The sequence below is a fragment of the Megalops cyprinoides genome, chromosome 5, assembly GCF_013368585.1.
Source record: "Megalops cyprinoides isolate fMegCyp1 chromosome 5, fMegCyp1.pri, whole genome shotgun sequence".
Classification (NCBI taxonomy): Eukaryota; Metazoa; Chordata; class Actinopteri; order Elopiformes; family Megalopidae; genus Megalops; species Megalops cyprinoides.
Window position 1 is genome coordinate 3,959,882 of NC_050587.1, and position 72,089 is coordinate 4,031,970.

The 72,089-nt window shown below is 41.5% G+C and overlaps 1 protein-coding gene across 2 annotated transcripts; it reads right to left on the minus strand.

Moving 5' to 3' along the window:
• Positions 1–30,315: 30,315 nt before the first annotated feature.
• Positions 30,316–55,053, minus strand: olfm1b (olfactomedin 1b). 2 transcript variants are annotated; one of them, XM_036528315.1, is made up of 6 exons: positions 54,595–55,053; positions 41,496–41,645; positions 40,370–40,525; positions 38,149–38,368; positions 33,277–33,383; positions 30,316–31,954 (listed from the first exon to the last, which is right to left on the minus strand). In XM_036528315.1, exons 1-6 carry the CDS (start codon positions 54,658–54,660, stop codon positions 31,280–31,282), a joined length of 1,374 nt encoding a protein of 457 aa, XP_036384208.1. In that variant the 5' UTR covers positions 54,661–55,053; the 3' UTR covers positions 30,316–31,279. The 2 variants fall into 2 exon arrangements, with proteins under 2 accessions (XP_036384208.1, XP_036384207.1); XM_036528314.1 differs by lacking the exon at positions 54,595–55,053 and adding an exon at positions 45,060–45,936.
• Between the last annotated feature and the right edge of the window lie 17,036 nt (positions 55,054–72,089).

A 72,089-nucleotide genomic window follows, 5' to 3' on the forward strand; every position in this document is an offset into this window, starting at 1 on the left:
TGACCCAATGCTGAATTCAGCCCAGTATGCCCTGAGGCTGAGCTAGGATTTTGGAGGTCAAAGGTCATCTTGGAAATTCACGTATGACAAAAATTTAATGTGTGGCACACCTGAATAACTTGTGTTTCACATTGTACCTCGTTCATACTGCTGAACATTTACTGAAGCAGTTTGTGTAAAGCACCTCATTCAAGGGTTTGTTCATTCGTTCAGGCAGTTTGTGTTAACTATAATGGCAGCATCGCACCTGGAACTGAACCCTGCAACTTTTCGGTGAGTGGCACAGTGCCAGGCCACCGCCCTGAAGAAAAGTGACACTGGAAGGAGACGTTTGGCTGGCCTCATGGATGATGAGATCTCAATCGTAATTTGAGTGGGCTGCTTTATTCTCCATTTTGAGAAAGGGGTGAGGGGCCCCGCCTCCCACCCAGGCTTTTCTTTAACTCTAAACGAATGTTTTGACGCAGGGCTGATTGAGTTCCTCGCTACCCCTCAGGCGATATCACACGGAGGGCAATCCCTGGGGCGACTCTGTCAAAAATCATTTTAGCCGAGCGGTCTGAGCCAATTAAACTCACCACGCTGTTTATCCCCTAATACCTACCCCCACTGAATATAGATTTGGACATAGCTACGCTGAGCAGCTATTGTGTTTAAGAAAAAAAAAAAGCAACGCTGAAATTGCTTGTCATCAGTGTTGCCTGTTAGCTGTGTTTATAAACGTAAAATGTGCTTGTTGTTATGCACCTATGCATCATTAATCTATTTTTCTGAGGTTATTATGAATATAGAAAAACTGCCTGTGCCTTATTCAGAATCCTGAATATCCAAGCACTCTTTTTCCTATTTAAGACCATGTTTCACAGATCATATCTCAAACTGCATTTCAATATCTGATAATTGACCATCAGTATTTTATTATTTTAATCATTTTAAAATACTAAATACACAGATCTGGAAATATATGGATATATGGAAAGCTTTTATAGAGATGCATCATAGTGTGTTCATGCTTTAACTTTGTCAGAACATTAACAGTTCATGGGTTTTTTTTTAAATGTGGATGTCTGAGTGATCCAGCCTAAAACATTCTACTGTAAACTGAAAAACACATGTAATTATGTTCCTTATGATCTGAAATGCAGTTTCATGAAATGGTGTATGTTCATTCTGGGGCAAAAATGGACACCCATGGTGCAATCAAGCAAACCTCTGGACAAAGGAAATTCTCTCTTCTGAAGAACACTATGCTGACAGCACAGTGGGTGAGTGGTCAATATCTGTGACCTGACTGCATAAACAGGCAGTTGTGGAGTACAAGCCATCCCTCATACTATGTACTTGCCAGGTATAAACTGTTTTTCACAGGTCTTTTAAGTAGCTTGAATTGACTGCTCTGCTAAACAAATCCTAGTCTGTGTTTTCAACACCAGCAACAACATTAATCCGGTTCAATTCAGAAACATACTTAAATGTACATGTTGTCATTTAGCAGATGCTCTTGTCCAGAGTGACTAACAAAGGAAAAAAATAAAATGCATCTAACAGCGTAGCATGAAAGGTGGTACATACAGGACACAAATGATCCCATTCAAACATGCCTATGTCCCTAATAAAGCGTTGTGATAACTCATTTTTAAATGGATGTGAATTTCCAGCCAGAGAAGGGAGATCAGGAGGTGGGAGAATCTGTGGAGACTGTAGATCAGCCATGCAGAAGTTCTCAGTGAGCAGGCAGGAGCTGACCATGGCCACCAGCCATGACAATGACCATGTCCCATGCTGAATCCCTGGGTACCAGTGTACTGATCTGCAAAGGAAACTTTCTGCATTATGTTTGTGTTGTGATGATAATAATGCTGTTAGCCTGTATATCCATTTGGGGAAAATCATTCAGGTAGCACTAAGCAGTATAACACAGAGACATACTGAATGTGAGGTGGAAGATGGAGATGGATGGACTGTGAGATGGAAGAAAACAGTGGAGCCTCTGATGGCCTTTAATTATGTTTTCACTTTGCCATCTAAATGTCTGCAATGCGTCTCTGAGTTTCACATAAACACTCTATTCTCTCTCCTAATGCACCGTCCATTACTGCATTGATGGCTAAATTAGGGCACAGCGCTGGGCTGTTTGGTGGACAATTCTATTTTTGCATTTATTATGCGCAATCCCAGATTGTTCCCAACAGTGTGTACAGCACTGTAAGTACTATAAAATGCAATGCCTTATTCTCTTTTCAGGGTTAACGCTGAACTTAATTGTTAGATTCCTCTGGACATGCTAGTCTGTGAGGCTGCCTCTCGCACTACTCACATTTCATCAAAATATGGTGGCATCAGGCAATGGGGTCTACACTGAAACAGACAGGTATGTGATATGCACGGAACAAATGCATGAGGCTTCAAAACTGCCGGTAAGTGTAAAACAAAGGGAGATATCCTTGAAAAGGGTACGTGGAGGGTGGTGGTGGGGGGAAGGGGGGAGGGGGGGCACAAGTATAAAGCCCAAGTTATTATGAATAAGAAACTCGTCTTCTGATCCTGCGCGAGGAACAGATGGCCTCATTGACTATTCATTGCATGCGATGTCGCTGTTGTGCTCTGCATCAATCACGCGGGGAACGTGCGGCGACTCCGGCCTGCAAATGCGTTATTGTATCTCTGCGCAGGGAGGTGTCTGCCTGTGATGTATAATGCATGGCAGCCCCTGCCACCCATGGAATCAGAAATGATGAGGAGCGGCGAATGGAGCCGAGAGTCAGAGGAGCGCTGCAGGGCTGGCGCACGGCGGCCTGTGAATCAGGCCTGTCTGATTACTACCCACTTACAGCAGCGATGTCATCCAAAAGCAGCCACCATCCAATGTTAGCAGGGTTATTCTTTTTTCTTTTGTCCCAACGCAGGTTGTAGAGTAAGTTTCCCGCGGCCAAAGTGACTCCTCAAAGGCAAAGTGTTTTGAACTGTAATGCCGCTGGAGATACTGCGACCTTTGAAGCTCTCCTCAGCTGTCCTCCAGCTCTAAAGCTATTAGTCAGTGCTCGCCACCCTCACCTGCCACTGCTGGATCATGTGTGTCCAGTGTATTGCTTTCATTTGGCCAGTGGACACAGACGCTTCTGCGGAGGGAGTGGGGCTAACACAGAGGGACGCCTGCTTCAGCGCCCTGTGGAGGGCCGCCCATTGTGGGCTCAGAGGCTCTGCTTTGAAGGCTGGGATTATACAGGATCTGCCTGTCGATTCCACTTCCAGCTTGATTTGCATCTGAATGTTTGATGTGCAAGTGAATGGAAAGGATGACAAAAGCGAACCGACATCAGGGTGGAGCTGAAAGGGTATCGATCCCACCTCCAGCGGGCGAGTTAAACGGTGTCACTCAAGGGCCAGCAAGTTGAGGTGGCGAGGCAGGACATCGGACAGTCTCGGTCGAGCCATTAAAGCACTGAATGAGTGCTTATAGTGACTGGCAGGAGCAGTAATGGGCAAGGAGGGGATCATTAAGGCTGCTGTATCAATTGAGCAAGGATGGCGGATCACTCCAGGAGTGTACCCTTTTCTGCGCCATGTGACCTTTGGAGCCTGACCTGGATGTGTCTCGGGGGATCATGGGAGAGAGCACCATACTTCACCGGGAGAGAACTGCAGGAGAGCAAGAAAGGACAGTCCTGAACATTGTGTGGAGTGGAGAGGCCAAAGAAGAAGTGGTACATTATGGGGTTGTGCTGTCCACACCCTATTCTATCTTGTTTTTATGGGCAATTGTTTTGATGTCATAATTTAGTGATTTTCAATTCCACATTGTACTATTTTTGGTGCAATAAAAATCTGTCAATATTGTTTTAAAATATAGGGGGGATAATCATCAGAAAATGACATATTATGATGGCCCAAATAGCCTACTCATATGATTTAGCTCAATACAAGATTAAAAACAGTTGGAAAGGATATCATAATAATTTTACGATCTCTAATGTAACTGACATTAGATCATGGCAAAACTCGTTAGGAGTATCTTAAGGTTATTGTTACCTTCCAGATTTTTAAAAATCATAATTAACTTTCTGTGTATTCAGTGTTCTAACTTAATGCTGAAACTGCATGCACTCCTCAAGGCTTGACATTTAGTTTGGCAGGGTAGGTGATTTGCCAAGTTGGATGTGTTTGGCTGTCTTTGCCAGACACATGATTCAGTTCAGATTTGACCTTCTGTGCTCTCCTGAGAGCTCCCGAACAGCTACAGCAGGTTACTCTACATTAGGGCTGTTCATTTGCTGTGTGTGTTGGAGCCGTGCTTTTTCCAAACTGCCAGGATAATATTGGTTTTACAGATTTGCTTTAAGCATTTGTAAAATACGTTTTGTTTCTTGTGGAATTCATTGAGGCTCACAGGTAATTTGTCGCCATTCCTAAACAACTTCGCTTCAATAATTCATTTCTTAAGTGTGAAAAAAACAGAACTGTTTCGGTCTTCAGAGACCCAGATTTCATAGCTCTTGTGGATGTCTTACCAATCCATCGATTCATTTTTCTATCTATCTGCCTTAAGCGTTTATTGATTTAGTGTTACTTTGGCAGTGAGAGAAATAGCCTTTAGGAGTAAAATTGGTGTAGTAAAGCTATTATTGTTACCCATATCAAAGTTTGTAGTGTTACAAGTCTGTGTACAGTTCCTTATGATGTCCAGCATGATACAGGGTGTTTTTGGGCTGAAATTTTAGCACTCAAGTGCATTTTAACTTTTGTGCTATACCACAACCCAACCACTAGGGACACCAAACATGGCTGACCATGTCTGAAGTCAGTGAGAACTGTACATCACAGAAATGAACCTTGTACGACTGTGGTGGATGTACTATCTATCCAGATGCATTCTGCTAAAGCCAATCCAGATTCTGAATAAATAATGCGAAACTGTTGGTGACTGGCAAATACTATTGTAACAAATACGAATACTGCAAATACTATTGTACTTCCAAATTGTGCACTACCATCATTTGCATGTGGCTCTACACTGTTATCATACTATACCAGACAGATACCATACTATTTGTTTCAGATTCCAGGTCAATGTATGGTGCAAATGAATAATGCACCACTTGGCTACATTTGTAAGGAAGAGCTTCAAAATAAGCTAAAAACACTAGTTTAGTTCATATCAAACCTCCATTGAAGGCCCTTCAATGACTGTTTCATATCAGTTCAGTCCTTGATCCTGAACTTTGAATGATAAATTTAAGCAAGTGTTGCGCTGCTTTGCAAATTTGCACTTCATTACATTTCACTCGATATGTAACCACTTAAATTACCAATAACAAAAAACAGACAAATTTGAAAATGTTATCCTGGAGAGAGAATATTATGGTTATCTTGAAAAAGCAATTTATACTTAATACAATTTACAAGTGATTTAGATGAGCTATTACAAAGCAATGAGATGTTATGCTATGTTGCTATCGCTATATGAATTGTTACAACTAATTCATTATATACTGTAAAGTGTCAGAACTCAGGCAGGGACTCAAGTGCAGACAGAGGAGATGGATGCAAACAGGTTTAATGATCCAAATGGGCAATCCAGAAATCGAAGTCAGGGCAGGCAGAGTCAAAATCCAAGCAGACACGGCGACTAAAACCACAGGGCAAGAACGAGGAACGAAGTCAGGAAAAAACAGGCTAAGAAACAGGACCGGCAGGCAAACACGAAGAAACAAACGGCGAGTAGCGACATAGCGAACTGAGACGAACTGGCAACGAGACACGACACGAGCAGGGCTAAATAGGGCAAGGCTGATGAGGAGATGGGGTGCAGGTGCACAGGCAGGCAGGTGCAAACAGTCAGGCAATCTGGGCGGAGAGCAAGGCAGGGCTGAAACACAGGGAAGGTCACGTGTGGACAGCCACACTCGCTGCCCCTGGACGTAGCGGGGAGCTTTGGAAGAGAGCAGGTCAGCGGCCCGCTTGATCCGGGCAGATGCACGTAGAAGTGCGGTCTGGGTGTGCTTCCAGGTTTGCCGGCAGCGACGGACGAATGCCACAGCCGAAGGGACCCCAACCTCCTCCTCCTGAGCCGGGAACAGTGGGGGCTGGTAGCTGAGGCAGCACTGGAATGGGGACAGGCCGGTGGTAGAGGATGGCAGGGAGTTGATGGAATACTCCCAGGGCAGCAGCCGACGCCAGGAGCTGGGATCTTGCGAGGCGAGACACCGCAGCACCGTCTCCAGTTGCTGATTAGCCCGCTCAGTCTGGCCGTTGGTCTGCGGGTGGAAACCTGAGGACAGACTCACAGATGCCCCCAACAACTTGCAGAAAGCCCTCCAAAAGCGTGACGTGAACTGGGCCCCCCCATCTGATACCACGTCAACAGGCAATCTGTGCAGTCTGAACACATGATTGATCATCAACTCAGCCGTTTCTTTTGCCGTGGGCAGCTTTGCCAGTGCAACGAGGTCCACAGACTTGGAGAAGCAATCAACCACGGTGAGGATAACCGTGTTACCTTCAGACGAGGGCAAACCGGTGACAAAGTCCAAGGCGATGTGGGACCAGGGTGGCTTGGGGATAGGCAGCGGGTGCAGCAATCCAGCAGAGGGGTGATTGGAGGGCTTGTTCTGTGCACAGACCGAGCAGGCGGAGACAAAGATGGACATCCTCCTCCATGTCAGGCCACCAGAAACGCTGCTCCATGAGGGCCTTGGTGCGTCTAACCCCTGGGTGGCAGGCCAGCTTGGAGGAGTGTCCCCACTGCAGGACCTGGGATTGAGCAGCATCTGGAACAAATAGACAATTAGCCAGATATGAACTGGGGCTGGCGTCTCCCTGCTGAGAGGAGCGTACTAAGGACTCAATGTCCCATAATGCCACAGCTAGCAAGCAGCGAGCGGGCAATATGGTGCTGGGCTCAGGCGCCTCCTCTGGTGGGGAGGACTGATGAGAGGGCATCGGGCTTGCCGTTCTTGGAACCTGGGTGGTAGGAGAGAACAAAGTCAAACCTGGCAAAGAACAGGGACCAGCGAGCCTGGCGAGGATTAAGGCGTTTAGCCGTATGCAGGTACTCCAGGTTTTTGTGATCGGTCCACACAAGAAACGGGATACTCACCCCCTCCAGCCAGTGCCTCCACTCCTCCAAAGCCAGCTTAACGGCCAGCAGCTCCCGGTCCCCGATGTCGTAATTGCGCTCCGAGGAGGAAAGCCAGCGCGAGAAAAAGGCACAAGGATGGAGTTTGTTATCTTGTGCAGACACTTGAGAGAACGGCCCCCACTCCCACTTCCGAGGCGTCTACTTCGACGACAAACTGCCAGGCAGGATCAGGCTGGATGAGCACAGGCGCAGTGGTGAAGCGCCTCTTGAGCTCCTGGAATGCCTCCGCGGCGGCCGGGGACCAGGAAAAGCGTTTGGAGGGGGAAGTCCGAGAGGTGAGCGGAGAGGCAACCAAGCTGTAATCGCGAATGAACCGTCGATAAAACCCAGGAATCGTTGGAGCTCACGACGGAAAGTCGGCGTTAGCCACTCGTCGACCGCCTGGACCTTGCGACGATCCATGCGGACCCCTCTGGCCGTGACAACACACCCCAGGAAAGAAATCGAGTCCCGGTGAAACTCTTCTCCACCTTAACGAACAGGTGGTTCTCCAGCAGTCTCTGCAGCATTTGGCGGATATGAAGGCAATGTTCAGCAGGCGAGCAGGAGAAGATGAGGATGTCATCCAGGTACACGTCCACAAACTTGCTGAGCATGTCACGGAGAACATCATTTACCAGAGCTTGTAAAACGGAAGGAGCATTAGTAAGACCGAAGGGCATGAGCAGGTATTCATAGTGACCCGTCGGGGTGTTAAACGCGGTTTTCCACTCATCCCCATCTCTGATGTGGACCAGGTGGTAGGCGTTACGAAGATCAAGTTTTGTAAAGATCTTCGCACCCTGCAGGGACTCGAACGCCACATACACCAGCGGGAGAGGGTAGTGGTTCTTCACCGTGATAGCGTTTAACCCCCTGTAATCAATGCAGGGACGGAGTCCGCCGTCCTTCTTGCCCATCCCACAAGAAGGCATCCCACACTGCCATTCCCCACTCTCTGGAACGCCCGGTGAGCAAGGTGATGACGTATGTGATTTGTGCTCGGTCTGTGGGGAAGGTGGACAGCTGGAGCTCGAAAACCAGAGAGCATTGTGACAAAAAGGAGCGGCAGGTTCCAGGCTCACCAGTGTACGGTTCCGGAGGTGGCAGACGGGGCTCCCTTCCTGGCTGGGCAGCAAGAGGTTGCGGAGCAGGTGCAGGGAAGTCCGCTGGGATGTTTTGTGCGAGCTAGAGCTGCTGCAGTTGAGCGGAGAGATTGTCCATGCACGCCGCAAAGCTCTCCAGGGTCTTGCTAACCAATTCCAGCTGGTTTTGATGTCGGTTGAGCAGGGCTCCCTGTCTGCTGAGTCCATAGTTAGCCAGTTCGTGCTGTCAGAACTCAGACAGGGACTCAAGCGCAGATAGAGGAGATGGATGCAAACAGGTTTATTGATCCAAATGGGCAATCCAGAAATCGAAGTCAGGGCAAGCAGAGTCAAAATCCACGCAGACACGGCGACCAAAACCACAGGGCAAGAACGAGGAACAAAGTCAGGAAAAACAGGCAAAGAAACAGGACCGGCAGGCAAACACGAAGAAACAAACGGCGAGTAGCGACACGAGCAGGGCTAAATAGGGCAAGGCTGATGAGGAGACGGGGTGCAGGTGCGCAGGCAGGCAGGTGCAAACAGTCAGGTAATCTGGTGGGCGGTGACAGGGCGGAGAGCAGGGCAGGGCTGATACACAGGGAAAAACAAAAGCACATGGACAGGGAAAAGAAAACAACTGGCTAAGATGTCGCAGTCCTGACATAAAGTTGAAATATCTGAAATATATTGAAATAACTTCTGCTACAGTTGCCTTTCAAAAACTTTTTAAATACTAGTTGAATTTCATTCACCCACATTAGAAGAAATTACCTTTAATAAAATGGTTAACTCTTTTGCATTCTTCCCTTTCATGTAACTCCTAGTTTGGAATGTCCAGTTGTATACAGGGCTGATCTCACTGCTACAAGCATTGCATTCACCCAGCAGCATGCAAGTGAGACAAATGTGGTTCTCCTATACTTGTATGCAGCAGGATGTTTTTCCCATGACAGGTGACAGCAGAATGGGTTCCCATAGAATACTTTGCTGATGTCATCTGAGCAACTCGCAGGTGCTTGGCCAATCGCTGGGCACCTGAAGCCCAGAGATGAGAAAATCCTGGCTGACATACCCACACGGAATGAAACCAATTTGTTCTGCTGCTGTCCGCTCCTGGTCACTGTTGGTAAATGATGTGGCTGGAATTGAACCCTGTGTCATTAAGCTCAGTTTGCAGATAAAGCAAACACCTTAACCATTGAGCCACCTAAGAACCCAAATGGTTCACTTTTATATAGACATATTGACATGTAGATTAAGGACATAGACATGTGGACTGAAAGGTAGACTCATTTCACAGTGCAATGTTAGCAGTGAGAGTGGAGACAGCAGCCAGCCTGGGAATAGCTGCGGTTTACTGTGCAGAAACCCCAAATGCAGCACTGAAGATCTTTATGGAAACAAATGAAGAGCAAAATTGAAAAATGTGTCACAATTGTACTTTCACTGAGTGGTAATGTTTGTGGTTAAAACAGCCATTCTCACACCAAATTAACTGTGAAATTAAACTGTAAACCAGTGAAGAATGAGCCGAGAACACTTTTTTGTTCAACGTCCGGTGTGCATGTAAGATTAATTCAGATCTGTAGGTTTCTGTCATTTTTTAAAATGTGAATGTCCAACAGCAACACGCTTATGTATTATTGTGTTTTGCAGGCTTGTCTGTTGATTTTCAGCACATTCATATTTGGAACAAGTTACAGTTCTATACCTGTCGGGGCACTGGAAATATGATGTTCTGTAATGAGTATGCTAATGTAACATATTGCTTTTCAAATGAGCTTAAAAATTCATACCATTCATGCAAATGATCGCCAGTGTAGCCATTATCTTTGCAATAGTCAAATGAGGCAAAAATGATAAGCATGTACGCCACTCAAGCACTCACATCTGTAGAAAAATCCATCTATCTCTTCATTTATGCATCCATTCACACACTCTCACTTCCATTTGAGAAATAAATATGTTTCCAACAGCTTTTAACAGAGCCATTGGAGTTGCCCAGTGTGAGATAGAAATGAAGTTTTTTTCTTTTTTTTTAACAAGCTGAACCATGCCTCAGGGAGGTGTGAAGGCAGTGGGATTTTTCCATTTGAAAGTGGGAGGGGGCAGCAGGGCTCCTCTGATGCAGGCAGACCCACTAGCTTGCTGTGCTGCATTAGAATAGGAAGACACATGCCTCTTTGTGTATGTAGCCAAGGGCAAATATCTGAGTGGAAACTCTATCAATTTCCTTGGCTGTGGGCTACCTGTAGGTTTACAGCCAGCACACTCTGAATTAAATAGTCTCTAAGTTTACTATGAGCTATTAGTAAAAAAAAAAATAGAAAGACTTTGTGCTAACTATTTTATCATCAATTAGAGCACAGCACATCAATTTAAGAACTAAAATTTTCAATAAAATCTATACTGTCATATGTGTTTTGAGAAATAACCTTCAGGCTATTGTTTGGATTTATATGGCTGCACCCATATCATTGTGACAGATACAAATTCAAACTGTTAGAACATTAAACACCAAACACCAAGCTTCAAACTACCAAAGACCATCAAGTGAAAGGACATGACAGTGCTCAATGGTCCACCCTCACTGTGGAACTCAAGCCACAGACACCACTCAGGCATTGCAATTCTTTTTATGGAACTGCTCAGGTGTCTGTTTTGACTTGTACTTTTTATCAAAACTATATGGGTTTTTTGCAGGCTAATGGATGATAAATTAATATACCCCAGGAAGACATAAATATGTTACTTAGAAAACACCCTTTATTAATTGAAATGTTCCAAAAATACTCAATGTCACAACAGAGAATTGTAATATCTCTGTACTTTCTATGTGCATGCTAGCCTTAGTTTCAGCCTATGGCAACTGTAATGAGGAGCCATTGAGTTAACATGTCTTATATCATGTCATTATGCTGTGTTTGTATAGGCAGTATACTCAACATTGCCCTGCTTATTGCATGGGACCTATCAAGACTTAGTCCTGTATGTGCTGTACCATATCGCAGTGCTATATTCCCATTCTCTTTCAGAACCAGGTCAAAGTTCCAGTCACTGAATTGAGTGGTTTCAGTTGTGTGATGTGCACTGAATGGTGCTGCAATTTTATACATCACTCCACCTGGACATTCTGTCTCTCTTATTCCTGACCAGACAACCTGGAGTGCTCGCAACCTATATCAGTTACTAGCACTTGAGCTTTCCACTTTAGGTTGCTTTAACATTCCCTACCACTCACATTCCATTTTCTTTCTGAAGCTATCAGTAACATACACAAATCACAAACCATCAGTGTACTTTCATTTTATGAATGGAAATGTAGAAAGCAGCATTAATATAATTTAATGTATTACTTATAATAAATTATGTCTTGGAGGTAGAATAAAGAAGGATAGACTGCTACTACTTCCTACCAGCTACCGATCTGGTAAGAAGTGCTCTCAGCATGTATCGCTGGAGTTAAGCCATAAGGTTGCATTCTTGCTACTGCTTGCTACTCCTGCTTACTAAAGTTCATTCATTTGGAGATGCTTTGACCAATTTCCTTTCTATGTGATGCCTACAAACTTGGGACTTACTTAAGACTTATAACTCAAAGAAAAATTCTTATCTAACTAGCAATTATTAATTGCAACCTGGTCTCATGGGATATACGTACCACTGACCACTTTTTTGCAGAGCCACAAATACGTACTATCGGGTACATATTATTATTATTTTACGATAGATGTAACGGAATCTCATGGAAGCGCTCAACATTCCAAACTGCTCATGATGACAGGGTAAAGCAGCTGATGTGCCACCCTCGCTAAGGTGACATCAGGTAGCTGTTGCTCACTTATTTAAATATTTTCATCTGGCTTGCTAAATAGAATAATGCATAAAATAAAATAAAAAATAAATAATACCATTTGGCTCATGGTACCGCGGAAGGAGATCAGTATGTTAGTTTTATGTTTTGGCTGTGCTTTTATTTACTTTAAACAAAATATCTACATAGGCCTATTTTATCTCGGATAGTAGTACATTTGTCATGTTAATACAATAATCCAAAGTAAAAATTAGGGGTGTGCATCTCTCCCTTATAAGACGATCAGATACGTAGGCTATCTAGATAAATGGGCTACAATACGATTTAGGGACGATATATTTGAATACGATTCGGTGCGATGCGATACGATGCAATCTGATACAGTTCTTGACATTTGTTTAATGTAGACATTCATTTTCAATTTTCATAAATTTAAAATAAGCCAATTCTATAAAAGTGGCATTGCTTACCTTCACATAGATATATTTGATAAAAGACCAGGGAATCCCAAGTATTTTTGTTACTTTATGGCACGGGGAAAAATGGAAGACAAACATATAATTTCAGAATTACATGTTATTGTGTTTATTACTTTTCCAACAGACACAGACAAAAAAAGACTTAATGTATGAACAAACATTTTGACATTATTAATATAAACTGAAGTCTGTCTCACACACCCATGCCCAGGTGCCTCACTTTGGCAGCTAGTTAGGGGGAGAAATATGAAAAAATATTATTAAAAAAAAAAAAACATAAATCTTAACCCTTCAGTACATTGCTGACCGCTTACCGCTGTAGGCTACTTAATCGCTGTTCTACAGACCTTACAAATGGCCAGACTTTTGTCCAGTTTTCCTTCCCTCTTATAACATCCAAATGTCTTCCAAACCTTAGATTTTAGATTTGATGGTGCACTGTAAACCATGTCGGCGTTGTCGGACATGTTGTTTTTACCTCGCAAGCAACACTAACGTTACTCTCGTAAAAGGTAAAAGGTCAACGCGAGACGCTGTGTAGATTTATTGGCTAATGAGAGGCGTTCATTATTATTTTGAAAGTAACATTCATTTTCATAACTTTATAATCGGGCCATCGACCGGTTCATGGTTTATTTTTATCGAACCAGGTGTCCGCGTATCGGTGTAGTGGCATCTTTAACGTTAAAACCGGTTTCCGATTCATATCGGTGAATGGTTACACCCCTAGTGAAAATACACTGAAAGCAATGCAATATATTTCGCATTTGTTTGCACATATGGATGCGCTCATAATTGGTGATTTGTTAAATGTGTTTTTGCGAATATATAACATTAGCTAGTTTTCTAGCCAGTTCACTAGCCAGCTATCACTAGTAGGCTATATTAGCTCAGTTTACATATCCGGCTGTGATGGCAGCGAATGCACACCCATCAGCTACGACAACCAACAGCAAATCGCAGACTTTTATTTAGTTAGATATCAAGCGAACTGAAAGAACTGGCACCTAATCGAAGGTAGCTAGCTTGCTAAATCACCCAGTCGAATGAATCAGTAGGCTGTTACTCCCGTTCCCCGATATGTCGAGCCAAAAGGTTATGGGAACCTCTGCTTGGTAGCCATCAAGTATTCAATCTGCTTTATCCAACAAACTATAGTCTACGAGAATAGCCACAACTATACGTGATGCTATGTTAGGGGTGGCATTAGCGGCTTTGCACACTCACGAACCGACAGGCATCATGAGCACTCCCAAATGATTCTGCATTTATCATTAAAATAACACTAACAATTGACAGCTTTAGGACAATGTAGCTTTTTAACAAAAACATCATAAAGTCAACTACAGTCTATTTCAATTGTAAAATGATCGTAATGTTACATTAAAGTCTGAGTTTCTCTTTAGCACCCCCAGTGGACATTTGTTTTTCAAAACTGTGTGTACCTGAGAGTACGTATTTGTGGCTCTGCAAAAAAGTGGTCAGAGGTATGTATATCCCATGAGACCAGGTTGATTAATTGTTACCACAACCATACAAAAGAAAGAGACTCAACAAAAAAGAGAAACTGTAAAAGTTTTAATTCTTACAGGGTTAAACACCCAAGTCATAATTAGGAAACAGCTATACTTCATGAATAAATAAAAAAAATAAAACTTTAATCTTCAGTAAAGGTTTAATTAACAGTTTCATGGTGTGTCTCAGAACTTTTCATACCTTTTCACAGTTCTTTAAATCTTAACTTTCATAGCTTCACTGTTCAAGTTCACATTAAAAACAAAACCAGAAAAAACTCTGCAACAGTGTCAAGTTTATCTGCTTTTGAATAATTCTGAAGCTGTGGTTTTTGAGACAGGCAACAGAAATACATGCACAATCAATCCAATTACCTCCACGCACATGCAAACAGCAGCCAGGAGCCAGTCACTGCTGACATTTCTGCAGCAGCTGATGCTGTATGACTTCTGTGGGTACCAGCATAATCATCTCTTGGCTGTGCGATGCAGAATCCGACCACATCTTTATTTATCTAATTTATTCTTTCTGAATATTTTATGTGACAGTTTTTATCTGCATCCAGCACTCATATGCATAATTGTGTGCTCCCTGTATACCCATTCAGTTTGGTGAGAATTGCATGTTTCAAAGAGAATATGGAAAATGATGGGATGCCTACACAACACTGTTATTTTGGAGCATTGTAAAAATATGAAGGCCCGCTGCTTGCCACCATCAACAGCAATCCCCACAGCTCTTACACTGAGCTGAGGATGAGTCTTTTTGAGCTGAATGTAAGAACCATCATGGCCAGAGCAGTGTCAGAATCGCAGTGAAGCCCAACTGTAATTGATAAAAGACATCTGTGTAAAGTCACAGAAGCTCTTAGCATGGCCATGTGGGACGTTTGTCTGTCAGGCTCAGGAAACCCATTCTGGGTAGTGTTTCTGGGGAGTTCTGCCACGTTTCACACCCTCCTCTCTGAGCTATGTGTGTGGGTCTGTGGTATGTCTGTCAGTACCCTGCTCTGAAATGAAGCCCTCCACAAGGTCCTGGTTCCCATGTACTGTATGTGCTAAAGCAGTTAAGTGGGGATGAGCTGCAGTACCTCCCTCATGTTGCAGATCAAGACCTGATCAGAGTCAGTGTCATAACAGTCCCTCTGCTCCGTCACATAAATTATAGAAAAGGCAAGCAATTACTTCAGAAAGTGAGAGCCAAGTTAATCAATCAGTAGACAAGCAGCTACTCAAGCATGAAGCACATGTGATGTTATCTGTGAGAGCCCACGGTGTCCTCTATCCCTCTGAGAGATTTCTGAATGAACCCGGGTGATGTAACATGGTTGTTTGTGATGGCAACTTAGAACGGTTTATTGGTTCACTCATCTTCTCTCCCCACGAGAGGTTGTCCCTTGGCCCCGTCACTGAGCTCTGTATCAGCAAAGTAATGTCCTCGTAAATTTTACATCTGAACAAGTGTGTTTTTCCACATTAATTTTTTAGTTAATTTCTGGGAATGCCAAATTCATTGCAGCACTTATTTAAAATTTGCTACTGAAAGTTAAGGACAAAGCACATCACAGTTGGAATCTGGGCCTGCATGTGGTGTCCTCATGGCTTTCACTCCTGGTTAATGTAAACACACTAATCCATCAACCCTGTGTCAAAGCACTTTGTAGGGTGGTTGAGTCCAAGTACACAGATAGATGAAGTTTTATTCAAAGCAAGAACTTCAACAAGCAAGAGAAACTACCCATGAGCTACTGATCTTAATTATGTGTCCATATATGTGTCACAAATTTATAGCTGTGAAATAATATGCAATTACATGCCTCATGAGTATGTAGTGGGGTCCCTCTGCTGTGTCTTAACCTGGAATGGGAAGATATGGCAATATATTGCTGTTATATAACATGTTCAGACATGTTCTTCCTCAGCTATTGTAATTCATTTCTGCTGTGGTGCTGGAGTGCTGAATTTATTGTCTCCTAAAATGAAAATGCTGGAAAGAAACAACTTAATTGAAATATTTTCTGCAGAAATAAAGGTTTGAATCTTGACAGAGATGCATTTAAAATGGAATTGCTGCTCTGAATTTCAACTGCTGAAACAGACCATTTCCAACTCTCTGCTTTATTACCTCACAATTAAAATGGCAATTTTAATGGCTGATTTTTCTTTCTGGTTCTTTATGCCTTCCTGAGGGTATATTAATTTATCATACTTGTCTGGTTCTGTAAAGGATGTGATATAGTTTCTGAATAGAGATTAAAGTTTTCTGGAAAATAAAGACAAAGCAAAAAGTTATTACCTGTGTTTGTTTTAGTTTCTTCTCCTTTTCTTCAGCTGTAATACTGATTTGATGCTTTTGCTCCATCAGAGAATACAAGACTGCTTCCCCTGCACACAAAGTATTAATTAACAATATAGTATTAATGCATACTAATATAATCTTTGTAGAATAAATTGGCCAAGCTCTTATGACCGGGGCCTGTGCAGTAAATTTCATACATTAATGATTTATAAGACTTGAATGTGGCTGTACGTTTTGTCAGTAACATTAGATTTTTTTTTTTCTGTGGTCATGAACTATTTATGCATTTCAGCATAAAACCCCTAAAGTATAATCTTACATTCTCTTGTGCTCAAGAAGGAAAATCATTTCTCATATTTATTTCCATACCTTATATTGAGACAATTGACTGTTAATATGTGTCATTATTTCAACAATGCCTCCTCTGTCTTGATATTTGTTTGCTGAGGGTTTTGTAAGATGTCCCTTTTAATGCCTGCATGACATTCTTTCTCATGCAGCAACCATAAAAGATTTACTGTAGATTACTTCCATTGCTGTAGCATGAGGTTCATTTAAAACATGCTGAGGTGACAGTTTCTGCAGCTCACCCGCATATCCAATACATTTTAGAATGGTGGCATCCTTAGATGCACTGTGGTACTGAAATGTCAAATCTGTTTTTATGGCTGCTTTATTTGAGATATATATATATATATATATATATATATTTTTTTTTTTTGGCGGTGGGGGGGGGGGGGGGGGGCTGGGAGGGGGGTTGTTTGCAAACCAAACTTGCTTTATGTTTCAGAGGAAAGGTTGTCCAGTGTAATGAACTTGTTTGTGTGGTTGGAATCCTGGTCAGCAATGCTGGTGAGGAATGTTGTAGAACAGTTCTGCTGCTTCTTAGGACAGGAGGTCATCTTAATTTCTGCTTCTGTTGCCAAGGAGGAAAAAAATGACAGAAAAAGATGAGTTATGATAGTTATCATACATATGTACTCCAATGTTCACTTTTCTCTGTTTTAGCTCAACATATCACATTGTTTGCACCTTAAACTTTAATGTGTAATTAACATTTTAAAATAATATTTTAAATTATTGATAACATTTTTTCATTTGTTTGAAGACTCTTAAATTAGGGAAATGCTGTTAGCATATGTGCTTCAGATGATGAAATTATTTTGATTCTAGGACTGAATTCGCCCTCTAAATTAAGCATATTCCTACTTGTAAATATGAAATTTAATGATAAGATCTAATATCTTTGTAAGTCCAGTTCCTTGCTTCATACAGTGCCATAAAACTCTCTCTTCTCTTTGAGTTTACATTATAGAAAGAATTTGAATTCTGTTACTCTTCTGTTACTCTCTTTTCTTGAACATTAGCCAGTTTCATGGATTAAGATGCTGGCCATCTGCTTCATTTTGAGGAAACTCAGCTCCTCCTGGCCTTTGTCCCATCTCTCCTTACTCCATAATGTTTGTGTGTCACATAAAATTTGTCCCCTGCAGTTCTTTTGTCAGTGTGTCTTTTACTTCGAAGTCCTTCCATATCCACTATGCAACATTTCCATTGCTCTCAAATGGATAGAAAAATCAGCCAACATTTGGCTTTAATATTAAATCCAAGTCTTTCTCAGTTGCATTGATGATTGCTGAAGTTACCTTCATACCTTCTTACCTATATCCAAATTTTGAATGGACCAGTCTACTAAAATACATCTAAAATGTCTAGTGAACTCTGAATTAGATTAGTGCAATCCATTTTTTTAAATTTTAATTTTCTTTTTAACGGACACCTTGCAGACATACAGATAAACACTACCTCAGTGTGCTGGAGGTGTGTAAAGGGGGAGGAAATGCTTATATGTTCCCTGTGGAGAAGCCTTACAATCCAAGACATTTGGTTTGAAATGCACAGCCATCCTGAGAAAATCATTGCACTCAACTTGCCATATTGCCCCCATCACAATGTTCCAGATGATTCACTCCTGATTATGAACCTTGCTGCCCCAGCAGCTGATTGGGTACTTATGATGCTGGGGAGAAAATTGATTGTAAGAGATTGGAGGTCTGCTGACGGGCACTCCCTTGGGGAGTGGTGTATCAGATTTTGCCTCTTATGAGAGACATCATTTACGAGAATAAGCTTGAAATATACTTACTGAATGGGGAAATGACCTGAAGTGTGGTATGGTAATAATTCTGGATATTGACTGAGTGGTGAATTACCAGCTTCACCAGTCATCGGGTTTATTTTTACTTGCTTGTTCATTTTGAACAGTATTTGGACGCACTTACATTCTGCTGTTTATTTATTTATTTTTTTTGGTAAGCCTTCTGTTTGCATTATGCAGTTTTGTCATGCTAACAGTGCACCACCTTTCTTACTGCAGAGAATACCATAAGAAAATATTCACCAAAATGAATAAAAAACACATACACAATAAAAAGAGAGCTAAGACAGCCAGCAACAGAGGTGGGAAGATTATAACAAAATACATGGAGCATAGAAGGATAAAAATCAGGAAAACATGAAGTGAGGAGAGGGCAATTAGTCTAATCTATGAGACAGCAAATTTTAAAATATGAGTTTTAACTCAGACTTGAGCCTTCAGGTCGATGGCTGCTCCATCTCAAAGAGATTTAAGTGTGTAAAACCCTGTCTCCCGCCAACCTGACCTGTTGGGAAAGACGCCAGAACCCACAGAACTGCTGCTAGGGAAGAGCAACAGAGCCAGAGGACTGCAAAGGATTCTGAGAGCATGGTTTTAACGCCTTGTTTGTTTAAGTTTGTTGATGGATTTGAAAGTGAGGAGAACTATTTTAAAACCAATGTAAAATATAATGAGACACCAGAGAAGGGATTTTGGAGCTAGGGTTTTATGATCTGTTTTGTTTTCCTGTTAAATACTTGCTGCAGCATTTTGAATTTAGTGAGGCTTTTGCAGTGTGTATTTAGGTAAGCCGCAGAGTAATGCATTCCAATAATTGAGTCCAGAGGAAACAAAAGCATCTATAAGCTTCTTTCAGCAGCTGGCATGTCAACACAGGTTGATGAAAGCCAATATTCGTGATTTGAAACAGGGAAACTTCAATGATATTATACACTTTGTTCTGTACCAAACCAGAGAAGATAAGATTTTCAAAAATCAAGACAGATATCACTTAAGATGAGGGACCCCAGTAACACAGTTTTTTGAAGATTTTTGGTTTGCCATGCAGTTTGTCAGAATGGAAAATGATAATATTTTGCCATTTTAGATTTGACATAAACCTGTGTGTCATTGATACACAGGTGTACCATGTTTCATTTAATATCTGCCCTAATATCTAAGATAAGTTTAATAGGTGAAGTCCAAGCACTGAAACCTGTAGTACTTCAGATATGGCAAATCAGTGGATCTATAAAAAAAAAAACTCACTGGAGAGATACATGACATGTATGCATAATATTTTATCTTGACAAAAACACAGATACTATTTTTTGAAAGTTTCATAACAATGTTTAATGCAAAGCTTTCCAGTCATTTTGTCATCTACTATCTAATGGTAACACAGACAAAAATACACCCCCATTCATGATTTGGCATGGTAGTACCATTAAAATCTAATTTCTGATTTTGTGTGGTGTAGGGAGCTGATTATCTGTCATGCGTAAGTATGGCTTCTTTGTTCCTGATTGTGGAATTTTAGATGAAGTGATAATTTGAAATAAGAAGATATGAAATAATTATGAATGAATTAAACAAGGATGATTACTATATTTGCTGAGTGAACCACACAGCATTGCTTCCGCAACCATACACATTCATTACATGCTCAGTCATTAGCTGGGCTTAGGTCTAGGGGTTAGTGAAGGTCAAAAAATTCATTCATTTACTCACAGTATCTTTGGTTGAAACACCAAGCTTTGTGAATGATTTTAACGTGGTATAAAGCAATAGCTTTCATGGCAAGGTACAGTAGAGTGTTCTCCAAATGCCCTGTATTCTTTCTTCCTGTAAAGAGAAGAATTTAGTTTAGAGCATGTGGGTGGGACCATTTTTCCTCTTTGTAGGTGAGGGAGGGTAATGCCACAGTTTGCTGTTTTGAAAGCAGTGCTGGTGTCAGGTAAAACCAGAACAGCCAGACCTCCTGAGTCAGTGGCAACAAGAAGGTCATCGACAGCCTTCAGAAGTCTGACTTCAGTGCAGTGAGACTCTCCAAAGCCTGACTGGAATTTTTCACATAGTTAATTTTGCGTGAGAAGTCAGTTTAAATGAACTGCAACAAGATGTTGTGGTGGTATTTCAGAAAGGAAGGGTTAGTTAGAAGTCAAGCTGAAAGCACCACTGTTGTCAGATGTGTGCTTTGCTGCTTTTTTTTTTTTTTTTTTGACAGAGGTGTGTGATACAGAAGCAGCTATCGTGAAAGCAGATGAGACACGACCAGCCCTTCGGGATGAATGAATTATTTGGAAGACATATTGGCTTACCATTTTGAAACAAGAGTGAAATAGAATGAAAGAATCAGGTCCAGAGGGCATGCTATCTGGTGGTTGTGAACTCTAAGACTAGACAGGTTTGGCTTGCAGATTGGTGCAGGCAAATAGCTTGGTTAAAATAATGCCATGATTGTTAAAAGAAAAGGAAAAGAGTGCACTTGGGTTATTTTGATGATTCACTGTCATGAAAGAGTAATAGGACACTTAACAGCATCACTTTACTGATGAATTTGCTGTTGCCAAGCTGAATGACAAACAACGAGTCAACGGTCTGTCCTCAGTTGCTCCAGCTTGTGTGAGTTGTCCTTCATACTACACGAGTGGATAGAATATGGCATTGATATGACATGCTCTGTATATGGACCTATTTGTTTAGGGTATTAGTCAATGAATGACTATAGAGTTGTGCTGTGGTGCATAGGGAGAGAAGAATGTCACTCCAATGGCTCCAGGGACATATGGTATACTGTAGCATCTCTAAACCGACTGACTGATTTCAGATCAGATAGTTATGATTGTGCCTTTTAAGTGAAAGGGATTGGGAGGTGTACTAGTGTTAGAAAAACTTGATGGAAAATGAGAAAACCAAGGGCTTTAAGGGCTTTAATACAAACTGACACCTCCAATCAATCAAGAAGAGCTAAGAGATCAGTTTTCATAGTTTTGTGAATCAATATGAATGACTCAAGACTACTTTGCTCTGAAAATTCAAGTAAATGATACATGCAAGGTATATGAATTTGGTGGGGAACACGTTTTTATGCTTTTCAACAGAGCTGATAAACCAGGACTGTTACAAGAAATAAAGAAAAGTGTATTTTAACAAGTGACTCCAAAAACAGATGAGATTTTAGTCGCTTTTAAACTTAAAAAACCATGTCATAGCAACAAATCTGTGGATTGTATACCTATAGCCATGAGGAGCAGCTTTATTTAACAGTGAGGAGATTTATGTTTCAGTCAAATAGAAATGTCAAGGTTTGTTTCATTTGAGGAGTTTGCATAATAATAACAATAAAAAAGATATATTGACAGACATCCAATGCATTGGTTCATTAGGGATTAAAATTAAGAAATACAGATGGGTTAGGATTCAACATTTCCAGAAAGGGTATATCTGCAGCCAGGATCCAGCTCCATCCCGATGGATAGGCCATCATTTGCAATCAAAACTTGGCAGCGAAACCAAATCAGAGACACTCCAGATTTTGGATGTGTATGTTGAATAAGCCAGTTTATCAGAATATTCCTTCAATATTTATCATGTCTGAATTGTATGTAAGGTACTTACATAACGGTATAAAAGGTACTTTATCAAGGCAAAGTTTGATGCATTTTTCATTTGAGTACAGTTGGAAATGTAACATTCTGTTTTTATTACTGATAATTTTTAACCGTATTTGTAAATGCGTTTGTCTGTGATTAAAACTTCATTTTGACATTCAAGGGGAATTTCATGTGCTGTTGAAATTGATTTTCAAAGTTTCAGTGTCATTTAATGTGGCAGCCATTGCTATATCCTTTCCCTTTTTGCTTTAGACAGTTTTAGCAATAGGCATGGCATTGCAGAATCCCTCACTGAAAATGGTTCTCTCTAGCAGTAAGTGCGCTGTGTGAAATTGGAAATAATGTTGAAAAATCACATGTGCATTTCTTCAGTTTCTGGGGTCATTTGGCCTGGCATTCGCATCATGACAACACTGCTGTCAAGATTTTATTACAACAAGAATATTAGCCTCATGACGAGTGTAAGTTAAACTGTGGATAACCAAGTCTCACCTGCTTACACATCAGATACACATCATCACATATTTAAACTCTAATGTATCTGTTTCTATTTCTGTGCAGTGAAAATGGAACATCTGCCATAGCCGAGGTTCAGTTTCACCTGAATATCTCCCCATAATTGGGGTGCACACAGACATATGGAAATAAAGTCTTTGGGATTCACTGAGCTGCTTGTATAGTCTGTCGAAGAGAATTTCCATTTAAACCATGCCTTCTCCAGAGCACAGGAGGAAATGAAGTGTCCAATGTATAAATGAACTGACACTGACCTAACATAATATTTGGAGTGCAATAAATCAATTACTAACATCAATCCTGTGGAAAAGGTTTAATATTCAGTGTGTTTCACCAGACACAAGGTTACTGAGTTAATTGTTACTTCAGTCTTGGACTTGATAATCTGGGGGGTTATCCTTAACCCAGCTGCAGTGCTTTTGCCCGGGGCTGAGACTTACTCTGTCTCTCTCACAATTTTGCTCCATTTCCATCTCATTACCATTCAGTGCCTTAGAAATCCAATCCCTTGTCAGAGGCAGCATAGCATACCACCTCTGTCCATGCTTTGCTTGAAGGTTCTTTAAGGTTTTCTGAAGATCAAGCCATCACACCTGGAAACTTTGCCTCTGCATTGACAAACACAGTCAATATATTTACATCCATACAATTAGCCTTACATGGCTGCTGTCACACGCACATTACTTCCAACATTTTTAATGATACTCCTATTATTGGTTTATGGCCCACTTCAGAAAGGGTGAACAGCAAATTCCACAGTATAGGTGAAAGAGAGCTATTGGCTTCATATTCATCATGGTGCAAGCTGGCCCAAGCATCTGTCCGCTTGAGGGAAATATCTTCCTCTATTGCTGATGGATGTAGCAATTTTTGAGCAGAGAACAGATTTCAGAGCCTACAGCTTTACCGAGCACTGAAGAAGCAAAATCACCATGGTGAGCTGTAACAAATGGCCTCTGCCAGAGGGTGACACGTGATCTGTGGTAGTTGGCAGGAAGGGGTGGAGCCTGTGGACGACCCCCATCTTGGGTACTCTGAGAAGGATGCTGAAGATCAAATCTCATTTTCTCTGACTCCACCAGATGGTGAACGTAATCTTACCATAGGTTTGTTAGCTCTGTAATTAAAGAGGAAGAGTCCAGACCTATGGTGCTTGCAGTTGCAAATTGTACATTCTACGAATGTACAAGCTTCTTTTTAATGTTTAATTGGATTAAGTGACCTTAGACTGACTTCTTGTTCCTGTTCATTATTTTGTTCTTCATTTAGTTGTGTACATCCGTACAATACTGCTAAACGGGAAATGTTCACATACAGTCAGTGCTAAACTCACATACTTAGATTCTTGTTTATCCAACATCACTTACTGTCTATGAAACATGTACTTCTTTATTTTAATTAGATTTTAATGTATACTTTATATACTTTATTATATATATATGTATATATATATATATATATATATATATATAGCAAAAGAGTCTTTGATCCTGGATTCTGTTCAATACTCCATGAAAGAGAAAGAGTTATCCATTTAGGGCCTTGAGAAATTTCTTGCCCTTCAGTGCTAGAATTCAGATTTGTAGTATTGGCTTAGACCTAGAGCGAGGGCACATATATTATTGATTGATATTTTCAATATGAAAGATTCAGGGCATCCAAATGGCAGAATTTAAAATCATAAAATATTGCCAAGAAATTATTTCAGTGTGAAATAAGACAACACCAGTGACGTTACACACTACTACTACTACTACACTACACACTACTGTTATCTGGAGAGACTACTCATCTTCTGCATTCTGAGTTCAATTGGTTTTTTCTTTCCCAGCTGAAAGTGCCAGCCACAAATTATATCCTGGTGGAGTCTGTTATCTATAATCATCCACCTGGTGCAATAATATCAAGGATATCCATACTGAATACAGTCCAGTCCTAACAAATAACAATCCCCATGTCTAAAACATACTGAACACCAGCCTTTGCCCGAAATCTGTGTTCAGTAATGCTGGGACAGAATTTAAAGTTTTCACTTTTTCAGCATTCAAACTAAATGTGCCTTTTCATTCCACGTTAAACACATTTTTTATTTCATTTCCAACATTTTTTTAATACTTATTGAATTTTGCCGATGGCAATTTTGTGATCAACCGATAGCACAGTCATTAGCCTTGTGTCTGCCTCTACGTTTGTGGTTTACACCAGATGGGAAGCACTCACTTGTACAAGCTTCACATTTGTTGAACTTTTACAACATTTTAAGCTTATTTGAAATGTATGAAATTGGATGAAATATTTAGGTAATTAAACATTTTTGAAGGATATGAAGTGTTTATTTCAGTATGAAACATTTACAAGATGCTGAAAAACACTAAATATTAAAACATTTTGTCAGAATATTTATTTTTATCTCATAATTTGTCATTTTTGGGACATTGTATTTAATATTCATCTAAAGTCTTTGAAATGTTTGGATACAATTATTTCAGTATTTTTTTTATCAAAAGTGGGAAACTAAAGGATATTCAGATAATCTCGAGTATAAGAGCACAGAAGTCACTAGACAAAAATGGGAAGGCCCTGCATGTTTGATCTGAATTCATCTAGATGTGGTGATTTTGAATGGAATGACATGCATTTTGGCTTTTAAAGGGCTTCTCTTCACCCAGCTCAAATGGGACATGTTCCATTTGTGCTTTATTCCTCGGCATGTTGTACCTGCCTATGTGCTTCTGACTCTGTGAAAACATCTTTGTCTGCTGTATGCTTCCCCTTTTGTGTTTGTAGTGGTGGATGAACATATAAGAGGTTTAGCTGCTCCCCATCAATGTGAAGCAGACTACACCTGGCCTCGTCCCTGTCCTATCTGTCAGCTCCTCCCTACACCACTACAAAAGCTCTCTCACTTACATGAGGGATTACCAAACTGCTCCCTTCTTTTTAGCCGACAGAAATCCCACACTGGCAATGGTAACATCCACATCTAATTTCTTTCCCAGCCCTTGCCCTGGATAAACCCTCACTGTCGTCTGGAAGCTTGCCTGCTCGCCTCATTTTTAGCCCTGTGAGATTTCTTGCATGCTGCATCACACAGTCAGCCCTGAGTCACTCCACTGGCTGTGGGATTGGCCGGCTCCACAGTCCCATCTCTTAGTGAAACCTTGATGTTTCCAAAAATCATGAATCACTACAAACCTAATTAATCCCACCAGATGGGACTCTAAAATTCCTCTTCTTCATAATAAAATGCAGAGAAAGTAGTATTTTTGCTAAGCATAATGGCCTCTGATTTTTCATATCTAACTGTATTTCTCTGAGATGCAAACTTGTGTTTGCTTGCAGTTCATGGCTGGGAGCATAATTGTGTTCAATTAGCCACTTATTTTGGAATGCACAATTATACGTCAGTCAATGGATTACTGAGAATGAACTTTTAAGATATGATTCTATGGACTGCAGCTCTACAAATGTTCTCTAGCATTAATTTAATATCAGTTAGAAATTACTGTGACATGGAAGACCTTATTCACTCTCTTTAATGTTTCTTTAGGACATCTTACTTTTGAGAGTCACATGTCTAATATAGTGTAGTATTGTACTATATATATTGGCTTCAACCAATTGTAATTGATTAATCATTTCCACCATACATGACCGGGAGTATTTGATCTGTATTGCAGTCTTGCAAAACCTAGTTTATCCTCACAAGAGGCATACATTCAATTTCTGCAGTTACTCTTGTGTTGATTGATTAGACTGCACTGAGAAATGAAACAAATCGAGTTTATGAAACTTGTTCGCGGATTCGGTTGATTTAGCAGTTTTGTGTTTTATTGTTTGAATATATATGATTACTGACACACCAATGCGCTACTAAATAATTCATGAACTACAACATCACTATCTAAAAATGCATTCAATATCCCTGCTGGCCTCATCTCAGTGTTGTCTGTTTTGTTTTCTCTCTCTCTGAATGGAAATTACAATGTAAATTGTCTGTTCGCACAGATGAAAACACCACTCACAATATTGGTTCACAATATTTCAGGGCTTTTACAATGGTAAATGGTACCAGCTTACAAATTTATATGAGACAAGAACTTCAAAAAAGTTGTGCTGTAAATATGTAAATTTTGCATAAAGTAACATACAGAAAAATGAAAACTTAAAAAAACGGATTATCTTTAGTAGTGGACTGTTGACATGGTCAGTAAGATCCTCAAAGTTTCCCTCTTTTCGATGTGCATAGCGTTTATTTGAGTTTACTAACAGAGGGGTGGGACATGGTACACAGACTCGCACTGATTTGTTAGTCTGTGTCATATGCATCCACATGTATTCTGCCTGAGAAAAGCTAGCAAAATAAGGTGGAAAATAAGGTGTCTAACATTTTCTAGCACCAGAGTCTTTTTTTGTCTGCTGCTTCACCGCAGTTAGTTATTAATGTAAAAGATGCTTTTACAGTAGCTGTCTGTGCTTCCTTTCACTGGCTCTGAGCCATGCTTGGAGGAAGAGCCGTCATCCCAGACTTTGCTCAGCCCAAATTAGTTTTGAATGCCATCCACCGACCGTCTATTCTGATTAGTGAACAAATGGATAGGCAAGCTCAAAGGGATCTGTGGAGAATGGTAATTGGTATGATGAAAGCCGGTGAAAAACATTTCGCTTCTGTCATCAGCTGATCAACTGTTCCACAGCCTTTGTCTGTGGGATGGGTATTGTAGCTTAATTAAACAGAATTCCTGAGTAGATGGATCCCTGACCCCCATCTGGGGCCATTCTCAGGGCTCACATCATCAGACTTCACACGGGTATAATGTGGCCCTCTAACTATGACACGGTCTTGCCCACCGTCTTAGCGTACAGACATCTGTTGTTGCCTAACTACTTTATTATTAATACAGTTACCTTGAAAACTGACGTCTGCTAAGTGAATGGATAAAATCGTGAGTCCTACCAAATACTTTCCAAGTGTTACCCACTGCCTCAGTGTGTGGAGTATTACAGATTTAAACTGAAGTACTGACCCAAGGCAGAACACCCTGTGTCATACAGGGTGTCCTTGGACATTTGATTTCTCTGTGCAGTGGAAATCTGGCTAAGGTATGAGACGATAAGCTATCAAATCACACTGCACCATACTTCGAATATTTATAACCTACAGACTGCCGACTCAGGACTTATCTTGCCTCTGTCTCTACGACTCCATTTGTCTCACTGCGCACATGCTGGTGTCTGTGTGTTTGTGTGTGCGCGCATGCTTCTGTGTTTGTGTACAGTATGTGTATGTATATGTGGCTGTATGCATATGTGTGTGCCTGTGTGTGTGTGTGTGTGTATGTTTTAGTGTGTATTTGAGGCTGTATGGTGGTGTGTGTGTATGTGCCTGTGTAATGGGTGGGATCTTGCTGTGTCGTGCATTGGATGTTACGTGGGTCAGCGAGCGAGCGAGTTTCGAACCATGGTTCTCACTGCTTGCTGCCAACCCCTTACAGCCAGCGTCCTTGCCAGTTGAGCTAAAGGCAAATTGCCCTTAGTCTGTCGGCAACAACGCTACTTAACCAGGTCTCTGGGAATGACGTAGCTGCTGCAACCGCTGCTGCAACCCGCTACCTAAAGCTTTACGCAGGACTCACAACGAGCTAATCACTTAAGCTCTGCTACACCTGCATATGAATGTGTCCTGTGAAAGTAAAGCCTAGGAGGACCTGTAGGAGAGGGTACCATGGCAGGACTATTCATATGTGAACACTTCCTTTTTCATTTCCCTTGTCTTTAATCTCAGTGTAAATCTCACTTCACGTTAATTCACTTTGGTCAGCTCTAACTCTGTTTTAAATTCCTTATGTACACACGTTCAGTGTTTAAATTAGCATTTGCAATTAAATCCCTGAAGTCAATTCTGCCATTTTGGGATCCCAGCATGCATCTGTTCTCCCTGGCGAAGCTGAGAAATGGTGCTGGCACGAGGTTAAAACTGAACAGTCCCTTTCCTCGGCCATCGGAATTGAAAAAAAAGATTCAGGGAATTCATTAGCAAACACCCGCCCATTAAAAAAAGGAGCAATTAACACCGATTCAGTTTCTCTGCAAATTATTGCTGCTGTATAATTGATGCCGTAAGAATAGACTGATTGATTTTATACGTTTTAATGCCTCCCCCCAGCCCGGGCTGCTATAAATGTCACAGCTCTGAACCGTGTCCTTGGAGAACTGCAAGGCTGATGACCCAGACGCAGAATTTCCCTCTGCCTTCTGGCCCGTGTGCCCAGGCTTTTAATTCAATGACACACTGCAGGGAGGGAGCCTGATCTGCCTCTTCTAAGAAGAAAAAAAAAACAAATACAAAAAATCTAATACAATTCAGCTCCCTGCAACACAGCAAAGGTGTCAAAGAGGAAAAAATAGCCTCTCTCCACCAGGCTTAAATTTGCAAATTGACTCCATCCTTGGTCGATGGAGCATCGTTTCATATAGGCAGGGCAAGTTACAGCTGAAGGGGGGGTTCTCTTGGGTTTCAAAGCCGTGGATACGGGGAAGAGCTCCGTTTTACCCCCAGAACTGAGGCTCGAGATAGGTTTGCTGGCACAGAACAGCTTGTGCTTTGACTGAAAATAGAAGCTATCATTTATTCATTGATTGAAACATCAGAGACAGAGAAAGAGATGGAGAGCTAGGAGAGGGGGATGCCAGCCAAGAGACAGTGTCCTTTGCAGCATCACACAAAGGGCTGCATTTGCTGCCTTTCATCCCAGCAGAAAATCAAGGCCTGGAGTAGACCCACATCACAGTAAACCATTCAACTGAACACTGTGGAACAAGCGCTACCCCAGAATTGGGTGTGGTAATTTTTTAGTGTTCGTTCTCCAGTGTTCCAATTTGAATAGCATTTAATGGTTCCTGACAGTCACAGTATGCTGCTACAAGTATGACAAATGCATTTCATATGCCCTGTTAAGGCTATCTCTACACTGCCTTTTGGATTGCACACAGGACTGGGTGATTTGAAAGACATTTTCTATTCAAGCGAGTACAACTGTCTTTAGCAGCTATAACTTGATTGTAAACAGTAAAATGAGAATTTTTGTAACACATTCTTGGTCATTTCTGAATGGAATGGAGCAGCAATTTAACACTGCAATTTATACTGACTTTTGTGTCTTCTACAAAGCTAAATATACATTGTAATTTGTGACAGACATGTAGCAAAGAGCCTTTTATGGAATATGTTTGGCCACCAACATTACAGTCCTACTTTTAGTCTATTTTCATAAAATGAAACGAGAATATTCCTCCTCATCATTGTTGATGAAGACAACTGCTAAGATACAAATTCAAGATATTGTTCACGTGTAGTTATGAAATGACTGCCTCTGTATAATCTGATGGGTCTTCATAACTGAAACAACATCTGTCGCTTCTCTAAGTTTTTCTTCCCTCTGTACACATAAGAGCAAATAACTGCTGCACTGCATCCAAGTACAGGTGTCCTCCTGTTTCAGCAAGTGATTATTTTTTACTGCTTCCATTAACTATCGCAGGGGGGTTGAAAGTATCGACTGCCTGTGTTTGCCAAGAATGCAGCCGAGTTCCTCCGAAGTCTCTTAAGGTAAGCTTTAACAGTGATATAATGGAGGACCAACCCCTGCCACGCATGCCAGAGGGGGGATGGGGCGGGGCAGCGTCAGGCATTGGCTGAGGTGTTCAAAGTCAGGTCGACTCGGACAGGCGAGGTCAGAACAAAGATCCTCTGTTTATTAACACAAACTATCTCATCGCAGGTACAACACACATCCAAGTAAGCGCAAAAGTGTAAGCCATTTACCTCTGCTAGGGAACACAAATAGCCGACTCGTGAATTCAGTTTGAAAGAGGAGCCAACAAATACATCATCGCCCTATAGATACATCGCTTGATACGTTCTGTTATATATAGATATTTTTTTTCATTAAATAGAAAGATACGTATGAGCTAGATAGATTCTTTCTGTACAGTCCAATCCAACAAAGACAGTAGTAGCACAGTCAGAACCAACAGTAAGGTGATACAGGAACAGAGAAACTGAAAGGACAACAACTAAAACCAGAGAAAAGCTTGCCCCACAAGTCTCTAAACTAGCCCCCTTTTAATTTTATAGCATCATACAGCAAAAACATTCATAAGAGCAGACTATGTTAATATAAAAGGCCCATGCAAAAGAAAGGGAGAAGAGCTCCACACATAACCAGCAGGACAAGTTTCATGAACAGGGTGCTCTCAACAGTCAATGCCTTCATTTCTTTAGCTGATGTTTTTTCATGTTTTTTCTTAAGATGTGTTTTATTTGCTACTGATAAAAAGGATATGCTTGGGTTGTTTTTCATTGTGTGTTCCTCAGTGCACAGTACTCCCTCATCTCTCTCCTTCTGCAGACAAAGTACTCCAATTTGTCATCAAGCCTCTGTCTCTGATGGATGTTCAAACAGCAGAAGAAGCCATGCTTCTGAAACACAGTCATCAGTAGCAACCTTGAGTTCAAATGTCTGTTTTTTTAAAAAAAAGAAAGGCGTGACCTTTAGGCATCTGTCCGTGTTTGATATTCTTTTCATACATCACATATAGTTTTTTGCGAACGGATATTTATTCTTTTGCTCCTCCTTAGCACAATCCCACTACATTTAAGGGCCACGTGACAAATAGAAGGTCTCTGTACGGGCATCTACAGCTCCTCGGAGCGGATCACGTGGAACAAGGTAACGTTGTAGAGCACCTGGTGTCCATTGTTCCACGCGTAGAGGGCCCTGTCCTTGGGGTTGTAGTCTAGCATGGAGATGTGCGAGTACTTGTTCTGAAAAGCGATGTCGATATACTCATAGGTGGAGGAGTTGGTGTGGAAGGCGTAGTAGACCTTGGTCCCGCCGGAGTAGCCATTGGTGACGTAGAGCGTGCCGCAGATCATGAAGGCCTCCCCGGCGCTCCGCTTGGGGTGATTGGTGGTCCAGCTCTTGATGATCTGTAGGGTGTTGGGGTTCAGCTTGCTGATGACAATGTTCCCCGCGTTCTGATTGGTGGCGTAAACGGCCCAGAGCCCGCCTTCATCCACCATCAGGTCGATGTCGGAGTGCCCCCCCCAGGCGTAGTGGTACATGTTGTTGTAGCCAGCATAGTCCAACTGGCGGGACTTGCTGATGGTGGAGGTCTTGAAGTCGAACTTGATGATGATGTGGCTCTGGAACTTGTTGAAATAGATGGAGCCGTTGTAGACCACCTGACCAGTGCCAGACCACGGGTGCGGGAGGCGGTGCGAGGTGAAGTTGTCCGAGGTCATGAAGTCCGCCATTGACTTGTACTCGCGCACAAAGCGGTTGTTGTGGTAGCCGTCCATGTACCACACCTGGAGAAAACAGGCACGGGAAAATTGAGTAAGGTGTCACAGTAGTGCTGTCAGAAAATAAATAAATAAAATCAGCCACTCTTTTACCCCTGTGGTTTTTCATCAGTGTCATCAATGGTGACACTGAAGCAGAAACGTTTTGACAAAAAAATCCTAAAAATGCAACTGAGCACTGCCACAGGGGGGAGAGCTGCCCCCCTTGACATTTACAGAATGGGGATTGATAACTGTCATGAAGCTGCTATCTGGGAACCACAATGACAATCAAGAGATTTCACGATAAAAGCCTTTTCTCAGCTGCATCCGTGCAGCATCCTTTGTCTCCCCTGGCTTAAGTGGGAGCTCCAGATCATCTGTACTGGCTCCTTAAGGGTTTTAGACCTACTACAAATAGTGCTCACCATGATTAGACTGCTTATTACTTGCCTGGAACAAACACTACCATGTAGGGAAAGAACAAGCTACTATCCTGTTACTCCTCTCAGACAGCTGTGTGTGTCATTGTGACCAATACCCGATTACCCAAATAGTCTCAACAATAGTCTGTAACACACGACACAGCAAGGGTTAACAAATAAAATCAGTACCACCTGAAAATCTCATGTGGACAGTGAATGTGCCATTTACTGAGTGCAAGTGCTACAAAGTTCGCAGCTGCATATTTAAAGCAATGTAACTTTTTTATGTGTGGGCCAATTAAAACTACAGTTCTGCTGACTCGAATCAAGCGCATATTATGCAGCACAATGAAACTTACAACTCTTTTACTGCAGACTGGTGTTTGAATCCATTCAGTGATATTAACGTCCTTCCCAACACCAGCCCCTTCATTAATGGCTTGGCTGCCTGGCTTTAGTAATAACCACTGAGATTTATACCCACTATTTGCATTTTAATGTGTTTCTGTAATGAACTCTGTGCTTTTTTTTTGATTAACAGTTGCCCAACGATTGTTGCTTATATTTTACATTACTTGCTTCACAGATGTCCAGGATCCTGGGAAACTTCTAAAGCTTACATGTTATCCGTTCATACAGCTGGCTGTATTACCGAAGCAATTCAGATTCAAATTTTATATGGGTTCAAGCGAGGAATTCTAGCAAAACTTTGATCTGGCACCCCTCAAGCCCAGAGAACTACCACCAATCCATTGCCTCCGTCTATGTGTATAGCACGTATATAAAAAATCCTCCCACTGCTGTATCAAGGAGAAAAGTGTAAATGCCAGGTGAGTGCCTGGCTTTGGAGTCTCTGATTGTGTGGCAGGGTAATGTGTTCTGGTGAATAGTGAGTGCATTGCTTGGCAGGTATTCAGAACTTACCCTGTTATCTCCCTCAGGAGCCAGGGGATCGGTCATCCAGGATCCAAACCTTGATCCAGACGTCTTTATAGTGACAGGGTCGCTTATCCCTGTTAGCTTGCCGCAAGCTGTAAGGGTTAAACAGAGTCAGAAATCCCACTTCTGAAAATATGGGGCTGAGTGTACATGCACACATGCACACGCCACGCACACGCACGCACGCACGCACACACACACACACACACACACACACACACACACACGCGTGCGCACACTAACACACACGCGTGCGCACACTAATACACACGCACACACACACAGTATTTAAGAATGATATGCTTCATGGACATATATCCTATGACAAATGTACAGTATGTTTCTTGTGTATGGTTTTAAATGCATTCAGTGACTAATGTTCTGTGTTTTCTGTTTAGACATATTAATATTTCATGCAATGTGGGCAAAGATAGAAAAGGGGAGAGACAGAAAGAGAGTGAGTGAGAGAGTGAGTGAGAGAGAGAGAGAGAGAAAGAGAAAGAAAGAGCACGAGGGAAGGGTGTTTGTGATTCAGATCCAACAAAGCTGCAGATAACACTCCTCCACTGTGTGCAAAATTTCCATGGGTCTCACTCAGCCATTCTGGAGCCCTGGGTGATCGAGCAGAACTGGGGAGCAGCCGTGCGGGAGCTGTCAGAGTGTGTTCTAATGAGGGAGTCCATTACTGACGTGGGCCTACAGAATGGGTGGGCGCCCCTGCACCGCCTCGCTGTCTAACCTCCTCTCCTTAGCTGCCGCCTCTCTCCCCCCTCCCCCTCTCCTTCACACCCACAACACCTCTCTAGCTATAGTTAGCTTCTGCCATCCACACTCACAGTGGCTCTGAGTAAGCCAAAAAGAACAGGAACACTGAACCGATAATTTGCGGAAGTCTTCCGCCCCTGTGGGTGGTAAAGCAACACAAGTTAACACTCAATTAGTGTAACAAGGTGTAAAATAAAGTAGAACAAATAAGAAGGCCCTTTTGTTTTTTTTTACTGTGCCTGTTCCCGGATGTGCTATTAAACATCAGAAGACAGGGTATAAGATATTATTTTGCTTTATATGGCTATTCAACTGCTGTTTTTAATAGATGAGAAGTAGGACTACTGCAATCAATTAAAGGTCCCAAGTAAGGGGGACGAAACAGTTAACAAATCAGTTAACAAATTGCTTAACCCTCACGAGCTATGGCTGCCCTCACGTGTTTGCGAGGAGGGGAGCATTAAACGAAATGATCCTTGAGATTTCAGGTGTCAGTGGTGCAACAAGCAAACGTCAGAGCTAAAGGCACCTCCTTCCACATCATGGGGTTTATTCACCAGGCTGGATTCACCAGCCTGCATTAATGTGAAAGCCGCACAGAAGACGGTGACTTTGGAATTGTGCTACTGACACAATCACAGCTGCTGAGTAAAAGCGGCTGAGGTGACTGTGGTACAGGCGGGGGGAGGTTGGTAGCAAAGCGGTGGAGGTGGCTGTGCCCCCCCCCCCCCCCCACCTGAAACTCCTGGTCTCCTTCCTTGTCCCGCTGCATCGCTACGGCTGTCTGAATGAGGGCGGATGGAGGGCGGTTGTAGCGCTCAGATTGCTAGCTCTCATGTCGCTAGCACTGATAATCCCCTTGATGCAGGCTCATGCGGTTCCCTAATCTCCCACTGACCTGGGGCCAGAATGCATCTTCCATCCACTCTGCCCCCCGTCGTCTCTCTCTCAACAAACAAGGCCCGGCAGCCCCCATTCTGGGGATCGTTACCTTACTTGCAAAATCCAATTATGCCGTTGAGTCAGGAAGCCTGAATTAAATTCCTGCTATTTTCTCTCTCTCCTCAGCACCTGCCTGCTTTCGCACCCTCTCCCTTTCACTCTCCGTGCCTCACCGTGGTAGAAAATAGAGACGATTTTACACCTCCTTTGTATTTTTAACTCTGAGTTGCTGAACTGAGAACAGTTGTGAGTTGTAATCATATCAGGCTGAACTACAATGACTACACCCTCTTCAGGCCCAGGGATATATCAGTACATTTGTCTGTTACACTGATATATCATCCTGAGACACTCAGACAAATGGTTTCAGCCTTTATTGGCTGCAAGGAAAATTAAAGTTTCCCCAGAGTTGAACCATGGGCCAAAGCAACCTTCTTATGGCTAATGAGGACCACTGGGGCTGAGATTTTTTCTGTGACACTTGTGGAACAGGATTAATTTTAAAGTTTTTTAGGGTATATACTTTTACTGATGATGTGCTGTTAAAACACCTGACAAGCCACTAATCGAATTATTACACATTCATTACTGTAGGTGTTTCCAATTAACTAAGTTCAGAGTTTAACTTTTCTGGCTTGTTTGTTTAATCGGAGATAAGACAGAGTCCTTTCATTTATGCTACAGGAGCTCAGTGACAGTTAAGGGAAAGGCAGCATGATCTTTGTACAGACCAACCGCATGGCATAACCGGAGCGAAGAGTGCATCAGAGGGATTACAGCAGGCGGTAGGTAATCTGTCCTACTTTTGCATTATTATACTACAAATGCTCATAGCATTCAGCCCAAAAGAGGACAAGCTTTAATCTTATGTTGGCATGAATGTGCAGCTGATAACATTGTAAGGTCTTTATAAGAGAATTCAAAACTAAATTAAATAGGATTACAACTGAACAGAATTATTTTTTCCAAATTAGTTGAAAAAAAAAAATCTAATTTGGTACATATGGGCACAGCTTTTGAGGGCATCTTGCTAATGCCAATAATTTACCTCTTAAACAGAAGTCACAATTTTTTTCAACATGTACGTCCAAAGCAGACATTTTAATTACTTTAGATTTTACTATTAGAGTTATTGTATTTGCCTCCATTTTTTCTTTTTCCTCTTATGTAAAGGAAATGCAGCTTTTTTCTGGTATTAACAGACAGTTTCAATATGAATGGAACTGTATTGCGACTGCAATGGAAATTCTCTTTTAATCCCCAAAGCTGATCGGCCAGCTGTTTACACTGAGGTTTGGCCTTCAATGGGTTAAATGTGTGAGGCTGCGGCCTCCTAAGAAGGCAGAGACATCAGCAGTGTGTCCTGTCCATGGGCCCCCAGACGGGGCTGGAGTCTCAGACTGCAGTCTGCACGAGGGCTTGTCCCAGCTGTATTTATTTGATTGTTTTACAGGGAGCTGCCACACTCGCCGCCGATGAATGGCCTTTGTGTGCATGTCACATGCCATCACTCTTTCTCCCTGCAGAAGTGCGAGTGCGACACCTCTCTCGCCTATTCAATCAGTGTCTTGCATCGAGCCAGACCAGCCGCCGAAATCGGGTCGGCCTAACATGACAGAGCCAATTGTGGCCCGGGGGGGATGGCCAGGAGGGGTACGGGGGAAGAGGGGGTGGGGAATTGGAGCAGTGGCCCAGAAATGAGATACCCCATACAAGCTGACTCTCTCTATTGTATCTAGCGTATGCCATGGATGGCTTCTGCCTCTGTCCTGTGAAGCGAAAACCCTGAGGACATCTCTCATCTCTGAGGGGTTTGGGGTGTATCGAGAGAAAAAAGAAGGGCCATATCTACAACGATGAAGGTCCAAATTCTGTGTGTGAGACTGACGTGGAATTGGATTCCATGGCTCATCTTCTCATCTCTGTCTCATCTGCATTCTCTAGTTTCTCTTGCCTCACAGAGAGGACAGTAACTGATATTATCACATGACATTATCCTCATACGTATGTATGTTATATATCTGTGTATCTTTAACAAATAGTATCTTTATCCTATAGACCAGTTTATTCTGGAACTGCTGTTGCAGAAACTGCATGTATACCAATGTGTAACTCACTTTCACGTGCAAGAACAAAACATGATAAAAGCCATCATTATAAGAATGACTTAATCCAGTGAGAAAATGGCAACACTCTAGTTAATATTCAGTACCAGCTATGACATAGACCTCTTATTAATCATCTGTTCTTTGTCACTCTCAGCATGTGAGGCAGGCAGCACAAGTGTGAGCTTGCTGAAGTTTTGACTAAAAATATTGTGAAACGTGGGCAGACCGATGACTCACGTACAGAAATGACTGTTTCTGCTTTAGTCAACAAAGCCTCGGGGCGCTCAGAGGTTTATACACTTTGTAAAGATGTTCATTTGAAGGAGTTCATTCATTTATCTAAGCAGTGAGCATTATTCTTGTTGTTTTCTGAGTTAAAATAAAGATTAAGATCATATTTTTAAGTTTGGTATGTTGTGATATAATATGCAGGCTTACAAAACTAAACTATACTGTGTCAATTTTTCAGTGAATACATGTCATCAATATTTTGCTATTTGTATAGTGAATAATAAAGAACGTTATCACTTACATGATATTGTAGTTCCACTGACCACCAAAAGGATACAGATACAATGTAAAGGATTCATTTTTGTGTGAACTGAGTTTAAAAAGAAAGTCCTATTTACAAATGACAGAACAACAGAATGTAACAGGCAGGTATTGTCAAGGTAAAGATGCATAATGGTCAGGTGTCATGTGTGTTGCAGACAGTATAGGACATCAATCATCGATGGGTAAGAAATAAGTGTGTTCAAGGCAGGTGTATTGAATGTAATTAAAAGTGATGAGCATTTTGGTTTGTGAAACGTTAATGAGAGGTGATATGTATGTGGCAGGTTGTTGAAACTGAAGCTGAGGACAGGCAGGTGTTGCATGTGTGTGTTGCGTGTGTGACATGGGCTGCAGGTGTGCAGTGTCTGAGTTGCAGGTGTGTGACAGGTGTGGGACAGCAGGTGTCTGCAGGTGTGAGCAGCTCTAACTCCAGTCTGGCCCCTTCCTCTGGGGTGGGACAGGGGTGTTCTGTGTTCTCTGCGCCTACCTAATTTTTGCATGCATGCACGGAGCCTCTCCTCAAGATTTGACACTCTGTTCTGTAGCTCCTCGTAGTCATAGGCTCCCATCTCCTCCTGAAGTTCGTTTAGAACTGACGTCAGATTCTGGACTTCCTCTTTAAACTGCAATACCAATTTTGCATCGGCTTTGTACTCCTCCAACACTGGTATCAATGGCCTAAGTTCCTCCATTTTCGCTTTTATTGCCTGAAAGGTTAAAATAAGCTCGGTTCAGTGTCATGCGTGCAAATTCCTGTCCAAACACCTGTCTTGCCCTACTCTGACTGTCTCCCTATCGTGATTGCAGGGTGTGCCTGACACCTTCCCCAAAACCAAGAGCAGATATCCAAAAAATACAAGCGGTATGAAACAAGTCCTCAGTACACCAAAAACAATTGGGAAAGCTCTTTATTTTTCATCTTTTAAAATGCAACATATTAGGGTTACATGCTTCATGTCACATACAACAAAGTGGTTTTCTTTTGTTGTCATTTTAGTAGGTTTTCTTTAGTAACCAAATATGCACTGACAAAACTAAATGGAAATAATAATATATATAATAATAATAATAATAATAATAATAACAAAAAAGAAACTTAAAAAAAGTTTTAAGAAGCTATTCATGAAATGACTCTACAGTTAACATGCAGGAAGAGCTCACTGATGGTCTGAGGTCCTTAGTGATTAAGGTGCTAAATTCAAATAAATTGCATGACGCAAAACAAAACAAAAAACAAAACAAAAAAAAAAATCAAAAATCAAAAACTAAAAAGCAAAAAAAAAAAAAAACCCCAAAAACTCAGTGGCCCAGTTCAGGGTTACATTGGATAGAACTGCCTCTTCAGTCTCTGCAGCTTTGATAAAATTTCTTAAAGTTAGCCCTGTAAGCAAGAAAATGAGATACTGTTGAGGGATCTAGCTCACTAGCCTATCTAATACACACACAGAATAAACAAGTTTCCACATTCCCAGAGATGCACAGCACTGCACGCGCAACATACCAAAAGCACAGTTTCCGTGAGAGTTATGGCATGCACAGAAAACCACAGACACATGGGTTCGGTATTGTGTTGAGATGTGCAAAACCTTCCTGTGGCCAACAGTCAGTAAGCAGTAACAGAACATAGTAGAATCTCTTCTCATAACTGAGGTTCTTATGTTGTAATGTAACTCAACCTTCTGCTGTATAAGCAAAATCCCCACTGCACAGTAAGCTTAGGGCTTGATTTTTAAATCTTCCAATTAGGCAACTGTTTTATTTATGTTCCAAGACCTCTGTGATGCACTAGAGATCCTAACTACTGTTCTATAATAGAGGGTCACTGCATTTCCTAGATTGCTTTTGACACCAGAACTGATTTGCACATTTCTGCACACAATAAGATGCACCTTAGTCATGCTGCTTCATCACTAAACAACATTCTTAAAACTTATGAAATGTATTAATGTCATTATTGATCATTCATAAATAAAAGTGCTGTTTTTTGGGGGGAAGAATGATGGGGCAGGGCATATAATATAGGGATAGGAAAAGCCATTCACATTCTTCTGCTAACATGACAGCCATAGCAGATTTTAGTTAAGCTGTTCAAGTGGCTACACTTGAAACTTGGAACTTCAAAGGAAGGAACTTGGAACTCTGATAATCTTTTTTACCTTGTAAACATTTTTACTTTTTAAAATAAACAATGTAAAGCCTTACAGTTAAGAGCTTTACAACCTATAGACACTCAGTGTTTTTTTTAAATCTTTGGGTCCCAAATTATCTTAGTTCCCACTCCAGAACCAATACAGGGTTCCACCAAGTAGACAGCTCCCATTCATCTAACGTCATGTAAACTTATAGATGGCCACTTTCTTCAATATTCTGACCAGTATAAATGCTGGTGAGTTGTGATAACTTCACTACTCAATAAGGATAGCACAAACAATGATTCAGGAATCTACAGTACTCACCAGTTATAATTAAAGAGCACATATTTTAAATGCTGCTCAGAGCAGTCCTTTATCTACTGTACTCTCTCTCTCTGGAGCAAAGTAAAGGTGTGCACTTTAGCTTATGACAGAGAAAGTAAGAATCTGGTGGGAAGGAAGATTATTTTGGACAAACCAATGTGAAGGATGTGGCCATACCATGTGCTCTGGCTGTCTGGGGCAGTCCATACAGAGCTGGGGGAACAGGTTGTGGGATGGGGGAGGAGCACGTACCTTGTATTGCTTGGCAATGTTCTGCTTGTGGCTCTCCTCCACCTGTCGGAACTTGGTCTCCAGACCTCGCAGCTGGCTCTCCATCTTCTCAACGTACTGTAGGTCCCTCTGGGTCCTCTGATCCAGAACCTGGATGGACTGTGTCATGTTCTGGACCTGGAGTGTACAAAAGGGACGGTAGTCAGGTCCCCTTTATGTGCAATATGCGATTCCCCTTTTGCAAACTCAACAAAACCTGAAGCATTCACGATTCCTCAGACTACTGGTATTTATATTTATGCCCTGGTGGATTAAGCTGATGAATACATCTCCCACTGAATGAAGTGGCACAGATACAGTATGTTAAGGATTCAGTGTATCACATCACAGATATTCTTTTAGATCTCCCAATTCCATTATCAGTCTATATTCAGGTAATATATGCCATAAACTAGTGATCAAGCCTTAAATGAATGAAATGAATATGGCAATAAATTACACAGTCTTGAGTAAAAATAAAACAATATTCAGTAGCAAAATGCCCACTGTGTCTGGCATCATCTTCATGATATTTAATTAATCCATAATATGTAAATGGAAAACATGGGTCAAAAACCAAAGATCAGGATGCAGCCGCAGATTTGAATATCTGATGATATTGATGACTAAAATAAGGCATCAGTTTGGAGTGACTGACAGAGCAAAACATGAAGCAGGGGCTCAGACAGGGATCAGTACTCCCACAGGTGACACCGTCACAGGTAACTCATTAATGCAGGTGATGCAGCCCAGCTGCTGCTGATGACAGCGAGTGCAAGGAGAATGAGGACAAAACGAGGGATTGTTTTTTTTCCCTTTCTGCTGAGCTTGTTTTCCTGTTTACTGATAAAAGAGTCACAGACACAGCGAGCAGTCTGATTGAACTGTTTCCCTCTGGAAGCTATTATCAAGGGAACCTATTAGCGTGTGATCCCCCCCCCCCCCCCCCCTTTCTGAGGCAGGCTTATCAGGGAACGGCAGAGGGAGGGGTGAGAATGGGAGCAGTGTGAGGCTGGAGGTTTTGGGCAGGTGAGAGGTGGCTGGCTTTGGGGGGGTAATGTAAGAGCCCGGGAGGGACGGCTGCTGCGGAGACGGTCGTCGTGGTTACTTTTTCCAACAGCTGCCTCAGCTGTTTGGTCCTGGCGTCTCGCGAGCACATGGTCTGCTGGGGTGCCACCACTGTGCAGATACACCTGCCCTCGCTGTCCTGGGCTGAGCTGTACACCTGCCAGGACTCCTCTGGGTTCGCTGGCAGCACCTGAGCAGGGGGGAGGGGCAGAGAGAGAGGGGGAAAGTCAGGGATGGGGGAGGGGAGGGAGAGACGGGGGGCGTTCATAAACAAAAGACAAAAGACAGGTGGAGAGAGGAAAGCAAATATTATTATATGGTCTGACCTCAGAACACCAGAAATTACTCCCATCCCAATTTTCCTTTCATCTGAAAATTTTGAGCTGGATTTTATTTTCTGGCCAGAAACGAATCATACGCTCTGGGCTCCAGCCTGGTGGTTTAAAGCGCAATCGCTTTTTTTTTTTCTAAATCAATTATGTGACGTCTATGAGATGATCACGTAGGATTACGTAAACCGCCATCTGGAGGGTGGCACTCCACAGAGGGTACGGTATGTTCACTCTGATCTCCAGCACTCGATTTCTCTTCGTAGTAAGTGTATTTAGCGAGCACCTTGTTTAATCTAATTTCTCCTTTTTTTTAAGTTGTACATGACATAATATACACATTCACTACCATAATCGCAAACCACTTTCAGTCATTAATTTTTTTTTTCAGGAGAACATAGTAACAGTGAGTCAACTCAAGACCATTTTCGATAAAAAACATATGTTTTAACACATGTCTTAAGACCACGCCGTGTTTACCATTAATTTGATTATTGTTCTTGAGTGATATTGACTTTCCCATAATTGAACAAGCCAGGCACCAGGTGTCAGTCCTCTAGGATGAGTGATGACAGGGGATGCTGAGAGCTTCCCTTAATCCGGGATAATATTCCTACAGCAGAGGAACCGGTCCTCATGGGAGGAACTGCTACGCGGTCGGTCACGTTAAATATTTATTTGTATGGCCCTTTTATGGCTGAGCTCTCTATCACATGGGCTGAGTCAATCAGGGGAGGCCATAATGTTATTAGACCTGTGTTTCTGCTCTCCGGTCAGATGGTGACATTGCTCAGAGGTCAGGGCCCATCCACCATCTTCAGACGAGAGAGGGGTTTAACAGCACAGCCCTGATGAGCCGGCAGCCGCACAGCCTCCACGCCTCCATCTGCTCCCTGGGCTAATGAATCACTGTCTGGTGGTCATCGCTGTGTAATCAAGTGTCACAGAATGATTAGGGCCATCAGTGGCACGATGAATGTATGGGTAACAAACCTTTTGGTTTCATGGAAATGAAGCCCTTTATTGCGGTTAAGCTAAGCAGGCTGAGAACACTGTGTCTGGCCCTCTTGATGAGGCAGATCATAATTATGTCATCTATTTTCACACTGACACTGGTGATGCCGTGTGACAAACATGGTCAGAAAAAAAAAACACTTTTAAGGACTGCTTTTCCTTTATTGCACTTTATCCTGCTTAGATAATTTCTTTTATCGATGCTGTCTGAAATTCGAGTATAACAATGACCTCAATCTCCTTGTCATAAGTGCTGATATCTTGACCAAATGCCACTGAAATATGTTCAGTGTAATTAATGAACAAGTCTTGATCGGGTTAATGGACAATCAATGAACAGGTATTATATACAAATTGAAAACTAACAAATGCAAAGGAAGACCCACTCTGCTTACTGCAAGACATACTTTGGTTAGCCTTTCAAAGCATTAATACATAATGTGGGCTTTCCAGCACTGTACATGTATGTACCTTTAATGGATCTCGTCCATTACCTTAATACTATTGATCGCTTGGTGAGTGCAAAGAATTACCAAACAATAAAGCTCTGACACAAATGTTCTGTAGTAAGGAGGTGCTCTCGTGAAGAGCTGTCCCTTGGTGTAAGACCCTGCCAGATGTACAAGCTACAAAGATATCTTGTAGGCTTAGCGAGAATGCCACAGATCTTAGACTATCTATTTCAGTGCCATAATGGTCGTTTATACTGTGTTTGATCGCAATGACCCCTGCTGAACTCTCCATAATCTGGTAAGAAGCCAGCCACTGTATCCTGAAAGACGCTTTGCTGTTATTTGTGCGTTTACCTTTCCTGCTGTTCCTCCATAACAATAGCACTGCCAGCTACTCTTGCCTCTGATATGTCTTCACATTTGAAATGACTGCATGCATTGTATAACACAGGCTGCTTCTGCCATGATTTTATTTACACACCCCACTTTGGCTCTCCAGAGAAATTTCAGTAGTCTCACTGCATCTGTAATGAGCATTTTTTTAATATGATCAATTCGACCACTACAGGGTAACTCTAGGTGAGCTGCAGCCTGCAGTATAATAGCGAGTCCAATAAAACCAGCTCTATATTACTACAGCAGAGCATCATAGCACTATTCACCTCACCAGCCTCTTAAGAGTCTTTATCCAGCTGACATTTGCCTTATATGTGATTCATGTAGCCTTTTTGGAACATATTGGTGAAGATCGTATGCCACTTTTGTTTGAATACCACAAAACTAAATAGGTTTTACTAATTAAGGATACATTCTACAGTGCTTTGCAGATTAAGCATGCAGGGAACAAAGTGAAGAAAACACAACAGGCAGGACATAAAAGTGCGGTCATGTTAATACTATTTTTTTTATATTAAAATGTATTGCTATGATACTGTTAGATTTATAATTTATTTATTTAAACGGCTCTGGTCTAAAAATAGGTTTTGATGGACTAAATCAATGCCTATGAACAATGGGTTATACTCATTCCATTTCAATCTGCATACCCTTCTATACAGCCCAGAATATAAGGGAAAACAGTAAACTCTGCTGTTATACTGTCAGCCTAATATGGTGATGCATATGATAGGCGAATGTAAGGTACGTATTAAAAGTATTTTCCACTTTGGCTATGGGAAGTCAAGTGGCCATTTCAAATGACCCCTAAGGCACAAAACTGTAGTGTAAATTATTTAAAATCTAAGAAAGCATAGAAAACTTAGAGCAGATTTGGAGGGAAGGTCTTATTATACTGCTCTGTGGTTATATGTATTCACTATTACACTACATCCTTGTTATCAGAGGAATCAAATGTACTGTAAAGAAATGTTGATATGCAAGTGGATGTTTAATACAGCCCCGACGTCCCCTACATCTGCCCTTCCGTTCACGATATTTTAACATTTCAGCCGTTGCGAGTTAGTGCTCTCTCCCTTCCCTTCTCTGAGCTACAGCTCGAAGCTTCCTACGAAGTGCACACAAAAGGGAGAAACCCACTACACGATTCCTAGAAGTGGTATTAATGATTTTTAATCAGAGTAAACTGCTTTGCTTTTGTAATAACCTACCACACGTCTTTGAATTAAACCGGGCGACTATTTATATCAATAAGTGTGTATTACTATTGTGATAAGTGTTAATAGTATTCGAATAGTATTAGTATTATAATCGAAAATCATCCAAGTACTCATATATAAATACATTCATCGGGAGGAAATTACGGGGTTTGAATGCTCGAACACTCCAAAGCCCCAACAGTGCAAAACTTACTCCGGTACTCCGATCTGGTATCCCTCCAGGTGCCGCCGCGAGCTTGGTGGTGTTGAGTCCCACCAAGGAGGGCAGCGTCTGCGACATCCAGTTGGTGATCATAGCCATTGTGCTAAGCACAACCCCAATCTTGAGTAAAGGCACCGACATCTCTGCGCTCTGCGTCTCTCCAAAACCTTCATTCTACAGATTCCAGCCGGGAACACTCGTGGCAATCCATGTTGCCTGGGAAAGCTTGTTGCAGCACCCGTGCACCCAGTTCGGACGGTCTGGCCTTGGGCATTGCTGGCATATGATCGAACGAGACTGTATTCTCTCTCTCGTGACGAAGAGCAGAAGTAACCCGACGCGGTTGTTCTGTAGATAAGCTGTGACGCTGCCCTACAGCTGTACACGAGAAGTGGCTATGAGGGGGGAATTAGCTCAGTCTCTAGTATCCCCTGCTCTCCCGTGCTCTGCTGGCTCTGGCGGCAGCCTTTTCTGTTTCACTAAATCCCTAGATCCGCCTCAGCCTCTCGTGTTGAGTGAGAAAGTGCGAGTGACTATAGACAGCCTGTTCAAAATGGATAAGGGGGAGGTGGTTCTATGGATCTATGTAACGAAGCGCAATGTGATGTCAGGTTCACTTTGCTTACGAGACGCCCTTCCCGTGCCGCTAGGGATCCGCTGCCTGGGATTTTAAATTGCGTTTTATTGTACCGGATCCATCCCTAGTGAATTGAAAAAAGGAGGTCCGCGAAGGTCGCTGTTCTCTTCTGGTCGTTCGATGCTGAGCGCTTAATTGCCAGGTGACATATCGCACCCCTTCGTGAACTGTCGGTAACATGAATGCATTACCCTAACTGTTTATATAATATACCTTGCAAACCGCAATTATGATTTACAGTATTCATTAATATAACAATCATTCGTTGTTTACAGTATGACCTTTATCTGGACGGCAAGAAAAAGCACAAAGCTGCAAAAACATTTTTTGCCTCACTAAATATACAAATTTTGTAATTATTTTGACATGTGTAAAATCGAAATATAAGTCCTCAATGAACCATTTGAACACAATACATTTCGTTTATTCAAAAAGCCACAGAGGCACGCACGTTAGTTGGCAGGCAAGCTAGCCGCCACCGGAATATTGAGGAGCGCCGTTTTAGAATGACTCGATCGCCACCGTGTCGCTATTGATGGTATTGCTCCTGAAATTGCCATTGTAATCGTGGTCAGAAATATCTATGCTGTTAAACTGGATTCATCGTTCACTGTGGAAAGCCAAGAGGCAGTTACTCAATGACCTAAATTAATATGCATTAGTTACTGTTTACATAGTTAAGACATAAATGAAATTACACATGCACTCGTGGCCAAATTTACATTATTATACCAATCCAAACGTTTTCTCATTATTATATACGCGTCACTCTTTGTTTTCCATACATCTACAGTATGTCAAGATAAGTGAATTCTCATCTGATACTGTACAGTTGTTTGCGTTGTCTATCCCTATGCGGGCAGTTATTTATGCACGTTCTTTGTGAGGCCTTGCTTTAAGAGTCAACATACCATGTTCCCAGATTTTTAAAAATATGTTGCATCAATATATGTTATTACAACTTATTCATTCGTATTTTGCGATGCGCAAAACATAGAACCATCGCAAGCACTGCTGCAAAGTGAAATTGGTTCACACACTGCTTCTCTTAAAATGTCACTTGCAGCATGTATTACAATAGTAGAGTTCCATCATATTTTTTTCTTTCTTACTCATTTTCCTCATCCGCTCGTTGATACTTAAGCAACCAATTCCCCTTAATATGTTGATGTAATTCGTTTTCCAGCGTTATTATTCATAGTTCTACAGAGCTGGTAGAGGAAGCGGCAAAGTGAGTAAATCCAAGAAAATCGAAGTGAATACTGTTTTACAACCAAGGCCACAATATTTGAGAAGAACGTTTGGTCACAATGAAATATTCGTCCAAAAACAAGAACACATAAGACAAAAGGAAACAGAGTCTGTACGTTCCGTCTCGGTGGGCGTCTCTAAAATCCACTTAATAAAACATCGAACAGAGCACATCTCCACCCCAAACGCGTAAAGTAGGTCACATCTATCCGGTACGCAATTTCTCGCGCTCATTCGATGTCCTTCTCTCTTCGTCTGTCTCCTGCAACAATCTAACACCACGGTGTTCCATCTGAGCAACCACCGCTATCTGGGTTTCAGGTTGCTGTTAGTATACGATTAAACAGAAAACATTAATCAAATCTTCTGCCTGCGATATCTTGTCTTTCATATCTAATCTGCCCTGTTGCTGCTGTCGTAACTGGAGAACAAAATTAGCCCTAAAGGAAAACTGAGAGGTAGTATCTTTTTCAGCGGAGATGCGTAAAGCTGAGGGCTGTTTAGGCGTTACGCATGATGCTAAACGGACACTGACAGTGATTTGTATTGTTTATTCCACCCCCTCCGGCGATTTCTTATCTGAGCAGTCCATACCAAAGAATGTCTACACGACCGACATCCGTGAGCCTGCGTGTATACAGTATTTGTATATGGGTGTGTACGTGTGTGTCTCTCCACGCGCCGTGTGTGTGTGCCTGTGACTGTATCGTGTGATGAATCAGCAAGATGAGAGTCCCAAACACATTCTGACGGTCAAAGGTAGTATGCCAGCTAAGCTAGGACTACAAGTTTACCTGTGAAAGGCAGTGGAGCGTCTCTGGGGGGCCAAAGCTGAGTGATGTCACATTTAGTGTCACAGAATACAGGAGGTAAGACACACATGTATGCTTCTTTCTTAACCAGTGGTAGTTCATTAAAACTAATAACTGCCTGCAGGGTAGAGCAGGAAACTAAAAACAAAACAAGTAAATAATAGGCCTACAGATTTTCAAGATATTCAGTATTTGTCTTGCCACATACTGCATATGCAATGTTTTTGAGAGAACAGAAATCTGCCAACATAATTACTGTGAAATAGCCTAATATAGGCTAATATAAACATTGTGTATTAATGTGCTGTACCTATACACATAATACACAGTAAATTGGCTCACCTTATTGTGTGGAAAGGGCTACACTTGAACAATATTTTACTGCAGTGTGAACAGACAGAGCACTAGAAGGCTTTACTGTATCATTATCTCAGTGCAAAATACCACTTGAAAGCAAGAGAGAAAAATGTAAAGGTTCAAATGGTGTGGGGTGGGGGCACATTTGTGCTGTAACTATAGTTTTTGTTTATATGCCTCCCTAAATGTTAGTTGCCATTTCCTGATATTGCCACAGCTGGGTAATCAGGTAGGCCTTGTATTGCAATGGCAGAGAGGCAATTGCCTGACCACTCACCACCATGGCAGAGAGATGGCAATAAAGATTTGGTATTTGAATGTTCCTGTATTCTTGTTCAGCAGTGTGTCTGCCTCAATGGGATGGCACATTCTACTCTGTTCATGTCACTGTTAAAGATGGATCCAAATGGAAAGTAGGGTGAAAATGCTGCTGTAATTCAGGAAATCAGATAATAAAATCATCACAGCTCCCAACACACCCTAAATAAGAAGTGCAAGGCTGCACCCTGAGGTACCTCATCAGATAAAGGCAGCACAAACATAATGTAACATAAATCAGCACATAAATTAATGTGGGGTCTGCCCATCCATAATTCTCCAAATTGTGTGTCCTTTTCCAAAGCAAGCGTGATTAAAAAAAAGTTACGATCCTGTCGTGTCTTTCTTTATCGCCCGCCCTGTCAGTTCAATCAAGCTGTTATTGAGCCCTTTCCTCTCGGTCGTCCATCTCCCTGACCTTTCAGAGTGGAAGCGGAGTCTTTTCTTTATCGGGCTTCAAATGGCCTTGGCTAGGGTCATACGTCACCACCATGTCCACAACAAACTGTTCCACCCGGTCAGCAGCGCTCACTTGGGCTGACCTCCCTTCCTGTGCGGTGTATACACTGTAATGTAAAGCAGCACATTGCCCGTAATGGGCCGAGCCCAGCCTGGCCGCATGCAGAAATCTGCGGGTGTGACCGTCCGTCAAGGCAGACCATTTAGCTGGTTCCTTTTCAATTTACCTCAGGTGATAGCAAGTTTCTAGGGTCATGTATTAGGGTTAAAATATTCTCACCTGCTAGTACTACCAATGGCAACATGGTGACAGACATCTTGTGGTTGACAATTAAATGTATGTACTGTTTTAAGTACAATTTTAAGCAAAGAAAAAGCTACAGATATCTATCAGCTCTTGTCTTTTAAAAGCAATGCATCAGGCTGCATTTTCAGCATCACTGTGTAGGGTGACCTACCAATTATATTCTTTGGGGAGCACATAAATTGTCACGCGTTGTCACACTCTGAGTCACGAGGCCATTCTTTTTGTCGTCTCCTTCAGAAAATGTGCCGTAGCACCAGGGATCATTTGCATAAAATACACATCCTTTCCTGTGTCCTTGCACAGATATTGTTTGTTTTTATTTTCCTGGACTGGTGATTGATTTTGTTGCAGGGGAACAGTGCAGATTTCACAGGGTAGAGGAAAGAGCTGAGGTGATAGATTAGGGGCGGCTGTGTGTGTGTGGGTGTGTGGGTGTGTGTGCGTGTGTGGGTGTGTGTGTGTGTGCGTGTGATGTATGGTTGAAAGTGGGGTGTTAAATTTTTAAGCACCTCTCCTCAGATCCATCTAAAATGTGTACAGAGGGGGCCCTCTGGGCACTGCAGAGGCAAACGCCAGTAGCTGAGTGATACTGGTTGGAAACAAACCGAAGAAATCACAAACACTCTCTGATAGGGCCATTATTTAACTGCACACATGGACAGCATGCGTCTTTATAAGGAGCTGCAGCTGTGTTTTGTGCAGAGCGTTATCTCGAGCAGGGGCGTAGATGTGTCTGAGATGTTGTGTGGAGGAAGGTGCGGAGATGTGTGGAGGAGGTGAGGGATACAGGGCAGATTTTAAAGATGGATAGTGCGATAAGGGGTGGAGAGAGCTGTCTGCTCAAATGATTAGAATTGGATATAGGATTTTAGAAAGTGGTGCATGTTGGCAGAGTACAGTGTTGAGGTTTACTTGCCTCTTGAAAAACCATGTTGGAGATTGGCCCAGAGATTAGCCTTAACCTCCATAACTTTGTGGCATCTCCTCATGGCCCTGAAATTGTTAAAAGCTTTATGATCATAATATTGATTGAAGTGTGATAAGCAGGTTGGCTGATATTCTCTTCACTCATTGCAAGCTATAACTGCCCTTAATTTAATTGCTCAGTTAAATATTTACTGGGTAGTCATTTTTCAGGAAACAAAACAGTTATTAGTACTAATTTACCTACTGTAGCATTTACATAATCCTGTAAGCATGACTGCTCTGGTGTGTACATTATAATACCTATGGTTACAGAATGTACTAAACAATCATAGGATGAGCTCTGGCATAAGGTGTACTGTCTCCGTAAACAAATACAATGAGAAAATAGAATCCCAATTCCAATTAAACTAAATGTGCATTGACTTCTGCTCAAGCTCTGCTGAAGGATCAATCTGTCCAATACTGACACAAGTTTCAGTAAATAAACAACTACTTCCAATCTCTTTGGTCTTCTACTTGCAAAAGTATTGTCTTAAGAGGAATGAATGATTTTTGAATCCAGCTAACTTCCATAATAGATCAGCCTAAATCTGCCTTGTAATGTACTGTGAATAATAAAATGACAACAATAGATTCTGTGTGTAGTGCAGTGCAGTGCCATCTGCAAAGGTGTGATTGGGATGTTTCTCCAATGCCTTAATGCATTTCACCGATTAATGACTGTGATAGCTGAATAACCCTGATTATCAACTGCATCATTAATTCACTGGACAGAGTCCTGCCTCTTATAAAGTTAGTGCCATGAAACTGCATGAAATCAGACCAATTCAATGAAAAAGTGTAAGAAAATAATCTCCAACTTTGAGCTGCCTTAGTTGGTGCTCTTCCACTCTTTCCCTTCTCCTTCAGTGTAGTCCACAGGGAGAGAACCTAATTACCTCACTGGGAGGGAAAGATGGGGAAAACTGAACCACCTCAACCATCAGCACTGCTTCAGAGCTGACTGACAACACTTTGGTGTGTTTAAGTCCCTTTAAGACACTCTTCTGCCAAAACTCTCCTGTCCAAGACCATTAATATTCATCTCAGTCCACCTCTCCTCTGAAGTCCACCAGTGCAGATGCCTCATTAAAATTCTCATTTTTTTAAAGGTTCTGCTCCTCTACACTCAATTAAGCAACACTTGCGAGCGCTCGCGAAACCCGCAAAGTCAAAGACGCACCAAATTGAGCTGTAATGACACAGCAGTTTGTGCCAATCTCTCCAATATTGGAGACTGCGGCCTCATCCTTCTTTTTCCTAGATTAAATTACCTGAAGGTTGCACTGCTATGAAATGTATGCGCCATAGGCCTAAATTACATGAGAACTGTAGAAAACGCCATGGTTTATTCATTGCGTTTCAGTACATGAAACAATGACACTGACATCTGCTGAAACACAATAAAATAATCATGGACTTCTTTCCATCTGCTGTTTTCCCCTCACTCCACTGTGCGTTGTAAAGATGATCTTGAAGCTTACCCAGCATATGAATAATTTTAAAGCTGAGATATTGTGCTACACAAATTACACTCCATCAGTGTAGATTTTAAGTATTGCTTTGATAACAATGTGGGGGGGGGGGGGGGGGGGGGGGGGGATTAAACCCAATCTGAAAATTTGCCATAAAGTAAATGGAGATATGGCAAAAAAGTCATTCTTGCAAATCACGTCTTTTCCTGAAATCCTCAAATAATATATTGCATTTTCTCAAAATCCTCACATAATTGTATTGTGATCCCACCACACTGCATCTGCAAAATATTATTTTATGGTGGTCTTAATGGGCCGTTACTGTAATTACATGAACTTTTCAGGCGTTCAGCTAATCACTAATGGCACCATACTTGATCCACATTCTTGTTTCATTCAATTGAGATTTCATGTGTTTTTCTTTATGTCTGTATTAAATCTAAAAGACTGTGTGCACTTGGATCGCATAATTATTGCTGTAATTATTATGAATTATCATGCTCCTCTCTGCAACATGTACAAAAATAGACCTTTGATCATCTAAGACTCTTCATACCAGGCACCATAAAACAGGAAACTTAAAATGGAGTCTTTCTGCACAAACGCACAATATCAGGATCCTCAAAGTACTGCATTTTTAAAGTTTTCTCTTCTTTTTTCCTTTTTCTATCTCTCCGTTTTCACATTTGAAACTGTGAAAGTGTTGGAAGCTTGGGCTCTGGCACCTTATGTTATGTGGGCTGTATGGGGGTGATGTGTGTATTCGTTCTTGCTAAACCATCCTACAGCATTTAACAGGAATATCTGTGAGTTATAGGGTGATCAGACATAATAACAGAACATATAAAAAGTAATTTCATTGCATAACTAGACATAGTGCACTTACTGCTGGAGACACAGGCAGATATTGAATGGCATTATAGGGGGGTTACATCAACTAAATGGCAGGAAGTCAATAGATGCTCTGTACACAGTGTTAGTAACTACAGCATGTCTGTCCATTTCTCCTATCTCCTGCAACAGCAGAGATACTGCATGGTATTAACAACTGCTCAAATAGCAACCCATTATATCCAGTGTTGTGTTCTCCGCAGTGACTGTCCAAGGTTGCCATTCACACTACCATTTGTAAGAGTGGGAAAAGCCATGTGGGTAAAGTAAATACATTTTAATCAACCAGAAACTGCAGTAATTTGTTTCAAGTTATGAAAAACGTGTCCTTTATTGTGTATGGGAAACATATGCAGTCTCTTTCAAAACACCTGCTTTCTAAATGATCAGTATGTCCTAGAGAAGATTACTTTGCTTGTTCTTTGTTCTCTTCTTTCCAGTGAATATGAAAGCTCACATTACACTTGGAACTTCAATAACCTGAAAATAATACTAACATGACACAGTCTTCAGACAATCAGTCATAGTGTTTGAAAAATAAAGTCATCTCTGACTGAAAGTCGTGTAATGAGTTATGCAATTAGGAATTACTGACATACCTCATGTTCTTAAAATGGCCGGTTTAAAATAATGACAATAATAATACATACATATTAATAATGTCAATGACACAGTAATGAAATTCATATTGCGGCTTCGTGGCTCTGTGACCAGGAGTTGCCTTCGTTCTCCCACTTTACCCTTGGTTTGCCTTGCGCGCAAATACACGCTAGAAGTGGATGACTTAAACCATTCTCCAAGGGAGTTTCTGTTCACAAAACTATTCTGTATCCATCTCGAGAACCGACTCGTTTTTAAAACATTGCCGTGTAGTGAATCATAACAGGATGGCACGTGGGAATGTGGAAATTACCGGAGTGTTCCCGATCCCTGATATGAAAAAATAACTATTTATAGTGGAACTAGGGGAGAGGAGACAAATGAAATGTATTCAAAGGAACGAAGCAAGATGACACAGAACACAAGCGTAGCTGCTGTTTCACAACACATAACGTATGTATAATAGTTTTCAACCAGTTTGTTATGTATAGGTTGTCTTTCGTGTCTGCATATTTTTGCATATTTTTGTTATACTTATACTAACACTCCCATGCAGTGAACAACTCGATTGCAGCGTATGCCCACAACACCAGACATTATCTCGTCGTCTGAATTAATGTATACTACCGTTTTTTTTTTTTTCAATTAATGTCACTCATCAATAAATCGTTCATGTCATCCTCTGAGAGGGGTGACACCATGGCATGAATACTTTACACGAACACCTGGAGAACAAGTTTTATGTCACGGGCAAACGTGCAAAACATCAATACACAAACAGAGATGTAAACGAACCAGACTATGGATTGTTGCATGTATTTAGATTGAATGAGAAATTGGGCGAGCTGTTTTACAGCACGTGAAGTTTTACTTCAAAAGCTAAACGCAATAGGATATGTGATGGTGATCTTTCAGCACCTGAAAATCCAGGGTCTAACTTGTTCTTACAGCTGATTTTACAAATCGAAACAAAGGGGAAAAGAAATGCCCCATATAAACGATGCAAGGCGCTCTAAGCCTGTAAGCAATTGATATCAGCAGTGCCTGACCACACCGATTAAGGATAGGACGCCAAACTTGGGCAATTATTAATTGGGTATGGAATTTGGACAGACTGAAACCTTTGACACACAAATATTAACTCTGTCCCACTATTTTCTTCTCGCTGTTTTGCAAAATAACATTACAATGTGCAACTGCTATTTTTGTCGCGCTGTCTTCCGACGGGTATATCGTACCACTCAATATTCCCTTTCGCTCTTCGCACCCGTCGAGTAATCTACACAAGTGCAATATCCCGGGAAATAATCCTACTCGTTAATCTAATTAACAGAGAGAATCTAGTTAATTCTTGCATACTCTTGGAAACGTTGCACAAGCCTATCTTTCGCATATCAGGCTAATAAGTGGTAGTGTAGCTTTAAACGGAGGAAAATGGCGATTGCAAACCTACTTGGGTGAGTTCTGTTCCCATCAAGACGAGGAGGACAAGACTCAAAAGCTTGCTTGCGGGCTGCATTTCTTGCCTCCGATGTGTACACCAGCGCTCTCACATGCAGATTGTCTCTTTCTCCCCGCTCAATATTCTTCCGTTCACAGGACCCTCGTCTTGTTTCAGTCCACTCTGTAGCCTTCAGCAACCAAATAAAGGAAAGCAAGAAATCTGTTTTACGGAGCCGTCACTTTGCATATTTATTGCATCTCAATTTCCTTGGTGTCTGGTGCCTCTTTTCCCTGTCTCTAATGGCTGCGGCTCTGTTCAATTGGCATTTGCAAAGGAAGACGATTCAACGAAGCACGTAATGATTAGTCTGGTATTGCCAAAAGTTTGCTACTCTAAGAGGGGCAGACAGACAGCGAGAGGGGAAAATTGGGAAAGCAGGAGCTAGCCACGGTGCTGAAACCGGATATGACATCGAACAAGCGTGGGAAATTCAAGCAGGGAAAACTAAAGAGAGAGAGAGGGGCGAGAGGGAGGGAGGGACAACGAGAGAAAGAGGGCGAGAGAAAGATAGAGAGGGGAAACTATGCGCCTTGATTTATTAGTTATTATAATGTCCTAAGTAATTGTTACAGACTCGAAGTTATTTTACCGAACTCACCAGAATGTTATGCAATACTGTATTAGAGACTATTAAAACCAGTGACCGACGGTGTTGGCATAGAGATTATAATTTTACAATACCGCTGTTGTATTTTACTATACAATATCATCCAATGAGGTGTCAGAAGACAGTTCTTTACAGAGTCAATGTTCAAAACACCAGCTAGAAGTGAAACCCAGACTAAGTTTGCCAGTACTTTGAGAACTATATTTGAAAAATATTTTTGAAAACATGTTTACCAGATGCATAACTGCTATTTTTAAAATTCTGCATCTGTTACAGTCAAAAACTGGAATTGCTCTCAACAATATTTTTATTAAGACTATATTAAGTTACAGAATAATCTCACTCCATGCAAGATAGCTGAAACAGGAACTGAGAAAGGTGAGACATACTCATCTATGTTGTATAAAATGAGTTTTTTTTCCCACCTTTTAAAGGAATTCACAGTTGATATGTAATCTTACAGAGTGGGTCAGTTTGGACCATATTTTATTGGTCAGGTACTTAAAGCCATTCAGCCAGAGCTGGCTGTGGCCTTTATGTATACAGTTATATTGATTCCCAGAAAGCCACACTCCAGACAAAATTGCCTCCCTTTAATGTGGGTAGAAACTTAACACCAACAGTCCACTGCACAAACATGCCTCAGTCTGGCTCTGATAAAGCTCATAAGGTAGGAAATCCAGATTGGTACATTGTTCCCTGATATCAATATCTGGATCAATACTACTCTATGAGCCTTCCTGTGCCCCACAGGCTGGCATAAGTGCACTCTACCTGGACAAACAGCAGACAGACTGGCATAAGGAGAGTCAAATACAAACAAATGCAATGTCTTATCAAGGTGTCCATTAAACCAATACTGGTTAAAGAGCAACTCCATACTATCTTATGAACTGAGGCTTTAGTTCACAAAGATGAAGAATGATGTTCTTTCAACCACAGAGCAAATACCTTTTCAAGAATCACAGGGAAGCTTACAGAAAAGGTGAGTGATTTCATAAAAGAGCTTTAGCTGGGGAGTTTCAACCACATGCTAGAGTTGACCTTTCTCAGAGAGACCAGCCAGCCAGAACAGTCCTGTCCCGTGGCCTCATTGTAAAGCAGAGCCAAGATTGCAATTACAGCTGGAAAAGGGCACATAAATTAGAACCAGCCACACAGGGGCAAGAGGCTCACAGGTACAAGTACAATTGATTGTACTGATTTTGTGCTTAGCTCTAATTAGGGAACATTTGAGGAAATGTGCAGCACATATTACACAAGCTGAGTGTTACGATTTATGACTTTGTGGGTTTGGGTTTGGGAAAAATGTGTTTTTGTGATTCCCCAGCACTTCCATTCCATTAAACTCTAAGTACACTTTATCCTCTTTAGGAGCTATACTAAGGTCATTCAGCTTCAGATGTGTGACTTCTCCTTTCAGTATCATACTTTGTTAATATGCACAGCACCATTTTGCTTTTAGACAAATATCAGCATGTGCTCCAAGCAAAATGGCAATCATTCATGTTGGAAGATGTCAATTTTCGCAAGAAGTGGCTTGATTGAGTCATTTATCTGAATGTCCTTGTGTGCTCTTTTGCAGTTTTCCAACATGCAAAAAAGGCAGAAAAATCTGTTCTTACATGCTTATGTGGGTGCATGCGTGCATTTGATTACATTAGGTGTACTTCGTTCATAACAATCCAGCTCTGTTCTCAGTAAGGAGTCTTTTTCATTGTGAGGCAGTGTAATAGCCTTTTATAGCTAGAAGAAACACAATGGTTCTGTCAAGTGGTTACAATGCAAGCTCAGAAGCAGTTCTATTTCAGAGAGCCTGTGTCTGGCCTGAATTTTACCATGCATTAATAGCTCAAAGGCACATGGCCTCTTGCACTCTCTACTATTCAATAAGGCACAAAGTGGAAACTCACACAATACATATTAATCTACCCTGGTTACCAAGCAACATGGAACTCTGGAGATATGTCTGTTTTCTTTTGTTTTGTTTATGTAACACATCTTTGGTTGAAGTCAACAAAATAAAGCTACACCTTTTCAATATGTGCAATCTTGTAATTTCACCAATACAGAGAGTGCCAAATTTAAGCAGCTGCTTTCTGTTGCATCTTTAAAAATATATATTGTTTCACCAAACATAGTGTTGTATTACAACATCACAATTGCTAAAATCTGTGACTTAAAGTAATGGAAAAAGCACATTTCTATTAGACTAGAGTCTGAGCCCCAGTCTGAGGTTTGTTTGACAATTTAACATTAATCACTTTCATTTAAGAAAAAAAGACTATGCAGAGTATAACCTCTTGCTTTCTCTAATATTAGATTCATATCAGGCTGTGGTTTCAGTAAGACCTTGAATTTTCTTTTTACAATGTGTCAAGGCCAGGGGCCTTACCTGACCTTAAAAATGACTATAACTGAATTCCTCACATGTCTAGACACAGACAGCAGACAAGGGAGAAACCTTTTTTTTCAGCTAATAGAGCAAGCAGGATATACAGATGTTTACATAAAGTTGCAGTACTCAAAACTAAGGGTGAGATATTTAGTAATAACGGTGATACTTGAAATCTTTGCCACAAAGCATACTTCAAACTATAAGAAATTATAGGGCCAAATTACTTGAAAGATTAGGGAAAAGAGGTAGAATTCATTTGGAATAATACCTCTTTGGTGTGAGGTAATGTGGGTAAAATAGTTAGTTGGTATCATACTGATATCAAAACTTTGACTGTCAGAGCAATTTTGGAAAATGTGTTTGTAGATGATTTGGGCCTGGGAGCAACTTGATAGGTTTGCACAATGAAAACCTTTTGGTCAGTGATATCAAGACACAATCCTCTCTCCAATATTCATTTTCTATTAGACTCCAGCATGTGTCCTCATTAATTGAAAGGACATTTAAATCCAAAAGGATCTGCAGTACGGCTTTTTCGTTAAGTACATCTACAAATAAGACTGTGGGAGCAAAGTTGTAAGTTGGCTTTCTTTGATCCCTGTCGAAATTAAAGCATTAGAAGTGATCAAGGTTAAGCAATGACTGGGAATGACTATTGTCATCCAATGAGCCTCACTTGTTTCATTGCTCTTTGCCTGAGGAGAGGAAGTTCAGAACATGTATCATTGGAAAAGGTTGTTTTTTTATTTTATTGCCAAACAGGAGTACATGTCAGGATATGAACTGTCGACTGCAGGGGAGTTCATTGTGAAGGGGGAGAGAGCCCCTATGAGTAATGAGGAATAAATGCATGCTGACAGCAGATAGTCTCACTTGGATAAAAGAGTGCATCTCTGTTATTCTTTATGCTTTGCAGACATCCCTATCACAGTCAATTTACAATCCTTACAATGTCAAATCTTGCAATTGCCATTGATTTCACTGTTACTAAAACAAGAAACAAAGGTATTAACCCAAACGACATTCCAGATTTGGTCTATTGGGGGTTTCTGTGCTACACACCATGCTGCCATGTTCAGTCACTTTGGCCGAGTTCATTTGTTGCAAGTCTTAAAAATTGCCAGCAAGTCAACTGCAGCATAATATAACATTGCCACTGGGTTTCTGCAGGATCAGGGGACCTGGGTTTTGCTGCAAAGGATTTGAAATATGGGAATTGCACTGTGCATCAGCACTTCAGGACTGCCGGACAATCTCAGAGTCATACAGAGCTGCGCACCGGTCATGGATGCTGCCCAATGAGGTTGTGGAGCACTTAGTGGACCTCCAGGACACTTACTCACTGTTCACATCACACAACCTATCACACTTCCACTGCAGCTGTTAGTGGAAAAATTAAATGCACTGTTCTCCATCCATTTCAAAATTCAACCACAATTTGCATACACTCACATACATATATGTATGTGTGTGTGTGTGTGTGTATAATGATCTGCAATGTAACTGCAACTTCACTTGCTCATAATGTATGGGTGGTGGGCACAAAAGAAGCACATTTTGCCACCAGCTCTATTAGCAATATGGGCCTTCAAGGCTTGGTTTTACTACAATGGCCATTACTGGGTAATACGAGGCACTAGGCTTCTCTATGATGGTGACTGAACACACTCTGACATTTACACACAAAATCACTAAGTTCAAAGCCCCCTCTAACACACACTCACAGCCAGGCTGTAACATTTTACACTTTGGGAAAAAACTACACTAAGGAACACTAAAACAGTATTTACCCCTAATTCCCCAAACCAGGAACTGCTTAACATAACATGAACACGCCGCTACAGTATGAACTAGGCTTAAATGACTGAATATGAAAGCATGGTGTGTGTCATGGTGTATTTAACTGGTATAGATATAGATATAGATATAGATAAATATATTCCATTCTTTCCATTGTTTTCTCACTATTTATTATGGTAGTTCTACAGGAGCCACTAACAGCTAAGAGAAAACCTGTGTTTTTGACACATTACTGAATTACTATAGAATGGTTATTTTTCATTGGCTGTTGGCAATCTCACACTGCTTATGAGTCCCTGTTGTGAAAAAGAATCAGCAAAATATCAGCAATGCTTGATATCCACTAGCAGATCATAGGGTGCACAGAGAAGCAATTACTGTCGCTGTTAGGACTTGACATGCTACATGATCTTAGATTAATTAGGCCCAGGTATGGTTTCAGCATGGCAGAAAAAATAGCTACATCAGGGCAAAAATTACAGCGTGTGAGCTAGCCTTCAGGAAGTTCTCACAGTTATCAGATGAGGGCACAGAGGCCTTCCTAATATCAGGCTGAAATATTACGCAATCTCCATTTCCATATGAATATATTATCCAAAGAATTTAACTAACAAAGGGATTCAAAAAGTAGAAAACTCAGAACTGTCGGTCTGGGGGCATGGTTCAATGAGCTAGCAGTCTGGCTATAAGTTTGCATGAATATGCATGCGTGAAAGAATATAACTCCACAGCAGATAGAGGACCACCCAAACTGCCACCAAGCAGTGTGCATAATCATCTTGTACGGGTATCTGTTCAATATTAAATTATTAACAGTGATACACTGGCCCCAGTGTGATTAATTAAATACACGGTGGTGCCTTTTAGGGGCTTATTTTTATCCCTGGTTTAAAAATGTATCTCATTGTGTTGACAGATTTTTATTAGCATTCATGACCCACATAGTATTCCTAACTTCTCACAGTTGGCTGTCCTCTGTGCTGTAATAACTTACCCGGTGGAGACTGAAAGACAGTGAGACACTTTTTTCCTGACAGTACCTGGCTGATGTTTAGACCTTGTCAGATGCCAATAGAGACTCAACTATTCCATGTTCCCATTGATATTGACCATCAATATCTTGCCAATAATATCTTGCCCCTGTCACACAACCAAGAAATCTTGCCACCTCCCGCCTTTAGGAGAAAATTGCACCAGCGACCTGGTACTTTACTGGTTATGGACCTCTTGAGTTTCTATGCCAACTCAGTGGTGCAATGAGCTGCAGAGTGCAGTTAGAGAGTCAGGGTTTCTCTTGGCTTTGCCTTTGAAAGATTCACCGCTTCAGTACCTGGCCTCCCACAGACATGTATCAGACAGAAAATCAGTACACTGAGTTCTCTGCCGACAACAAAGAAATGTCCCATGTAATTGACAGTAGCCAGAAAACGAATGTAAGTTTACTGACCTTCATTTTTTTTACAGTTTGCTCCCAATAAGTCCCAGATAACTGTTAGTTGTGTACAACTGTATCAGCCAAAAAAAAAAACAACTGATGATAAATATTAATGGGAATAAAAAATATTGCCTCTTTTTGGACCTTTGGATGTGATGGTTAGCATACATCTCATATTCTTGCATGTGAGGATTTTACCGTTCTGCATTAATACAAGCCAGCATTGTGGAATGGTCATGATTCTGAACTTTGATGTGATCAGAGAGATGTTGTTTGAGTAAACTGGAATGTAAACTCCACACTTGTACAAAGCACTTAATCTTAACTTCCCAGTAGAAATAAATGACTGTATAAAGGGATAATTTGTCATATTTTGCAACCCTGAAAAATAGACAGCGATGTCTAGATATTGAAATGTAATAACCAATTCATTCCATTTAAATATAAACCATCCTGTCTGGTGCCATCTAATCTCCCTTGGACTGTATTTGTGACTGAGTAGATAACAATTTACAATTCAGCTTCTGGGGAGACCTTCACCTTGACAAGAGCCCAGAGGCCCAGAGGATCCTCTACATATATGTTATCTTAGCTAAGTGACCTGTATAAGGGCACAACTGCCAACAGGGAATGCCCAACACCCTTTTGTGTGTGTTAAGATTTTCCTCGCTTGTGTCTGTCGCATCAGCAATGGTCCCCTGACACTCCCACCAGCTGGAGAGCAGGAGTGGGAGATGGATGCGTACTTAAAGGATCAATGGGATTGTGGGAAGGAAGCTATTGGGTATTATGTGATTTACTAATAGTGAAAAAAAAAAAAATCTAATTAAAATCACACACACATTGTGAAAGTCCAAAAAGTTGCTTGGTTAAGGGGGTCTTACACTTCATTAAAACTAAAATGAAAACTCATGGTAAATTAAGGTGTACCTCAATTCGTTTATCTATGTCTTAATTATTCAAAGGAGAAATAAACTAGATCACCATGTTTCATCTATCACTGAGCTCCCTGATTTGTTCAAGGGCCCGGCAGCACTGTGTCCTGCTTGGGGCTCAAACTCACAACCCTCAGAAATAGTGCTCCGACTACTAAATCACTTTTCATTGTTCCTAAATACTAAACCTCACACTGCTCAAAAGTCAGTATTGTAAATACAAACCCACATACTGCTCAGAGTTTATTGCTCACACTAAACCATATACTGCTTTTGCATTCATGTAGAATTAGATCAGACGAACTGACATTTCACCTTTTGTCTTTGACTCCATTGATTAGCTAATGGTTACATGGTGATCATTGTACCACCGGTGTATGTAATCCAGGCCAATGGAACAATGACACATCAGCAGTGTGTTGAGAAGGCAGTGGAAAGCTAAATCAGAGTGCATGGACTGTTATTGACTATCAGGAGGTAATGTATAGGCTGTGCATTTTTCTGTGCACCATAATCATGTAATCAATGAAGTATGTTGCATCTGGCATCAGATGGAGTTGACCATCATTGAACTGCCTCTCTCCCTTGACGTCAGGAAATGTGGGCCTAGTGGTTACAAAGTGAGAATGGAGAGCACTTCACTGAACTAAATTTGGGCACCCAGGTTACTAATGGAAATCAGAGCTTCTTCACAGGCTCACCATCATTGTCGAGTCCATTATTCATTGTTGTGGCGGATAAAGACTCGTGACAGATAAAAATAAGATCTGGACAGATTAGAAAAGGAGATTTTCACCCTTTTGTCTCTGCGGAGCGTCCCATCCATTCTGACAGAGTGTGCACCAACACCACGCTTTAAGATTCATCCGAGATTGATCTCATCCTGGCAGCGGCAGCTCCATAAACGCGTGATTTAGTGCAGAGCCGGGTCAGACCGGGACGAGCCTACCCCATGAATCAGCCCTAATGTGTTAATCACAGAAAGTTTTGTCCTAAACCAGCGTGCTGTCTCATATCATTTTAACTTTGACATTCATTAACTTTGTGTCCAGTGCAGGGAGGATCAGCCCAGGCTGGGGAGGTTGGGGGGGGGGGGGTGGTTTGTTGTTGTAAGACAATTCGGGACTCTGTCAGTTCTCCCCTTGGCCTCAGCATAAAGAAAAACATGAGAGGAGAGAAAACCCCACGGCTGCAAACATAAACATCCTCACAGGTTAGTTTAATGCTGATGGCCAAACAAAGTGGGCCGGAATGGCGATTATAAATGAACACAGCCTCCCCGCTGCAGCTATGCTCATGCCGAGAGCTCCCCCACAGCCCGCTTTCCTGCGCTGAGCTGGACCGCGCTGATTAAAGCTATTTGGTAATTCGCCTGAGGGCGTTAAAACCTATCTGGGGCAGCCATTGTGCGCCTGCTGTAGCAACCTGCTGACTACCGAGGATGCCGCCAAGTCCCCTCTGTCTTTAAAAAGACACAATTAACAATTCAGTCTCACAATTACTGCGCCAATTAAATTGTTCCTCCAGAGGGGATAGAAGTCAGTGTGGCCTGCAATGCACAGTGCCTGGGAGGTTTGCTGTGCATCTTACAAGCATACATAATGGTACAGTACATTTATATCTAATATCCTACCATGCAGTAAATGGCTCCTTCCTACCTTTAGTCCAGCATCAGATCTTACTCCCTGGAATAAATTCTACACTCAGTGGCCTCTGGTCACTGTGAGTGTATATCCCAAACTCTCTTTCATTTCTCATTGGCCCCTTGAGAGCTGGAAGGAACCAGGTGCGGCAGACCTGCAGACTCACTTCTTTGCACTGTAGACTGAGAGGACTTTTGTCCAGTCTTCACTGTAGTATCCAGCCTGAGCACTCCGAACTCTGACACCAGCTTCATACAGCTTTCTCTGATCACTGCGGGTCACTGTCAGTGTGCGCACTGAGGTAATAGTGATGCATGCTACCTTTGTGAATCGTCGTGTTCTGGGGCCATGTGTATCAATGTAAAATCATGCTGAGCACTTTTCTACACGTAAAATGGTATTTATGAAAAGATACTTGACAGGAAAATATGATTACCTCTGCACATGGTCTCGAGGTGGCGTACGCATAAAATTTGTAATTTTCAGATTGGCGACACCAAGAGGAACTAACGGTGATGCAAGTAAACGGGTCCAGTGTCAATCATTGATGAGTGTTATTGCGCATGCATCCATGTGAAACACTGGTTTAACTGTAAACTGTGAATAATGCCAGACATTATGGTAAAACTTAACATTAAAACTTTCAACTTAACATTGAAATTTGGACTTGTAGTCAAAAAAATTAAAACGTCACAGATCACCATGTGTAATAAAATATTTTAATGCATACTCCTATATAACAGGCTCATTTACAACATATAAGCTTAAAGCATTCACAATCAGTATGGCTGTGTTAGCGCTTTCAGAGGGTATCGAGAATAATTTAATCAGGCATGAACGTGTGTTCAGGGACCAGGCAGACTTCTTCGCCAGTGATGATGTATGGCTAATAAGTCGCTTTAGATTGCCAAGGGCCGTTCTCCTCAGCCTCTGTGAGAAACTGGAGCCTCTTCACCTCAGAGAAACATGGAGAACCCATGCAATACTGGTTCATCTCCAGGTTCCAACCACCTTGGGTTTTCTCGCCACCGGGACATTCCAAAGAAAGCTTGTGGACAGGATGGGAATATCACAATCCTCTCTGAGCCGTATCACGCCCATAGTATGGGAAGGGATCACCCGGATGACTCCAAGGTATATAACGTTTCGTTACACTGCGGAGGAACAGGCCAATATCAAAATGTACTTAGCAGCAATGGCTGGTTTTCTTAATGTAATCGGCGCAAACACTACTTCTTCACCTCCTCCACCGTACGCACCTCTAGTGAAACTGCATTCATAGCAGTCACCATTTTGAGCCACTCCGCATTTTTCTGTCGATTTGAAATGCCGCTAGTCTGGCTCCCAAAAAGGACACCTCATCAACCATCACTTCTATCGCCGTGTCTGAATAATTTCTTTTCTTACCATTGATTCTCAACATCAATCTCTGCATTTCACTCAGATTTACCTGGGATCTTTATATGCTAATTTGACTAATTAAAGGCGTGTCTTGGTCCATATAAGAACAATTGTGAGAGTGGGCATTAAGCGTGTTCATGTGGACATAATCTCACATTGATTTGATCAAAGGTCAGATTTATGAAGACAATCAGGCGTATGTGGTGTTTGGTAACTCTGATGAAAAACCTCCATACACAAATCACGGGATACTGTGTACGCATGTTCCTATGGCAAGTTGTACACAAAGATGGACACATATGGCCCCTGGTTTGGTACCTATGGACTTGCTCTTCTTGCTCCTGTAATAAGTATATATTATATATATTATATATTATATAAGAGAGTCTGCCAAATTAATATTATAAGGAATCAGCAGGTAGGCTGAGAGTGTGGTTAGTTCATACAAAAATAGAGGGCAAAAAGGCTCTACTCTGTGTGAGTGTGTGTGTGTGTGTAGAGAGAGAGAAAGTGAGAGGGAGAGGGAGAGAGAGAGTGGGGAGGGAAAAAGCATAGCCCATGGAGATATCTGTTGTCAAGATGGGCTTCTCTCCCCTGAGTCCACCCAAAGCTCTGTCACCTGCCGGGGCTCTGAATACCAATGGAATGGAATGATACAGCAGGCTGTTAGCCAAAACCTGACAGAGGGATCTCACAATGATCTCATGATGTTTCCCTCCAGGCCATTGTTTTCAATACTCTTTTTGGAAATCAAACAGAATTGGATGCTCTATTTTTGGCCATCAATGAACAGCAGCACTTTGCCCATACCAGAGGTGTGAGCATTCAATGGGTTAGGGGGAGGACTTTGATGTTAGGTCATATGTGTTAATGTCTTCAATTATGTAACAATGTTAATTAAAGCAGACATTTTACAAATGAAGGTTGTGTTATTTGTGTTAAATTTGCCTGGTGGTATTTTTAAAAACATGCAAGTGTATTTACAGGCATAAAATATGAAATTAACAGGGGCTTTTTTATATTACCACCAAGCACTCAGTATATTTATAACCCTGCATACATTATACAATTCAGGTCAGCTCCACATTCTGTTGTCACCCAGTTAAAAATAAGAAAAAGAGATTCACTAAAAGTTCCCAACTTTAAGTCTAGCAGTTTGAAAAGTGCCAGAGGCAGTTTAAATTTAGTCACATAATGTAGACATAAATGGAATTTTTAAGGTACAGATGAATAAACAGAAAACTATACATCAAGCAGGGAATTAGATTGATGCATTTAATAAAAAACTGTGACACACACAGTAAACAAAGACAGCTCTTTTGTCAGAGGTTAGCATGTGCTGATGCATATGCATTTCATGTATTTAACATTCACTGTCAGAGGAAAAACATTTGTAATAAGCTGGTTATTAAGGCTTTCTATTATTATCTGTTATTAAGGATTTCCACAATAACCCCCAGTTTATTGCCTACAATTGTGAAATCAACCTGAAGTCCTGCATGCCAGTTTTATCCTTTGGTCGTCTGTTGCCTCTACACAATTTCAGTGTGGCTGTGTTTGTCTGTATGTGTCTGAAAAGGACAGAGAGAGGGGGGCTGCTGTTGTCCTGTGGAATGCTGGGTAAGCAGATTGCTGTATAATAGAGATCAGGATACAGAGCCGTGCTTTCTGAAAGGACTGGGCTCTGTTAGTCTGGTAAGATGGCTCCGGACCACACACACACAATGCAGCTGATGCAGTAGAGAGTGCCGTTCCCCTGAGGCAGTCCCTGAACCCCAGCGCTGGACCGCACACTCCCCTCTCTCGTCATTACCACTCTATAAAGGGCAGTCGCACCCTGGCCTGCACCGTTAATTACAGTGTGGATGTGTTTACCCGGTGACTCCCTGCCCCGGTGGACAGAGTGCTGCCGTTTGTTGCTGGAGGACTCTGCTGCTCATCAAAACCTGTTTGGCTGCATGTAATATTGATGAAAGGTTTTGTAGGTCAGGCCAGACAAACTGGAAATGCGCTGGTGAGGAAGATGGCAGCTGCGTTTGCTCAGATTTGCATCAGTGTCAATTAAAAAGGTCAGAGGCCATAAAATGTCAAGCACCGTATGAGGAAAAGGTGCTCGGCACCCTATGGGTCTCCAGCCTCTTAAATCTCCTAATGATGCCCTAGTAGTTCCATGCTGTCTACTATGAGTGATCTCATCAGTGCTGATAAGTGCCAGTTGTCAAATAATTTTAAAGCTGTGAGCATCCATGTAAAATTAAACCTTCTCTACAGTGTAATGAAACTCCTTTGCTAATGGAGCTGTATCATTTAAAATCCCATCCTCAAGGCACACATGCTCTATGGATGATCTGTTAACACAGAGAGTACTTGGGTCACAAGGCTTTTCTGCTCTGTTATTTTGGTAGTGGCAACCTTGACAGTGGAGATGGAACAATTAGTCGATGTAATGGATGGCTCAGAATGTGCTTTACTGCTTTAAGGAGAGCAGTATCATGCATCACACAATCTGAAATCATTTTCTGAATGCTGTGTGTTGAAGCACATACAAGCCCTCTCCGCAGGTCTATCATCTCTTCTTGCAGCAAGCTGAACCACTGCACACAACGCAGTAAGACTACAGAGCTATGTGGAACTGAGCGTTGGAACTGATTCAAGCCCTGGCCCAGCCAATCAGAAGCCAGGAAAGCCTCCTCCCATAGCTGAGAGGAGGTGATACAAAGGCAACATACAGACCAGGCGCAGCAGGTAGCTGTGTTAATACTATTAACCACCTTAAGGGTGCTGTCTATATTTGCCTCTGGAAATGAACATTGAGGCTAGTTAAATATGGCAGGTAATTACGTAGTCACTCTAAAAGCAATTTTGTTGTCACACTTAGCATCAAGCATTCTGCAATGCACTGAACAGTGTATTAGCCCGGGCTTGGACAAAGTCAAGTGAAAAACATTGTCAAAAACCTGGGAAAACACAACACGTTATAAGCAGGGCCTGTGCTATGGGGGTTGCTTAGGGGTGAGACGGACCTCAGTGCACCCTCAGGTGTCTCCTTACATCCTGATGTCTACATAGTGTTTATTACATTTTTTAAAGATATGACGTTTTGTGCCCCCCCCCCCCCCCCCCGTAGATTGCAAGTGCATCCCTTTGTATTTTCTCCAAGCGCTGAGTCTGGTTATAAGGCCAACAATTTAAAAGCAGGATTTGGAAAATGATCGTACATTATATGAAATCACTAGACATTACAAAATAAACAACCAAAATAATTACAGTAGATAGGAGAAGATAGGACAACCTATGTAAGTATTAACGGGTTTGCAAGACAGTGCACATCAGACTTCCCAAAAATGTATTGATGTTATTTGTGGTGCCTAGTTTATGCAATGATACATTGTACACTTTTCAACAAACATACTGTGGTAAAACTGATGTTTCATGTTATCCTTTGTGAATTAAACAGAATACCCAAATGACTCTATTTTCAAAATGCCCCTCCTAGATTCTGCTTGTTCGCCCCAGTTATACATATGGATGTGGAGAGCTGCATAAACAGTAATCAGTGATATGAATAAATGTGTGTGTGTGTGTGTGGGGGGGGGGGGCAGGGGGGGGGGAGGTATCAAAGGTAAAAGCTGGCGATGACAATACTCCCGTAGAAACACTTAACTAGAAAATTTCACCCATTATATCTGGCAAGGTAATACAACACACTTATCTGCAAATCTTTTCCTGCCTTTTAAAGCTACACAACATGCTTGAAATCCTTTTTATACATGACTCTGAGTCCCTTGAGGATGCAGTTGTGCTCTGAGTATTGCAGCTTAACAGCAATAAATGTCATCTTGCAGATGGTTTAAAGCCAGAGTCTAAATGCCTCAGAGTAATAAGAGAAAGCGTCACTGTGCAGTTGCCCATTACATTACTTAAAAAGATCATAAATACATATTCTTTGTAGTGCACTCTAGATCACATAATGTGCTTCACTGTTGAGCTTTGAAATCAGTAACACCAGGTTCCTGTGCCAGGAACTCTGGATAGGAAAGAGGGGGGTACCAATGTATCCAGTGCAGCCCTGAAGCTTGAAATTAATGTTGATTGCAAGCATCTAATCCTTCCTGATAGCTATCAAGGCAAAATCAATAAAACTCCTGTCATATACTAATTTATGCCCCCCAATGTGCCCCAACGTTAACTGTCAGTGTCAGATCAGACCAGCCTCATCAGATCAATGCCAAAAGGAGCAGGAGGTGTAAAATCCAATCCTACGTTCAGAGCTGAAAGAGCAGCCAACAACGCCCCCTTCACAGTGCCCCCCCCCCCTCCTGCTGAGCAACACATACAAATACACCCTCCCCCACATGCAGGCATGCATGATCTTGAATGCACACACACACACACACACACACGTACATTACTCTTCTCAAGCAGTCTCATTTACATCAGAGCTTTTGAACTCTTAGACATGCAGTTATTGGCTCAGTGCACTTTTCAAGTTGTTTGGTATAATAGGTACTGCAAGAAGGGTGTGTTTTTGTTGTTCTGTAAAAAAGATAAAACATAGTAATTTGGACATTCAAATAATTTTATCAGTTACCCATTGACCTTGTGAATGCCAGGTAGACGCATAATGAAAATAAACTTTAATAATGAAAATAAAGTATGGGAACCATCCTTGGTGCCACTCTAAGCTGAGCTGCTTTGTGTGAATTTTTTGGTAATTGCCTCAGCATGGGCAGATATAAATCAGATTTGGTGGGATTTATACATGATATCTTTCTTCAACCACTGAAATGTAACCCTTAGGGCTTTCATTTCTAGAGCAGTGAAACTAAGCAATATTATATAAAATTGCCCAACAGTGCTGTTTTTAGGCAGCAATTATATGGACCAAAACCCCAAATGATCACTGTTTGCCTTAAAATCATTGCATTTTTCCTGAATGAGTGAAATGAGTGATTATTACTGCCGGTTTGGTTTTAGATGTATGCTATTTCATGAAAAAAATTTCAATTATTTTGTATGGAAACCATTTGTATTTTTCCCCAAAGAACTATTTATTTATTTATGTATTTATTTAAGTATTACATTTATCAACATCAATGCTTCAATTAGTCACATATACTTGGACTAGCAGTTGTATTCTTTTTTGTTTTAAAAGATGATTTGTCTTCTCCTTTGTAATAGACCTAGCATGGCTCTGTACCAGCCTTGGTGCATGATATTCTCCGGCATTTCAATTGATGGAGTTACTGTGCTGTTCCTGTAAACAATTGCACAAATGTATTTGTTTTACATTTGTTTATCATACTGTTTCAAAGCTGTTTCACCAAGAATTTAATTTAAGTGATGAACAATATGAGTGCAGCTGGCCTGTTTCTTTATTCCTCCTCTGTGGCATTTCATGTCATCATTGAGTTAGAAAAACAACAAAGGAAGAGGCACTCAACTGAAATGAGAGCTTTTCTCAGAACATGCAGTTAAGACAATATGAGCATAAAAGCCATAGAGAAGGAAGTATGTCTTCTGTTGAATGCATAAATCAACGAAAGATATGACAAAAATAAGAACGCTCTCGTTTCTGTTTTTTGATGCTTCCTGCTACTTTGAAAAACATTTGTGTCTGTCAGTATTTCGGTCCTTCATATTGTGCTTAATGATGCAAACACCTGGCTGTGCTAATGTGAGATTTTAACTGATTTTCCAACCTAATTAATTTTATTCACTTAACTGACAAGGTACCTCAAAAAAACACTACTGCCACACACACAGAAAGGCAAGGCTGTTTTCATTTGCCCGGCTTTTCTAGGAGGAAAATGTCTGTGATAATTATGCATTATGATAATTTATAACTGCATATAAATTATATATTTGTGTGTTTATTTTTATTTGACAGAACACTAAACTTGTTATGAGGCATCATCTTTAATAACCCTGGATTCATAATTGTAGTCAGGTTCATAATCTTATACTTTGAAATTGTTCTCACACTGAAATTTGATATAAACCTCTACTCAAATAGCTCAGACTGCAAAAAAATGCCATGTCTATTACAATGCTCTTTAAACACATGCTGCTTCTGGTGATGGGTATGTCATGGCATTACAAAGTCAATGAAATACTAGCATTCCGCATCTGAAGAGATGTCTTCCACAATGCCAAGATCCAGCAAAATTATTCAAATCCTCCCTGAGACACTTTTGACAGAATCGGTCACAGTAGAATTAATTCCGTGCCATCTATTGTTATTTTAAATTGAAAGAGGCAAATTGCTGGCGGAACAGTGCCTCTGAGGGGGTATCTTTTTTAGTCCCCTTATTGAGGACACCATTTTTCTAATGTATTTTAATGCCATTCCTTTGTATTTGATTCAACAGAAATTAGAGTCACCGCAAGAGACCATGAAACTAGATTTGCTAATGAATTTGTGCCTTATTATAAATTGGCAACTCAATCCAAATATCATCAAATATGAATCTCCCCTAAGTATTATGTGGTTTTTCAATGCAGAGGTTGTGAATATCTGATTTGCATGACACATGCAATCGTGAGACAGCTTTCTGACTCTTCAAAAGAGCGCTGCTTCAGTGCCTCATTTTCTGCCTGCCATCCCTTCAGTTGAAAAAAAAATAAAACAAGAAAAAAAAAACAAACACAAATAAAAAACATCTGAAATACAAAACAACAGAACAGTAGGGAAAATATCCAGGAGGTTTTTTGTAAATCAAGGCGCTATTTTTCTTTTCGGCGGCTGTAATTTCCGTGGCTGTGAATGTCTCATCACGCTCTCATTAGAGCCTGATTTCCAGGACATTGCAGTATGTGAGGAGAGCACAGTGAGAGGAGCGGCAGCTGCGGTGCCTTCTGGAGGCCTGAAATGCGTTCCCCGGGTTTCTCCCTTTGGCTCCGTCACCCAATCCAAGCGCAGCCACTCCCTTTCTCCCAAGCCCATCTTAGCGGGGTCAGGCGGGGGGGAGGATTGGATTGGCTCGGGGTGCAGTGGGCAGAGTGAGCCGGCTCTCTGACACAGCTCATTGCTGCTCTGTGTTTGCAAGACACTGTGCTGCCCCATAATGCTGCTGGAGGGGTGGTGTGGGGGGAGGGGGGTGGCGGGTTACTTTTGCGACTGCCGCGTTGCATCAGCAGGCAGCTGTAGCCGCTGATTGGAATGGGAATACTGTTTGCATGAACACTTCAGCACAGAAGAGGAGAGGGAGAGTGATGCTAATGT

Excerpts from the sequence above, each read along its gene's own strand:
- olfm1b (XM_036528314.1), bottom strand. The coding sequence starts at position 45,209 with ATGTCGGTGCCTTTACTCAAGATTGGGGTTGTGCTTAGCACAATGGCT. Across the intron at positions 40,526-41,495 it reads TGAGGCAGCTGTTGGAAAAA|GTCCAGAACATGACACAGTC; the intron begins GTAACCACGACG and ends TGTACACTCCAG. Across the intron at positions 31,955-33,276 it reads CTCCTGAGGGAGATAACAGG|GTGTGGTACATGGACGGCTA; the intron begins GTAAGTTCTGAA and ends TGTTTTCTCCAG.